This window comes from Chelonoidis abingdonii, chromosome 1 (genome assembly GCF_003597395.2).
Source record: "Chelonoidis abingdonii isolate Lonesome George chromosome 1, CheloAbing_2.0, whole genome shotgun sequence".
Classification (NCBI taxonomy): Eukaryota; Metazoa; Chordata; order Testudines; family Testudinidae; genus Chelonoidis; species Chelonoidis abingdonii.
The window spans coordinates 146,282,873-146,354,961 of record NC_133769.1 but is presented as its reverse complement, the minus strand read 5'-3'; the positions used below and the strand labels follow the sequence as shown (position 1 = coordinate 146,354,961).

General features: G+C 45.2%; 1 protein-coding gene across 1 annotated transcript; it reads right to left on the bottom strand.

The window, feature by feature from the left end:
• Nucleotides 1-17,964: 17,964 nt before the first annotated feature.
• Nucleotides 17,965-69,696, bottom strand: LOC116837062 (ovostatin-like). The gene is made up of 36 exons (XM_032801213.1): nt 69,593-69,696; nt 68,757-68,940; nt 68,247-68,403; nt 66,932-66,984; nt 65,940-65,960; nt 63,527-63,695; nt 61,514-61,598; nt 59,232-59,343; nt 57,918-58,032; nt 57,421-57,530; nt 51,652-51,810; nt 50,751-50,978; nt 50,311-50,368; nt 49,581-49,729; nt 47,688-47,837; nt 43,754-43,924; nt 42,052-42,193; nt 39,543-39,639; nt 38,852-39,080; nt 37,208-37,334; nt 36,091-36,212; nt 34,963-35,014; nt 33,568-33,651; nt 31,571-31,747; nt 30,994-31,075; nt 30,426-30,582; nt 29,734-29,808; nt 28,249-28,414; nt 25,016-25,236; nt 24,087-24,302; nt 21,271-21,395; nt 20,793-20,883; nt 20,156-20,224; nt 19,031-19,133; nt 18,580-18,654; nt 17,965-18,189 (listed from the first exon to the last, which is right to left on the bottom strand). The coding sequence occupies exons 1-35, from the start codon at nt 69,655-69,657 to the stop codon at nt 18,593-18,595; spliced, it is 4,383 nt and encodes a 1,460-aa protein (XP_032657104.1). The 5' UTR covers nt 69,658-69,696; the 3' UTR covers nt 17,965-18,189; nt 18,580-18,592.
• Nucleotides 69,697-72,089: the final 2,393 nt, after the last annotated feature.

Sequence of the window (72,089 nt, the reverse complement as noted above, 5' to 3'; positions counted from 1 at the left end):
TCAGTTATAGGTCCAGTAGCCCCTTTTTCTGCTTTTTTGTATTTAGCTCTTCCATGCCCTCAGTTTCTTTTTGAATTTCCTTCCTTGTTTGTTTCTGTGTTTAGGAACAAAATTCCAGTATTTGGAGGGAGAGAGATTGATTATATAACTGAAACAGAGTTTGCAAAGAGACAAAGAAGAAGAATAAACTGCTAATAAGTTTATGAAAGAAACTGTGGTGTTCACTGGGTGATACAAAGGGCTAGATCCACAAAAGGAGTTAGGTACCTAACTACCACGTTAGGTATCTAAGGTCTTATCTAGACTACAAACTTAGGTCAACAGAAGCCGCCTGCGTCGACCTAATAATGTATGTGTCTACACTTCCAAGTCCCTTCCAGTGACGTAACTTGTCTGGTACTTAGACTTAATTACTCCACCTCCATGAGAGGCTTAGTAATTAATTTTATGTTGATGGGTCAACAAAGAGACAGTGTAGATGAAGCATTGTGTAAGTTGACTGAATTGGCCTCCAGAAGGTGTCCCACAATCTCCACTGTGACTGCTCTGCTGATAGTTTTCAACTCCATTGACCAGCAGCCAGGTACACAGGGAATAGCCCCTCCTTGTTAAAGCCCCAGGATTTTTTGAATTCCCATTTCCTGTTTGATCAGCATGGAGCGCTCAACAGCCCAGCTGATCTTGGCGACTCAGGGCCCCAAACACACTCCAGCGTGTAGTACACAGGAGGTGGTGGGACTTATTGGTCTGAGGGGAGAAGAGTCTGTGCAGACATAGCTCTGATCCAGCTGAAGAAACATGGACATCTGCAAAAAGACCATGCAGGACATGAGGGACAAGGGCTACACCAGAGAAACGCAGCAGTGCCATGTGAAAATGAAAGAACTTTGACAGGTGAACCAGAAGACAAGAGAGATGAACAGTCATTCTGGTTCTGCACCACAGACATGCTGCTTCTATAATGAGCTGCATACAATTTTCAGCAGCAACTCCACTACTATCCCCAAATGCAGTGTAGATACCTCCGAGAAGTCTGAGTCCTTGGATACCTCAGGCAAAAAAAAGGAGGACATTGTGGAGGAGGAGGAGGAGGAGGAGAATGGGAGACAGGCAAGCAGGGGATCCATTCTCCCTGAGAGCCAGAAGCTATTTTTAACCCTAGAGCAGTCCAGCCAGTCACAGGACAGCATGGTGGCCAAGCATGATGCCAGAGGGAACACAACTCTGGTAAGTATGCAATGCCAATCAAACTGTAGGGGTAACATGCTCTCATAATTTATGTTTTATCTGAAGAAAAAATGAGGTGCAGTGGATATCTGTTTCCCAGGGGCTGCTCCAGCTATGCAGAGGGTGGACCTCTGGAAAAGACTGTTTATGTGAACAGGGATGGCGCAGGAATCTCCATGGAGATCTCTAGGGAACTTGCATGAAGGAACTCTGCAACCTTTTGCAGAAGGTCTTCCACCATGGTAGGACAATTTCTGGGTCCTTCAACCAATTTCCCTAACATGCCAATGGATTCTGCAAGTCCAGGGTGACGACTACCAGCACCATTAAGGGAAGGTGGTGGGTGGGCTTCCTGCGTTCTCTTGTGGCCCCAAACCCTCTTGCCCATCCTGTAGTTGCCTTGGACAAAGACAGCAATTTGGGAGACTTAATGCTAGTCCCTGGTCTCAAAGCAAGGTCCATGTTGTTAGGCAGAGGGGGCAGTGTCCACCTGCCCACCTGTGCTCCCAATGTGGATTTGCCACAAATTGCAGTACAATCGCCCATGCCTCTAGGTCATTCTCACCATGGAAGGAACAGCAAACAGGTTCATTGAATAGCTAGGGATTCTGATTATGTTCGGCTTGCACTTGAGTATAATAAGGGAAGTGTTTTTTTAAATAGCAACCTTGCACTAGACCCAGGGTATGTGCTGACAATGGTTGCCTTGTGCTTTGCATACCTTACAGTGGAAAGCTTGGCCTGAAGCATAGTTTCCACACTGGCGGAGAGGCTTTTACAGATCAAAAGATGGAAAAGGAGGACACAGAATGACATGTTCAGTGACATAATGAACACCTCCTGGACAGCTGAGATGGGCTAAGAGCCTGGAGGATTTCATTGTCTGAAAAACTGGACATGAACATGGAAAGCAGGAAAATGTCTCAAGACCATGACCGTGGCACATAGGATGAGATGCTGCAGATGATGAAGGACCAATTGGACATGTTGAGGCTTCTGGTTGAGCTTCAAGAAAAACAGTTTGAGGCTAGACTTCCTTTGTAGCCCCTGCAGAATGGCCTGCAAACATCACCCTATTCCCATTCCCCCTCTGCAAACCTTCCAGGACACGGGGAAGGGATAAGGTGCAGTATCCATTCCACTCCACACCAGGAGAGGGTACTAAGAACAAAAGGCAGTCATTCGAAGACCTTTGATGGGAAAAACTTCTGTGCTTACGCAGACAAACTGACTTGGTTTCTCCCCTCCCAATATTATCCCACCATTTGCCCAAGATTCAATTATTTTCCTGGTTTTTTAGTTTCTTTATGTTTGTGCAATAAAGGTCAATATATTGATAATAAAATACTCTTTATACCAAGCATGGGGGTTGGGTGCAGGGGCGGGGGTTAATATAGGGAAACTGATGCACTGGAGAGGATGCTATGGGAAGGCACAATACAGATACGTGGCACATATTACTTTGTCTCATTACTGAAACGAGTTTTCAAAGCCTCCCAGAGATTCAGCGCTCCTCACTGAGCTCTTCTTATTGCCATGTTATCTGGCTGCTCAGACGTAGCTGCCAACCTATCTGCCTCCACACCCCACCCCTGCAGAAATTTCTCTCCCTTTGCCTCACAAATATTATAGAGCACACATCAGGCAGTGATAACAGTAAGGGTATTGCTTCACTGAGGTCTAACTTAGTAAGCAAACGATGCCAGCGACCCTTTAAATGTCTAAAAGCATTTTCCACCACCATTCTGCACTTGCTCAGCCTGTTGTGGAAATGCTCCTTACTGCTGTTCTGGTTGCCGGTGTATGGCTTCATGAGCCATGGGGGAAAGGGATAGGTTGGGTCTCCCAGAATCACTATTGACATTTCAACATCATCAATGGTTATTTTGCGATCCGGAAAGAAATTCCCCAATTTCAAATTTCTGAATAGACCAGCACTCTTAAAGATGTATGCATCATGCACCTTTCCTGACCATCCCACATTGATGTTGGTGAAATGCCCCCTGTAATCCACCAGCACTTGCAACACCATTGAAAAGTATCCCTTTTGGTTTATGTACTCTTTGGAAGGTGGTCTGGTGCCAAGATAGGGATTTGCATGCCATGGATAGGCCTACCACAGTTAGGGAACTCCATCTTGGCAAAATCATTCACTATGTCCTGCACATTTCCAGAATCACTGCACTGCTTATCAGAAGTTGATTAATGGCCCTGAAAACTTGGATCATAACAGCTCCCACAGTGGATTTATCAACTCTGAATTGACTTCCCACTGGCCAATAGCAGTCTGGCACCACTTACTTCTCTAATATCAGAGTGGGTCTCATTTTAGTATTGCTGTACTTCAGAGCTGGGGAAAATTCTGCACACAGTTTCTGGAAAGTGACCTTCTGCATTCGAAAGTTCTGCAGCCACTGCTTGTCATCCCATAGCCACATAATGATGTGATCCCACCGGTCAGTGCTTGTTTCTTGGGACCAGAAACAGCACTCCACCATGTTCAGCTGCAGTGTGATTGCCAGCAGCCACAGGGAATTATTTTGTTCTATGGCTTGCAGAAAGGCTGCTTGAAAGGACATTGCAATGTTGCACGCAGCGGCTCCTGTCTCAGCTCTGGAAATACTGCAGGATAAGGCACAAGATGTTTGAAATGCTCACAATAAAAGTGCACAGCTAATAGGGGTCTATGTTTTTCTGATTACACACAGCTAAACCGAGCTTTAAAAAAAAAAAAAAAAAAAGCACAAAAAAGACTGGGTTGTTTCTCATTGATATTAGGGTAGGGAGGAAGAGAGGAAACTTCATCATGGGAGCTGGAAGTCAAAACCCCCTGTGGCTAGTTGCACTGTGGGATAGCTACCTGCAGTGCGCTGCTCTCTGCATCGATGCAAGTGCTGCTAGTGAGGATGAACTCCATTGACACAATGAACGTGGTGTGGCAATGCCCGACCTACTTAATTACTGCTGCAGCTGGATGTCGACTTAAATTAAGTCAGCTGAACTTTGTAGTGTAGATATGCCCTAAGTCCAAAATTTAGATCCTCAAAACCCCTGCTCAGCTGTCGCAGTGGCTCCCACAGAACTCCCACTTCAGCCATCCCTGTGCACTGTGATAGCCCATTGCCATAATAGCTTCTCAGAAACTGTACCATACTGTAGCGGATAATTCACCACCTGGCTGCAAGTGAGTTAAAATGACTTTTGCATTTCTAACTTTTTTGGATCATTATGCATGACCCCTGACAGAATCCCAATAGATTAATAAAGTATGAGATTATAAAACCAGAAGAGACCTCTGTGATCCTCTTGTCTGATCTTCTGCGTAACACAAGCATAGAACTTCCCTGAAGTATGTCCTGTTTGAATTAGCACATACTTTTTAGAGTCTTGATTTAAAATTGCCAGTGAAGGAGACTCCTTTGTGACCCTGATGTTAGACATCCTCAGATGTAATCAGTGTGGTGCTCTGCTCGATTCAATGTTGACAACAGTCAGCTACGTGTGTGTGTTCCTTCTGTGTGTTCTCCTGGCTCTGCCCAGATATCTGACACAGCAGACCCCAAGAGAACCCCCGAAGACCACAGACACTGATAAAGTATGAAGGCACTCAGCCAGATTTATTGTCTAATGAAGCACAGTAATAGTTCCTTGCACGCTCTACAGGACATACTACAAATATGTGCCCCATGACAATGAACCGGCTCAGTCAATGGTGGGACTCTTCACTGCCCCCTAGGTCGGACAAAGACATCCACTCAGGGATGCATTCTTATACACAGGTACAAACAAGTTACACATCATTCCTGATGTATTGAGGTGCAACCCCTCTATGGAGCAAGGTACAAACCTTCTACACAGTAAGGTGCCGCCTCTCAACTTGTACATGTTCGTTCTAACAAACAAGTCTATCCATCATATTATCTTTTTGACCCTGTCTTCTAGGATGGGTCAGCCTGTTCCTCATCATCTCTGTGGACTGTGTTCATACCAGACTGTTCTGGTGCCATCCTGGCCCATGTTCATCCTATTAGTACTTGGTACCTTTTAGATGTGTGTACATGCAATTAGCAGCCTTCTTCTTTCCAACTTCTGTGAGCAGGGCCTGCCTCTGGCTCACAGTTTAACTTTGCTTTATGTTAGCAAAGTCTTGACCATTACTTTAGTTCAGGCCTCAGGTCTCATACCAGGCCTCTGATACCAATGGTTGATGTTTCAGGGCATCATCTTACTACAGTAAGTTGTATCAGTGGTTAATTATCCTCACTGTTCAAAATGTACATCTTATTTCTATCTGAATTTCTTGAGCTTTGACTTTCAACTTAAGGTCCTTGAATCTACCACTAGAAGGCCTGTTTTCAAATATATAATCATTTTTGTGGCTCTTCTCTGAACTTTTTCCAGTGTATCAACATCATTCTTGAATTGTGGACACCAGAACTGGGCAAATGATTTCAGCAGTGGTCACACCAGAGCCTAAAACAACGGCAATATAACCTCCCCACCTGTAACTAGAATTTCCCCTGTTTATGCACCTAAGGACTGCTCTAGCCTTTTTGGCTACAGCATCTCATTAGAAGCTCATGTTCAACTGATCCTCTCTAATCTCCAAGTCTTTTCCAGAGTCACTGCTTCCCTGGATCAAGTCCCCTATCCTGTAATTATGACCAAATTTTTTGTTCTTAGATGTATACATTTATATTTGGCCATGTTAAAATGTATATTGTTTGTCTGCACCCAACTTACCAAGCAATGCAGATGGCTGTGTCAGTGAACCATTCTTTATCACTCCACTGATTTGTGTGTCGTCTTCAGACTCTATCAGTGGTGATTTTATATATAGATGGTTTGGCCTTTATTTTGTTTGCACATAACAAATGTGATGAAGTCATGATCACAGAATCCCAGGGTTGGAAAGAGCCTCAGGAGGTCATCTAGTCTAACCCCCTACTCAAAGCAGGACCAATCCCTGGACAGTTTTTTGCCTCAGACCTGTAAGTGGCCCCTCAGGGATTGAATTCACAATCGTGGGTTTAGCAGGCCAATGCTCAAACCACTGGGCTATCCCATCCCCCCATTTTTGCCCCAGATCTCTAAGTGGCCTCCTCAAGGACTGAGGTCACAATCCTGGGTTTTAGCAGGCCAATGCTCAAATCACTGAGCTATCTCTCCCCCCACTTGTACCTAAGATGATTTTTAGTTCTGTGATCAATTCTTTTTTATCTGACAAGATGAGGTCTAATATAGAATTCCTCTATGTTGGATCCAACACTTTTTGATTTAGAAAATTGTCATCAATAATATTTAGAAATTCTGAGGCTGATTTAGCACTGTCAGCATGAGATCTCCAGTGTGTGTCACTCAGATTGAAGTCACTATGATTACACCCCTTTCCCCCCCTAGAATGACCAAACATTGAAATAAAACATTGGAGAAAATTCTCATTTGTATGTGAATCACAAGAGCATAGGAATTGACATCCTGCATCAGACCCGAGGTCCATCTACTCTAGTCTCTTTTCTCTGACAGTGGCCAGCATCAAGTGCTTTCGAAGAAGGTGTAAGAATCCTGCAATAGATAGGTGCGGGATAATCTGGTTCCCACATAGGTCTCCTCCTGATCTCTTACAATAAGATATTGGCTTAAGCCCTGAAGTATGAAGTTCAAGATCCCTTCCAAGTTTTGTCATAATTAGTTATGATAAGTCTGGATATTCTTGTTATCCATTCCCAATCCCTTTTTTAAACTTGCTAATTTTTGGTATCAACCAATTGCCGTGGGCAGTGAGTTCCACAGTCTAATTATACATTGTGTGAAAAAGTATTTCCTTTTATCAGTTTTGAATTTGTCCCCTTTTCATTTCATTGACTGTCTCTTTGTTCTTGTGTGATACGGAGAACAGAAACACCCAATCTACCTTCTCTAGAGAATTTATTATTTTATATACTTTAGCATATCCCCTCTTATTTTTCTCCTTTCTAAGATAGCAATCACAGTCTTTTCATTCTGTCTTCATATGAGTAACTCCATTGACCTCAGTTTAGCTAGGATTCCAGTTTAATTAGACTGATTTGGCTGTAAGAGAATTTTATTCAAAGGGCATCTAAATCAGTATAATTTGCATGGCAAGAGACTGAAAAAAGGGTGTAACAGGAAAACCAATGAACAGTATGATTTAAGGAGGCAAATGAAATTAATTCAGCACATTGGGGTGGGAGACAAACACATACTCTCTAACTTACTCCTTCTGTACCTTTTTTGTGTAAATTGCACTAGCTTAGACTCCCTTGCACAATTTGCCAACCTTTAATTGAAACCAACCTACATAAAATCTCTGCATATGGACCAATGTCTCATGCCAGATGCATCCTCTAGTGCTTCTGATTCATATGGCTAATAATAGCGGGTTATGCTATATTATAACATCTAACATTTTCTACTTTTCATCTGCTTTCATTTCCTTGGCTAAGATTTTCATCAATAGTATGTTTGCACTATACTGAGAATTCTTCAGGTGATTTTTCCTCATATTGAAACTCTTATTGTGGCCCCTCACATTTTTCAAGTAAACAGTTTTCTGCCCAGGACTTTCTGAAGGGTTATTTGCATTGCCTTGTTTCTCAGGCTGTAAACCGTGTTGTTTAGCAAGGGAAGCACCATGATATGTTGTGTATGGGAGAGACAGTCCTTTTTGGTGATTTGAACTCCCGTACTCCTTGTTTCTTTTCCTCTCTGGTCCTCACTGTACACCCAGCTCTCACAGCTGCCTTCAAGTAGCTGTAAGTATGTGACAGCAGCCACAATTCGGTAAACCACCTTGGCAGGGGGCTAAAGCAGGCGAGGGTAACTGAAGTGTGGAAACTGACGGTGATTTAAGGATTGCCCTCCAAAGCATATGAAGACTGTTCTGGTAACCAAGGCAAAAGAGACCGTATCTTAGTCCAACGGCTTGAAAAGCAGTGCAGCAATGTATTGTGGAAGGCAGAAGGCATGATGGAGCATTACAGAAGTCATGGATATCCACTGCAGTTAAAGAAGCATCCTGTTCTAACAACCTTTGTGTCACTGGGCCAAGCTTCAGCAGCCAAAGGAATAGGATTGTCCCAGTGCACAACTCTCCCATTTTAATCAACCTCATGCATACATTATTCATGAAAATCTCTTTTCAAAAGTCCTGTGGCAATGGGGGACTGGCAAAGTGACTGGTGAAGATGATTACTGGCAGTCCTAGCCACAAGCCTGAATTCAGGTGTCCTGGGACATTGGTCGCCCATCGCTGAACGAAGGGCAGCAGGGAACCTCGGCAACAACTCAGGTGACAGAGCAGCCCTTTCTAGGCTTGCACTGCTCTCCCTTTGTAAGGGAAGGGGCTAGAAAAGTTGCCTCAAACATTGCCTGCCCAAATCAAATTCGGCCAGTTTACCCCAGTTTGTGGATCATCCTCAATGCAGTCGAAAACCAAAGATAACTAAAAAAGCACTAAAGATTCTAGCTTGGAACATCAGGACTATGATAAACAAAGGTGATACTTCTCTATTTGAAAGAAGAACAGCTCTCCTTTCAAAAGAGCTAACCTGGTATGACATTGACATTGCAGCACTCAGTGAAACTAGATTGGCAGACAAGGGCATTATTATAGAACCAGCTGGGGGTTACATCTTTTGGAAGAGAAAAGAACCACACAAAGATAGAATCCAAGGAGTGGGAATTACCATCAAGACCAAACTCTTGCTGTGTTTTGAAGACTATCCAATAGGCGTCAATGAAAGGCTCATGAAACGCTGGTTACCACTAAATATGTCACGTTTTGCTACCCTCATCAGTGCATATGCTCCCACCTTAACAAACCCTGACGATGCTAAGGAATGATTCTACTCTGATCTTGAGTCTCTCTTCAAGTAAACACCACAAAGTGACAAACTAATCATCCTAGCAGATTTCAATGCAAGAGTAGGGAAAAATAAGAACAACTGGCCAGGTGTCACTGGAAAAAATGACATTGTAAAAATGAACAAAAATGATCTCCTACTCCTTAGCAAGTGAGCAGCACATAGCCTGACAATTGCAAATACCTTCTTCGGACAGGCAGACAAATATAAAACTACATGGATGCACCCCAGATCCAAACAACAGCATCTAATAGATTACATCACTGTCCGACAACGTGACATAAGGGATGTCAGGATCACCAGGACCATGCGTGGAGCAGAATGTTGGACAGATCATAGAATGATTAGGTCAATACTGAAGCTACATTTTGTACCCATGCACATAAAACGCCCCATAACAATCAAGATGACCCCTGATATTGCTAAACTAAACCTTCCATCCTATCGAGACAAGCTACAAGTGCGCTAGAAACCTACCTTGGTCACAACCCTGTCTCATGGGAGGAATTCAGAGATACAGTATAAAAAACTGCAACTGACATCCTTAGACAGAAGAAAAGGGCTCACTGTGACTGATTTGAAGAAAATGATGAGGAAATCACAGTATTGTTAAAAGAAAAAATGAGGCTTTCCAAATCTGGCAAAATGATATTCAGTCCACCTCAAAGAGAGAGAGATCAAACACCTGCAAAGCAAGGCACAAAGACAGCTACGCTAAGGCCGTGTCCTTGCCCCTGTACTGTTCAACTTCTTCTTCACCCAAGTTCTCAACCATGCTACAAATGGGCTCCACAGAGGCATATGCATCAAATACAGAAACGACAGCTCAGTCTTCAATCTTGTAAGGCTTGAAGCAAAAACAAACATGACAGCACTATTAATAAGAGAAGAAATCTTTGAAGATGATTATGCCATCCTAGCACACAAAGGGGGAGATCTCCAGTGCATTGGAGATCACTTCACTGAAGCATGAAAATTTTTCGGCTTTGCAGTCAGCCTAGAGAAAACTTTGGTGTTGTATCAATCGTCTTCACCACTCCTCGTCATATCCCCTAGCACAGTGCTTCCCAAAGCCTGTCTGCCGCTTGCTCAGGAAAAGCCTCTGGCAGTCTGGGCTGGTTTGTTTACCTGCAGCGTCCTCAGGTTTGGGCAATTGCGGCTCCCACTGGCTGTGGTTCACCATTCCAGGCCAATGGGGGCTGCAGGCAGTGGTGTGAGCCGAGGAACATGCTGGCCACCTTTCCCACAACCACAATTGGCCTGCAGTGGTGAACCGTGGCCAGTGGGAGCCGTGATCGACCAAACCTGAGGACACGGCAGGTAAACAAACCATCCCGGACTGCCAGGGGCTTTCCCTGAACAAGCAGCGGCCCGACTTTGAGAAACACTGCCCTAGCATATCCATTAGTGGAATGCAACTAAAGTAAGTTGACAGTTTTACCTATCTTGGAAGCAATGTCTCCAGTGATGGATCTCTTGATAAAGAGATCACAAACAAGATACAGAAAGCTTCTCATTCATTGGGAAAGCTGCGAACAAAGTCCTAAAATCCCACACCATAACTCTTTCAACAAAAATAAAACTTTACAAATCTTCTGTTCTCATGTCTCTTCTCTATGGCTGTGAGACCTGGACACAATATGGATGGTATATCAAACAGCTAGAGGCCTTCCATATGCGGTCTGTGTGCACCATTATGGAGATCCACTGGCAGGACAAAATTACCAACCTGGAGGGTCTCCAAAAGTCAAATGACATAAGCATCTTGGCCATGCTGATAGAAGCCCAACTACATTGGGTTGGACACATCATTCGGATGCCTGAACATTGACTCCCCAGAAAATTTTTCTATGGAGAATTGGCACAAGGACACCAGAATCAAGGCCTCCCCAGAAAGTGCTACGAGGACAGCATCAAGAACAGCGTACGCTTGGTGCAATAAAACCAGATGATCTTGAGAAGGCTGCATTAAATAGATAATCAGGGCAGCACACAACTCCCCAAGCTTTCCAAGTCTTTGAAGAGGACAGAAATAATTGATTGTTAGCTGCAAGGGATAAGTGTCATACTACTGCTATAGCTACCAAGACACTCGCTGATGACTTTGTCTGCCTGATCTGCTCACAAGCATGCACATCACATCTTGGACTTCAGAGTCACTCCATAAAAAGAGATAGCATGAAAATGTCATCTCTGAACCGACGGACTGCACACACCACTCTATACATGACAGAAATCAGAGTGTCCTTGTCCAGGGAGTAGGTGGATTTGGGTCTTAAATAGACAATGGAAGCACATCCAAAGTGCATGACAAGCGCAATGAGGTGGGAACTGCAAATATAAAAGGCTTTATGCTTCCCCTAGGCAAAGGGGATTTTCAGGAAGGTGTTAAAGATTAAAATATAAGAGAGAAGGAACAATAGGAATGATAGCAATATAGTCAACATACAATAAATCAATATATAATCAACATACAATAAATCAATATAGTCAACACACAATACAACATATCAATAAAAAATGATAATTTGAACAGTATAATTTCTGATGTAAGCCATTTTAATCACTAGTGGCATATCACAAATAAGGGGCTGGGGGAGTTTAACCTTAACCTTGTAGGATGCTGCAATGAAGATAATAGAAGATCCATGTTCCCATTTTGTCCTCCCAGCTGGGATCCCATTAGGCCACCCTTCGCCAGGGCAAGGGCCATATGTTGATAAATTGCATAGTCATTTAGTTGACCACATTTTGGTTCATTATAAAAAATATATTCAAGAGATCAAATAACCTGTGTCATTCAGGTTTATTGCTATAAGCGAATAATAATACAGTACATGAAGAATCATAGAATATCAGGGTTGGAGGGGACCTCTAGAGGTCATCTAGTCCAACCACCTGCTCAAAAGGTAGAACCAATCCCCAATTATTTATTTATTTAGCCCCAGATCCCTAAATGGCCCCCTCAAGGACTGAATTCACAAGCCTGGGTTTAGCAGGCCAATGCTCAAACCACTGAACTATACCTCCCCCTGCAAAAAAAAAAAAATAGTAACAGGAGATATACCTATCTCCTAGAACTGGAAGGGACCTTGAAAGGTCATCAAGTCCAGCCCCCTGCCTTCCCTAGCAGGACCAAGTACTGATTTTTGCCCCAGATCCCTACATGGCCCCCTCAAGGATTGAATTCACAACCTTGGGTTTAGTAGGCTAATACTCAAACCACTGAGCTATCCCTCTCCCCACAAGCTTCTGGGAAGCCATCTTGTGCAGTGATGTTACATTCACCTTATGCAGAAGGTATGCTCCCAAAGTTACACCTCTACAGCATCTTTTTATACCCAACCTGCTTACAAGTCCAAGAAACATCTGAAACTAGATTTCACCGATCAGCTTTCTAACTTGTTCTTCTGGTACCATAGTTTACCTCTCATCTCTTTGTTCTGAACACGTGCATTCCAGGTACCCAAGAATGTGGAGGCATCTCCTAGGTTTGTATCTGGGTACTGTTGTCAGAGGTGTGTCGTCAGATGCTACTGGTGTGGTGCTCTGCTCTCTCCTTGTTGGTATCACTCGGCTGCGTGCGTGTGTTCCCTCTGTGTGCTGCCCCAGCTCTGCGCAGATAGCTGACACAGCAGACCCGAAGAGAACCCCCAAAGACCACAGAGTCTAGTAAGGTACGAAGGCACGTCGGCCAGGTTTATTGCCGTATTGGATACAATAATAGTTCCCTGTAGGTTTCTTAGCCTAACTCAGGGCATACTACGAATATGTACCCACGGTCAATGGACTCTGCTCAGTTAGTGGCGGGACTTTCCACTGCCCCCTAGGTTGGATCCAGACACCGCCCCAGGGATACACTCTTATACACAGGTACAAACAAGTTACACATCACTCCTGACGTATTGAGGTGCAACCCCTTTACGTAGTAAGGTACAACCCCTCTACGTAGCAAAGTGCCGCCTCTCACCTTGTACATGTTGGTTAGAACAAAACAACTCTATCCATCATATTACCCTTTTGCCCCCATCATTGGGATGGGTCAGTCTGTTCCTTGTTATCTGTTTGGAATGTACAAGTATGTGAATGTTCCTATCTCTAGTGTTCAGTACCTTTTAGGTACGTATCTTTTTGCAGCATCAGCCCTTTCCTTGCCAGCTTCTGTGAGCAGGGCCTGCCTCTGGCTCACAGCTTCACTTTGCTTTATGTGAGCAAAGTCTTAACCATTACTTTAGTTCAGGCCTCAGGCCTCATACCGGGCCTCTGATACCAATGTTTACATCTTAGGGCCTCCTCTTACCACAGGTACAACAATCGTATGTTTTGTCCTTTTCCTTTGGGACATTCGAGTACTGGTCTTTGAGTATAGCTCCCTGCCTCCTGCTACAGTAAAATTTAGCTAATACAAGGTGTTATGAGATAGTTGGCATAAAAGAACAGGGTATAGGCCAATTTGGGCTACATAGCTGTTATATTATTTATACTTAATGCATATATATATGCAGCAAAATAGGGACATTATATCCTAAGTGAGAAACATCCTTAAACCCAGGCACTAATTCAACTACATAATCACAGGAGAGCAGGGGGACTTGTGCTGTAGACCCTGGGTATCCTCATCTCAGGGCAGGTCATCCATCCTGGGGATTGGGGTCACACACTGGCTAGGGGAGGGGGAAAGGTTACTTCTAGGGTGCAAACTCTCATCCCCTCTCCTGACCTGAGCCCAATGAAATCCCTATGTGTGTGTGCGAGCCCCTTCCAGACAGGAACAAACTTCCCCTCTCCTCACCCTGGGGCAGCAACATGTCACTCCATTTCACAGGAGAAGCTGAGGGAAAGAGTCAGTGGCCTGGCCCAGGTCATCCCAGCCCTGCAGGAAGCTGGGCACCAACTTGCTCCCCCTGTAGTAGCATTCCCACCCCATAAGGGCACCCAGGCCTGCCACCCTTTATCCTCTGCCCCAGGCCCTTCTTCTCCTGGTCTCTGGGAATGGAAGAAGCTCTGTCCATTTTCTCCTCACTCTGTATTCCAGTGCTGGGACATCACCTACCCCCGCCCCAGCCACCTATATAGATGTTACCTTCAGCTGGCCTGGCTTGGGAAGGATTCGGGCCAGGGGACCTTGTCCCATCACACTGATAACTGCCTAAGCAGGAGACATGTCTCAAATGGAGGTAAAATCCATCCCCTCCTGGACGACTTGGGCACTAGGGATGGCGATTTGGGCCCTGGTGCAGACTGGCTAGGATTTTCCCATTCCTGGATCCCAGTCCTGGCACTGAGACGTCTTTCTCATTGAGCCACCCTTGTCTTATTCCCAGGAATTGGCTCCTCTGAGATGCCCTGGACTCCTGAGAGCATTTCTGGCAGGATGCCCCCATGCTCTCGGAGGGGAGGATACTGTCCCTGGTTCTGCTCAATCACTGAGACCATTTCCATTGCCTGCCCCTCCAGCATGATAGAGGGCCCCTTAGCTCAGCTCAGCACAGGCCTGAAATGAGGAGCACGGAGACCCCACTATGGAGCAACAGAGGAGAAAGTCCCAGCAGGCACCTTCCATCAGGCCTTAGTAGGGGGGAAAGAGGTTGAAAGAGCTAGCTCTTGTCTGGGGCCCCACCTAGGGGCCAGGTGAAGCCCCCGCAAGCTGCACCCAGGGCAGGAGGGAGGGCAGTCAAGGTTTGTCAACAAGCATCCCAATCCCTACAGGAACTCTGAGAGTTCCCCCATTGGGCCCTGAGCCCCCACCATTCCCCTCTGTGACCCAGGCTTTCTCAGGGACAGAGATAATTGAGGCTTTTTTTATTGCTTGCCCACCATCCCTATCACCTGGAGAGAGAGACTCCTTGCTCAGGGACTAGCGGCTGAAGGTGAAATGCTGGTGGAGGCAAAGGACAGGCCAGGGAAGGAATCTACTGACTGAATGATCTGCTGCTGCACCAGAGGAGTAAAGAACCCAGCCAGGCCACAGGACACCTAGAAATAAGCCCCATCCTCTGAGACTGACCCCAGCCATACAAGGGGACACCTACGGCAATGACTGTCCCTGGTGTGTTAGCGCCTTTTGTTCCTTATAGTGATCTGGCTCCCAACACTATCTCCCTGGCTGACACAAAAGCAACTGGGAGGGAAGCCCCTAGGTCAGGTCACCCCATATAACACTCGATCCTTGTTGGATTCCTACTAGAACTCACCCTAGAGCCCCTTCCCTTCCCTGGTCCCTGAGAAGGGTGAGGGGTTCTGCAGCAGAGGGATAGCTCCATGTTTGCTCTGGAGAGCTGTGCAGTGAGAACCTTCCCCTCACCACTAGCTATCCTAACCTTTCATGTGTAGTAAGAGAAGGCCTTGAGATATAAACCTTGGTATCAGAAGCCTGGTATGAGGCCTAAGGCCTGAACTAAAGTAATGGTCAAGACTTTGCTAACATAAAGCAAAGTTAAGCTGTGAGCCAGAGGCAGGCCCTGCTCACAGAAGCTGGCAAGGAAAGGACTGATGCAAGAAGATACGTACCTAAAAGGTACTGAACACCAGATATCAGAACATTCACATGTACATTCCACATAGATAACAAGGAACAGACTGATCCATCCCAATGACAGGGGCAAAAGGTGAATATGATGGATAAAGTTGTTTTGTTCAAACCAACATGTGCAAGGTGAGAGGTGGCACCTTACTACGTAGAGGGTTGTACGTGGCTACGTAGAGGGGTTTCACCTCAATACGTCAGGAGTGATGTGTAACTTGTTTGTACCTATGTATAAGAATGCATCCCTAGGGCAGTGTCTTTGTCCGGCCTAGGGGGCAGTGGAAAGTCCCACCACTGACTGAGCCGAGTCCATTGCCAAGAGGCACTTTCTCGTAATATGCCCGGTAGACTAAGTAATCTACAGGGAACTGCAATTGTGTCCATAAGGCAATAAACCTGGCCAACATGCCTTCGTCCCTTACTAGACTCTGTGGTCAATGGGGGTTCTCTTCGGGTCTGCTGTGTCAGCTATTTGCGCAATGCTGGGACGGCACACAGAGGGAACACACGCACGCAGCCGAGTGATACCAACATTGGAGAGAGCAGAGCACCACCCAGTAGGCAGCAATCCCTGGTGAAGCCATGGGATCCAGGAGGGATAACAAGGAAGATCACCTCCTGCCTCTCCTGGTGAGTGACATTTCTAAAGCTCTGCCAGTTTGGCTGGCGATTTCTAGTTTAAGTTGGTGAGCAGCTGCTGCCAAGGTAAATTGTGCCTCCTGCGGACATCCAGACCACCCCTTGATATCTGTTTGTCCCAGTGATATCATAGAGCTGTCACATCGCTGCCTTCTCCTTGTTGTGACTCTTAGTAAGGAATGAAATGACATTTTCCAGCCTATTGAATTTTTCTCCTTGGTTCAATTTTTATTAGTGTTACAACTTCAAATTCACTAAACACATTTTCATTCTTTTTCCAAATGATCTTGGTCTCCATGGACAGAAGTCAATAACTTGGCAAGTGTCCAGCGTGGGATCCTCAACAGGGATGTGTCTTGCAACACTTCCTAATCAATCGGTGCTACACCCCCAGCCCCACACTGGCCTGCCCTCATCCCAACAATCAAAGAGCCCCAGGCCCACATCAGCTTTGCATTCCTAGCCCCACATCATTCCGCTGACTCTCATTTCACCTAGGATCCTCCTGCAGCTTCAGGGGGTCTTTGCCTCCTCTGACCTTTACCAGTGCTGCAGGGAGAAGCAGGCTGACCCATTGGTCACAGTAAAGGTGAGTAGGATAACCCTGAGCTGATCTTTCTGCTCAATACTGCCCTCTCCCCTTCAATAAGGATGGTGTCAATTGCTGCCTCCCTCACTTCTACCTGAAAACAGCTCTGGCCCCTGATGGGAGGGGGGACACACTGTCTGACACCTGCAGCAGCCCTGGTTGGCTGCTGTTCCCAGGAGGTGGGCAAGTGGGGAAGGCAGCCAATCAGAAGGATTGCTCCTAGGCAGGGTTTGAAATGCATGAGAGTTGGAATCTTGAGTCATTCCCAGACTGGCTCCAGCTGGGGCTGAAATTGTGTCACTGCCCATGAAATCCCAGGTGTTGGCTGCTGTGCTGGGAGCTCTGCAGTGGTGGAGCATCAGCCCCTGCTGCAGATCCTAGGATGTCATGACTGAGGGCAGCAGCACCTACAGGAGGAGCAGGAAACATCTCCCTCCAGGACTGGAGTTATAAGTGATGTGGGTGCAAGAGGGTGGGGGTGGCAGTGCTATTGCATAGGATCCAAGGGAGATGGGTCCCAAGGAGGAGAGAAGAGAGACAGATCAATAGCTAAATGTGCTGCATGACAATAGCAACCAACGATTATTAGATGTGGCTGCATTTCCCTTTCTGACATGGTGCTATGGGCAGGAAAAGGCTATTGCTGTAAAATGCTGCTGGAACAGAATCTCCTTGCTGTTGGGTGGAGGCCGAGCAGAGGCTCTTTCTGATGTAACCATTCCGGGTGGTCCCTGGAGGTCGGATAGAGCAGAGATCACTGCATCCAAGCTCTATCTGCCTTTGCTTTTCCTATCAGTTTCTGCACTATGTGAACTGTCATTAAAAAAAAAAAAAAAGTTGCTTGCCCCTGTAGCAGTAAAAGAAATCTTCCAAATGTGGCACCTTGCAGTGCTCTCTGCCTAGGTCCATAGAGATATCTTGAATCAATCACTCTGAGATGGGCCTTCTGAATCTGGTGACTATAGAAATTTCTCCATAGTTAACAATGGCATCTCTGATCATTGCAGCAGAAACGTCCAGCACATTGGAGTTGTGGGGAAAGTCCTAACTGGAACCAAATTATAAACAAGAAGCAAAACACAGACCAGGTGCACATCTCCAATAATGAGAAGATTTATTGAAGATAACTAATACATGTTCAGGATATGGACCTGGAGAAAAGCTTCATAGAAGGAAGCATCAGGCCTAAGTTCAGGTAAATGACACATGTTGCCATGGACCCCTGTGATTAGAAGGGTGAAGTGCAATGAAATGGCCCTTTCTGTGACTGAACATAGAGGAAAATGGGAAACATGATCACTTGTTCATCGTTCACCACAGTCCTGGAGGAAAAAGTAAAGCAGAAACATCAGCGAGAACAAGGCAAACACAGAATTCATAGATTCTAGGAGAGGATGGATTCAGTCTTGAATACTGTGTACAGATGTAGTCTCCACATCTCAATACAAGCATCCCAATTCCTACAGGAACTCTGAGGGCTCCCCCATTGGGCCCTGAGCCCCCACCATTCCCCTCTGGGTTAGTGACCCAGGCTTTCTCAGGAACAGGTGTTATATATAACACCTACAGGAACTTCTATCAACCTCTTTACCCTACGTCGGTGCATCTACTCAGTGCAGCTCCCCACTTACCTCACCTTTCCTCTTGCTCTCCACTCAACACTTTCACCACATTCTCCTTGTATCTGTTCAGTGTCTCCAGCTCTCACTTACCTTTCCAAGGCTATTAGATGCTTTCAGAGGCAGTCTCATTGCAGAGTGACTTGTATTCTGCAACAGCGTTCTCATCTGGAAGAGATAGGAACATTCCCATTGCAGTAAGAAGTCACTCCATCTCTGATGCCCATCACACAAACCTCCCCTCCCTGTGGAGTATCCCTGATCCATAGAAGCTCAGAATGGATCTCTTCGAAATCTTCTCAGTTCTAGTTCATCACCTGTTCTGTAGCAGGCTTGTAATGCACATTCAGCACAGATGGCCTGAGCCAAAGCTCATTTGAAGTAAACAGGTGTCTCTTCATTGACTTGAGTAGGTTTGGTTCAAACCCCTATTGATTTCCAAGGCCCTCATCAGCCTCCCAGCTGTAATGGCCCTCCATCAACTTTAGTAAATGCAGTGACACTTCCCCCCATTTGGTGTATGGTCTAAACAAAAACCTCCTACCTGTTTCATAATAATCGTAGATCAGCACTGAACCTGGTTTGATGTTGGACACAGGAAGGTCTTGTTCAACTGAGAAAGAGAAACTGATAGTTGTCCATGAGACCTGGGAATGTGAGGGACAGAGGTCGGCATCAGCTTTTGTTCATAGAACACTGACTCTTCTGTAAAGGGTCAACCTCAGGGGCTGCTAAGCTGTGGTGGGTTCCCAACACACACATCTCCTGTGTGCATGAAGCAATCCAGCCCTGGCATCCATTATTTACCTACCTGTATCAGTCATTTTCGAAACAGTCTTAGGGAGGTTTTTTTTAAAATTGTTACTGGTTCTAATTTTCCTCTCTTTCCTGTATTGCTGTGATCCTCAGTCATCATGAGTCCCAATACACAGGGCTCAGAGGAAGCAAAAACAACATCTAAAAAGGCCCTAAAATAGCCTAAATCCCAAATGGTCATGACATTGAAGTCTAATGTTTTGCAGTCCCTCCAAATATAGAAGTGAGGGTGTGCATCCCATGGAGAAGCTGGGAACCTCCCCTTTCCAATGGTGTAAACTCTCCCATTGCTAGTACTGCAGGACCTCAGGGGAATCAACTTTCAAGATGCAACACTTTTTTCTGACTAGAAAAGCTGCTTCTGGGGCAGGACTGTGTCCTGCTAGCTCCAGTTCTGAGGAAGGTGCAATTTGATTGGAGGGAAGGTGGAAATTCTCTATGTGGCAGATTGAGAAGGAGAAGAAACATCAACATTTCCAGACCAAATCAAACTAGTGCTCCATCTAGTGCAGTATCCTGTCTATGCTGGTGGCCAGCACCGGCTGCTTTAGAGGAAACCTCCTACTGGAACTGTATGCACACTGGGGAGGTTGCTCCCTGGCTCCCAGCAGTCAGTGGCTTAAAGGAGAAAACACTGTATTTGTGTTTTATTTTGAATAAAATAACAGGAGGCTGCTGGAATCTGCTGAGGAATTTGGAATGTTAGAATAGTTTCAGGGTAGATGAATTAATGGGCAAAGGTGCATGATCAATGCAGTTTATCACACATATGTGGAGTGGCTATTTATGTATCTTCTATGCAAAATTAAAACCTGATAAACCCAAACCAAATAATTAATTTTCCAGAACTCACACTCTCCAGATAGAAGAGGACGTGGTTTTGCTTTGTTTCTACCTGCATCACTTTCTGATCCTCACGAAGCTTTAGATGAGGAAATGTGGGAAATATTAAAATATTAATAATCACTGAAAGCAAGACACCCCAGAATCTGCAGTAAATGACTGAGCCCAAGTGTTATCTAATGGATAGCATGGGTCACTAAAAATAATCATCACTTGCTAGAGACCCAAGTGTGTAGTGGCTTTGTCAGGAAATGCACATACCTAAACATTTATACAGGAGACAGTCTGTTTGGAATTCCAGTTGGTTAATCTAATTCAGTGATCCTCAACCTTGTACATATTAGGACACCTCCCTCCCCTGAATCTCACTCCCATTTAGCCAGGTTCTATCTGGGAGCTCCGTACAATTTAGCAATCTAGGAAACAGGGTAGTTGTGACACCCTGACCCCTGCTCAGGACTCCTGGACGGTATCTCCCCCAGGCTGAGAATACAGAATCTATTCAAGTGCTACAGGCACATTAAAATCCCTAGGAAAGTAGTTTTTCAGTGCTAATCAGGCCCCTCTTTTTATCCAGTCCATGTTGTAATATTCTGTAACCCCCCTTTCCCCTGAGGTGGCTTATTCATATGACTGCCATTCCTTACTTTCTGCAGGGATGAACTGACAGGTACAAAGCCAGAGAGCATCTTGACGTCGATAATGGCCATGTTGGAGATATTGCGTTTCCCGGTGTAACTGAAATGAGAGGGACTTGGTCACTCTGGACCATGAATGTGGAGGAAACACAATGACACCTTCGGCTCCAGAGCAAACACAGCCTGCAAAGGCCTTTTCGAATTGCATGTAATTGCTGATCATTTATTAACATGGAAGAGGTGTGGAAATGACCAATGATAGATGTTCAAGAAGGGGACAAGTATCCCCAGGGAGGGACAGTTGTCTGGAAAGAGGTGGTATCCCTGGGGTTTGGGGTAAGTGTCTATCAGGCCAAGGCAATTAGTACCCTGAGGCATTTTACACAGACCATTTAATAGCCCTTTAATATTTGTAATCTGTTCCTTCAAAAGCCATCTCGTCTTAACCAGCCAGTTCTTGTCATCCAGGCAATTGAAGGGAGGTTACCTGGTTGAGAGGACGATGTCAAACTTTGCCCGGAAACTGTCTGCGCAGGAAGCATTTGCCGTCTGCACTGAGAGAGAGAACCCAGATGTCTTATTGGGAAGAAGGACGTTGTATCTCAGGGTTGTCTGGAACAGATGAAAAATGGTAATGAAAATTAGAAATCAGTCTGAGCTATTGACCCACATGTTGTGGTGCCTGGCAACTCCTTTTTTTGCTCCATGGACTGGAGAAATCCTGACTGAATGCACCAACTCGCCAAGGGTATAATTTAGTGACTGGAGAACTACTTCAGCAAACCACTAAACTGCCAAGCTCTCCATCAGTAACGTTAAAAACCTTCTCTTCCCCACAACAGAGGTTCCATCCAGCTGAACGTCAGAAATAAGTGTGCCACCAAGTGGCCAGCCAGAAGTGTGGGGAAAAAAATGTTAATCCCCATTAGCCTTTTGATCTGCCTAAGGATTTATAGGGATCTCATCACCAATGTATCTGCATCTTATAAACTCTGTGAAGTAGGGAAATGCTATCACTATGACCAAGTAGGACATGTCTGGATCAGATTTATGAATTCTATTGTACACTATGTGTTGAACACTGAGCTGGACTTGTGCAAGGGTAGCCTGTTGCACTGCATTCCAGATAGCTGCCCTAGCTCCTTTCTGAAGGACCATCACTGAGACTCACCTGGGGCTACTGATTCTGAATGACTGAACTATTGGCCCAACCCCATGGAACAATGGTCTCTACATTGGGCCCACAAGGGGAGGGGGCAAGCATAACTGAGGGATCTGGAGCATCTCAGTTTGAGCACATGGCTCAGAGTCATGGCCCTATTTAAGAGCAAGATTCTGCTCTGTGCAGGGGCCCATCCACTGCAACATGTAAGAAGGGCTTGAAAGAGAGAGGGCAGGAGAGAATTTCAGGCTAAGCAGAGAATGACAAACCAGGGACTTACAGAAGGGATGAAATCGGACTCGGGACAGTGTGTCTCAGGGCTTCTGTTATTTTCAAAGATCTGCAACTCTTGAATGCTTTAAAAGTAAAGCCACGATGGTTAAGAAACACCTTTGCTAAGCCTGTATTCCTTACTTTCCAGGAAAAGACCCAGCAGAAGCCCAGAGACCCTTAGCCTAGTTGGGACTCTGACGGAGTATGAGTAAGCAACAGGGAGGCTTGAGAGGTTTCAGGATTTAGGGCAGCTGGATGGCAGCAACCCGTATACCAACAGATCTGAGCTTCTGAGTGCTCTGGGGAGTCTCGGATCTGGGTAGAGTCTAGTCACTGTTTCTAGCTCTAATAGGCTTGGATTGGGCCCATTCATGACAATGATTGGACCCACTCACAACAGACTGATGACTATACGGGGGTACTGCACCAGGTTGTAACAATACCCATTTTACTGATGGGAACTGAGACACACAGAGATTAAGTGACTTGCCCAAAGTCACATAGGCAACTTTGGCAAAGCCAGGAATTCAACCCAGATCCCCTGAGTCCAGTGCATTGATCACATCACTATCTTTCCTCTCATTGATTGTGTTGTCTGGAGATAGCAAAGTAGGGTCCAAAGTTTGTTCTCCTTTAGTTTGACGTTTGTCTAGGAGAATCCTTTCACCATGACTAGCACACTATATGGGTTAAGATTCAAGGTGCAGCCACTCAGCAGAAACAAGGGGGCAGTGCTATTCCAAATGGCTTCTGTTGTTAACCTCTTGGCAGCTGCTATTTTAATGGATGAAATATTTCTAAAGAGAGGTGCACAGAATTTTGGCCTCTCAGAGTTAGCCGTTGTAAACTATAGCAGCTCTTTGGCTTTTTTTGACCTCATAATGCTTGTGTTCCCAGTTCTGGCTGCATTATATGATATTTTCCCCATCCATTCAGTGCTGCACTGCTTCATTACAGCTTTTCCTGTGGACCATCCTTGTTGCAGTGATTTACTCAAGGTCACTCTGAGTCAGTGCAAGAGACCAGAAGAGGACCCACATCTTCTCCCTCCCATTCTCGTGTTGCCGTCTGAAGACCATAGCTTAAGGACTGAATTCTGACGTGATTTCTGCCAGGGAGATAGGATCCTCTGGGAGGATGCGAATCAAAAAGCCCAGAGTGAAGCATATGAGAGCTAGGGACAAGCCATGGTCAGTAGAAGGGCACTGGCTCTGGGATAGACTGCAAGAGGAGATCAGGTGAATACAGAGCCTGACCATCCTTAGGAAATCCTGCAAAACCTTCCTCTTTGAAAAAAAATCTTTCCACCATTGCAACAGTGAGACTCACAACACTGATGGCGCTCATCTATCAAACATCTACAAAACAAATGCCTGCACCCCACCCAAAAAATATCTGAAAACATCTAACAAATTTATCTATCCAACCACTCAAACTAAAATATCCCAGGCAGATTTTTACCTCATATAGGAAGATTGCTATTGATTTGACATGGAAGCAGCTGGATAATACAAAGATGGGCAGTAGTGTAAAGCCCTATGACTGACAGATAGGCAAACCAAACTCCTTCAACTGGAACTCAAGTTTTACGAATAAATAGGAGGATGTTTGTGTGTGACACATGTCCAGTTACCAGTCATCACCTGAGAAAAAGCTAATCACGTGTGATACAGAGAAAAAACACCAAGGGCCAATTCTTTCTTTCTTTCTGAACTGGAGTTAAAGAAGTTGATATATTTGTCCAAAGAGTCTTAAGAAAAGAAATAACAGAGGAGGTAGGAAGGAAGGGAGACAGAGAGAGACAAAAGAAGAAAGGCTGTATTATGTGGTGAAGAAGCCACACGCTGAAGGGTAGGGTGAGTACTTACCTGCACAAAGACACATCCGTTGCCATTCACTTCCAGGATATAATTCCCTGGGACATCAGGCAGGGAACTCTGCTGCAACAGTAGCCTGTTATGGCTATTCACCTCAAAGACCTTCTCAAAAGGCTTGCTGGAGCTGATTTTAACTGTGTTTTGGCTATTCTCAGAGTAGGTTGCTGCACCATAATCAGCCAGCGCTTGAAGAGCAATAACTGTGTCCTGAAAAAGTGTAGAATAATTGTCAATTACAGACACACTGTGTTGGGATACTGCATGGGGTTATTAAACAAATGGTTCCAGTGCAGACCAGAGTCATTTCATGGCTCACAAGATTTCAGTGAAGATGAGCCCAAACCCATCCCCAGTTCATCTTGGACACTGAGTCCTGTAGAACATTAGGGCACACTTCCAGAACACTTCAGTGCACCAGATGTGTCTATTAGCAAATCATACACACATCAGTAATAGGCTGAGAACCAGGGACTAAAGGAATTCTCTGAGCTCCTACCCATGTGAAGATTTAACTATACCTGTTACTATTCAACTGCTGCCATGTGACTTTCACCTTGGCACATTTAGGACCAGATAGTCTTCTGGGCAGCAGAATTCAACTCTAATGTTCTGTTCCCCCAGCAGATGACATTTATACATACACACACACACACAGATCATTCTGCAAAGAGCTTGAGTGCATTGGCACTTTGTACATAGAGGCTGAGGCTAGGGGAGGCAGCTGGCAGGGTGTGAGGAAGTGCGCAATCCCTTCATAGCTGCTACCCCAGCTTCTGGAATAGGGCCTGTACTATATGTGGGAGAAAGTGGCCAGTGGAAGTCCCATTGGCTCTTTCTCAATCTCTAATGTAGCTGGCTTATGTGAGTAGCTGCCTGCGATTTCCTGGGCGTGATTAGAGGGCAGAAGGTAGTTGCTGTACCTGGGTGGAAGAGAAGCCCCCATAGGGATTCTTCTGTCTGATGATCCACTGCACAATCTGTGAGGCGAATGTTAGGTCCTTTTGAGCCCGTTTGGGTTTGTGGAGCACTGACTTCAGCACATAGCTGGTCATCTCAACCTCAGCAGAGGGGGCACGAGAATAGAAAGAGGGGAATGTTTCTGCAGGGGGCTTTACCTCCCGCTCCCAGTGCACTGAGCCGCCTGAGAACACAAAGGAGATTGTGAAGAACCAGAAGAGCAGCTTAGTAATTAGTAGTCTGTGCTGCCATGCAGAAGACCCAGTCCCAGTCGCTTTGGGTATGTCTTCTTTTGGCAGCCTGCAGAGTACATAGATGGATAGCCCTCCTAGCACGGGTATAAACAGCAGTGCAGGTGGAGAGGCACTGCTTAGCTGAGTAGAGTACAGACATGCTTGAAAGCTGTGGGTATGTACCCAAGTCCTTACCCTACATGACTTTCTACTTGCCCAAGCTATGCCTCTTGCAATGCAGTGTTCCACTGCCTCCCTGCTGCTGGAGCGTTTCCCCACTTCAGGGAAAGACATGGGCAGTGTGGAAAGGTTCTGGCAGGAGCGAGGCAGCAAAGAAAGGCTCTGCCAGCTACCCATTGCTGATGCTTTTCCTCATCATAGTGCAAGGATCCAGCTGTGGGGAGCCGACCCCCCGCCCCTACAACCCCACCACCAGAACCTTTCACTAACACATGTAACTACCCACTACAGCGTGGATGGAGCCTGCTTTTCACTGTGGTATTCAGCTGCACACACACTACACACCACCATCAGTGGAGTATAGTGTAGACATAGCATTTCTTTCTCCACAAGGATGGCAGGACCATGGAGAAAAAACTCAGTGCTCTGCCCTCCAGTAGGGGACATAAATGTTTAGGTCTCAGTCCTCTGGCCAGATCCTGTTATGTACACCGGTGTAACTTCAGAGAAACTCCACTGAACATAGAAACATAAGAAAGGCCATAGCGGGTCAGACCAATGGTTCATCTAGCCCAGTATCTTTTCTTCTGACAGTGTTCAATGCCAGATGTGTCAGAGGGAATGAACAGAGCAGAGCAATTATTGAGTGATCCATCATCCCCTGTCATCCAATCCCAGCTTCTAGCAGTCAGAGGTTTAGGGACACTCGGAGAACAGGGTTGAGTCCCTGCCCATATTGGCTAATAGCCATCTATGAACCTCTCCTCCTCCTTTTTCCTACCCAGTTATACTTTTGCCCTCCATAACATCCCCTGGCCACACAATCCACATTCTTATGTTTGTTTTAAATCTGCTGCCTATTCACTTTTTTGGGTAACCCTTGGTTATTGTGTTATGTGAAGGAGTAAATAACACTTCCTTATTCACTTTCTCCACACCACTCATGACTTTATAGCTTTCTATAATAGCTCCCCTCAGTGGTCTCCTCTTCAAGCTGAACCGTCCCAATCTTTAATCTCACCTCAGATGGAAGTTATTCCATACCGCTCATATTTTTTGTTGCCTTTTCTGTACCTTTGCCAGTTCCAGTAAATCCAATTACTCCTGATTTACAGAAGTAAAGAGGGCAACATCTGATTCTTACCCCTGGCTCTCTCTCTAGGACTGGGAAAACTGCAAAGGCTAAGTAGGGTGTACCAGGTGTTAAATCATGCAAACTTCATTCCTAATCACAGCATCTTTCTTTCCTGAGGTGAGCAGAGAGACAAAGGAGGCTAGATTTGAGACTCTGAGGGAGACTGTTTGGTGCAGTCAAACCTCAACTATCCAAAACAAAGTTTGTTGAAACTCTCCATTATTTGATAGTTGGTTAAGTCTCCTGATGTTCCACTGACGCTCTGGTCATGAAGAATCAAGAAACTGCTATGCCATACCCGCCCAGTGGTCCATCTCATCCAGTAGCCTATCTCTGACCGTGGCCAGAACCAGCCACCTTCAGAGGAAGGCGCAAGAAATTTCAAAGTGGGCGGTTATGGAATAACCTACCCATGAAGACGTTTTTTCCATACTTTGGGTATGAGTAGTCTTACGCCCTGAAATATAACAACAATCCCTTTCAAACTTTGGAGTTTTTTTTAATCTTACCTAATGTAACTGGATATTCTCATTGTCCATATATGCTTCTGATTTTTTATGAATCCTGATAAGTTCTAGGTCTCAATGTGCTCCAGTAGCATTGAGTTCCATGTACTAATTATGTGTTTTATTAATAAGCATTTGCTTTTATCAATTTTAAATTTGCTGCCTTTCAATGTCATTGAATGTTCCCTTAGTCAGGTATTATGAAAAATGCAGACCAGGAGCACAAAATCTATCTTCTCCATATCATTATTTTATTTCTCCTCTTTCCGTCTCTGCTTTAAATACTCTCTTTTACTCCTTCAATTTACTTTCTAATGGAAATCATCTCATTCCTCTAGTCAGCTTTGTCTTCTATTTCTGAACCCCCTGTATTCCTTCTAGATCCTTTTTGAGACTAGGAGGACCAGAACTGAACACAATATTCCAGCAGACTACTCTGCAGGAGCAGGGATTGAGGCTATTGGGAATAGACTGCAATTATATTTGCTTGCCACAAGATGTCATCCTTTCTACAGGATAGTCACATAAAAAAGCTAAGGCAGGCAGATTGAGAGAAAAGGCTAGAAATAAAGCAAGAGAGACATTGGTCCCAGTTCTCTCCTTCTAGCTACCCTTGATTTGCACCAGTTAAAGGGAGATCTGAATCAGGCCCAGTAAATTCTCGTAATTTATAACCAAAAAGTTTGGTGTCAAAGTATTACATAATATTGGACATCTGCATGCACAGGAGGAGGACAGCTTGGGAAGCCTGGTTGAGGTTGGGAGGTGGGCATGACAGTCAAGGGCTCCTTCAGTATATAGAGAGGAGGGTTAATCTGGGTTGTGTGTTAAAAAAAGGCAAAGAGTCCTGCGGCACCTTACAGACTAACCTTTGCTGCTTTTACAGATCCAGACTAACACGGCTACCCCTCTGATACGTGTTAAAAAAAATAAAACCACAGATCTGCTCAGCATCTCCATTTCAACTGGCCTACCTATGGGCCTGCTTATCTCCCTATGTATTTCTAATGAGTCAAACTCCATGACAGATAAAGTTACCATGGTGTCTAAATTTGAACACAAGAATTAAAGGTGGCAGTATCATCTAGGTAGGCCCATCTGCCATCAGTGCTAATGTCCCAGAAAAACTAGGTGACACTCACCGACTTTCTTAGCTGATTTGTTCAGCTCCTTCAAGAAGAAGTCACATTTCCCCTCATTGCCAACCAGGCAGAAGATATAGGCCAGGAGTGCCTGGATGTAAACTTTGCTGATTTCCTCTCCAGATGCAGCCTCTAAGCAAAACAGGCCATTTCGGACTACGGGGTGCTATAAAGAAATAAATTAGATCTGTGTGGGACGTACATCTTCACTCAGCCAAATATTTTGGTTACAGAACATTCCAGGCTCACTTTATCTGACCACCATCGCTGCAGTGAACATGGAAACGTCTAGGTCCAAAAGGATTGCAGAAGGAGCAGCATGACATCCCTGAAACAAGGATTTTCAGACTAGGGAAACATCATAACGCAGGAGTGCCTTTGGTTTCATTATTGAAGTTAAAATTTGAGTATAAATCAGAGCTCATTCTGTCCCCCTTCCAGCCCACTGCTTCTTCTTAGCTCTACAATAAGTTATTAAACTTTCATGGTAATATCACATTCTGTAGTCATGGATAAACTCAATATTATGGGCCAGATTCTGCTCTCAGTGCCTCCAGTGTTAATTTACACTGAAGTAAATGACATTACCCCAAAGTCACTGAGATCACAATTTGACTCCATGACTTCACCACTGCAGAATATAGGCCAGGAAGAAGCAAGCTCCTCAGACAGAAACAGAACACTGCTAAGAAAATGTATGGAAAATACAAGTCAGGAAGTCTGACATTTTAGGATCTAAGGCCCAGCCTCTGCTCTCCCTTACACCAACCACTGTAAAGCAAGATACAACTTGTCCCTCATTTTAATGGACTTTTACATTTTTAACTGGTTGCAGCATGTGTATCAGTCATCAGAACTGAACTGGAGTTTACTCCACCTCTGCACATAGTCAGAGATACATGAGTTAACAGGCCAATTTGGATGTTTCAAGGGTCTGCCCTAAACTGTCGCCTGGTCCTGAGTGACTCATGTTTAAGACTGAGATACAATACAAGCACAAAGGAGGGGGAGGGATAGCTCAGTGGTTTGAGCATTAGCCTGCTATACCTAGGGTTATGAGCTCAATCCTTGAGGGGGGCCATCTGGGGCAAAATCAGTACTCAGTTTGGCTGATGAAGACAGGGGGCTGGACTCAATGACCCTTCAAGGTTCCTTCCAGCTCCATGAAATAGGTATGTCTCAATTTATTATGAAGGCCTGACAAGTTTGCAGGCATGTCTAGCATTTCATTTAATTAGAAATTACACTGAACCATATACTACTGCCCAAGACCCTGTTGACTGTAATGGAATTTCTGCTTGAAGACTGGGGGTAGTATGTAGCCCCTTTTCTTTATTAACAGCAATGAATGTATACACATTCCATGCAGACATGTCCCTGTGGGTCATCACTGACAGTACCCAGGCAATTTGTAACAGATTCTGCGGCCAAACCAACTAACTGAAACCAGTTAAGGCAGGATAACAATAGTGAAGGAATCCATACCGAGCTGGGGTGTCCAGCCTCAAGCAAAGCTGTGGTGATGTAGGCTGTGAGTGAAAGCTCATCGTCGACTCCTCCCTGAATAAAACACATGATAGAACCAGTCATTCCGAGGGGGAGGGCACCACCTTCTCTTCCCCCTGGACTGTTTCACTGACGTACTACACCATTGTGTGGTTCCCATATTGTGTTATTACCCTGTTATGCCTGGACAGAATTCAGGATAGCAGTTCTCAAACTGATAGCCCGTGTTTGCTGGTCACATCGGACTGGCTCTGCTTCTATTGCTGGCCAAGTTCTTTACAATGAAGAGCCTGACCAGCTGTGGAAGCAGTTCTTAAGGAAGAAGAATGAGCCTAGCAACCTCTCATAGGGGCAGCTGCTTGCCTAAGAGGATGTGGGAGAGGACCCCCTAGATGCAGCAAGCAAAGAACTTCTTCAACTTTGTTCTTCTGTAGTGGCTGAGATAGAGTGTAGGAGCTGGGAGATTGGGGAAAGAAAACAGATTTGTGAGATCAGAGAGATGCTTTGGAAAATGAAATCTATTAAACTTTGACATTATTAATTGTCTATATCTGAAGAGTTATCCCAGTTGAAAGCGGGAATTGGGGATTAAGAATGCTATTTAGAAGAGGTAAGAAAGTGCTTTTCCAGAGGCAGAACAGGAAGTTCGGCAGGGAGCAGAAATGTGTCACCTTCAAGGCATTGTTGAAGAGTTTCCCAACACTTTGGAAACAACCATTTGACTTCTGTTTACTTGAGAGCCAGATCAGAGTTTGGGACTGGACACTGTCGTCAATAAAGATATAGCGCTTGGCTTGTGCAAATGACTTGTATACGAAGGCGGTGAGCCTGAAGAAGAACAACACAGAGATGAGCAGTCACTTGGAGTCTAAAGCATCAAAACTCAATGCAGGTCCCTTCCCCTCCTACACACAGGCCAGGAGGGGAATGAGCGACAGATGATGGGATAGAGCTGTTTCTTTAATCTGTCTGTAAAATGCTGGCTTTGTGTACATGTGTATGATCATGTCACCTCAAGTGGGTGAGTCTACAGAGAATAAAAAGGGACCTACTGCCAGTAGCAGCTAAGAGACTTCTCCTTTAACATCACTGGAAGAGATGTTTGTTCTCAGAGCTTTAGAACTAGAGTTCTAGTCCACGCTCTTTACATGTGTGTTTGATTTATTTAGTGTGTGTCTTTCATCTGCAGCTCATGGATTCATTATCAGCCCAGGCCTCAGCCAGCTTCCCAGCTCTTACCATGTGTTTCCTTCCTTATCTCTGGTCCCAAAGATACTGTAGGATCCATCTGGGTGTTTGTATGACAGCTGCTTCTGGTACCCTGAAAACACACAAGGAGGAGGAAATGTTTCATAATTAAAACCAACAAAATCCCATTTTAATTTGTCATCAAATAAATCCAGAACCCCAATTAGATGAATCAAATGGGGATGAGCCTGAGGGACTGAGGGGAGCAGAAGAACATTTACTTGGCATCAAAGCCTGGGGGAAAGGATCAAGGAGAGCAAACTAATGATTGACAACAAAAAACGGTCATTTGGAAGGGGCAGGAAGACAAGACATAAATGGAGTGAACCTCAAACAAGATGAAAAGGTAGGTGGGAAGGGGATAGAGGAGGCAGGATGATGTAAGGAACAATTTCAAGCAGAACTCCCAATTGATTTGCAGGAGCAAGCAGGTCAGCAGTGTGTTACAAGGCGGCTACCTGGTTACTGTGCTTATTAAATGAAAAATGTGGAGCTACCAGGGTAACTTTGTAGGGCATGCTATCAATGGAGGCAGGAGGGTGTCACAAGTTAAGGAGAGGCCCCTCACCGCTGACTAAGTATCCGATGGCCTTGGATTTGATCTCCTCGGTCAGCTGCCCTGTCTTATTCAGATAGTCCAGGACGTAGATGTTGGGGACAAACAGGACCATGTTCTGCTCCCCACACCCGAAGGGCATCCGGAGAAGCTGCTGCAGGTTCTGCATGGCTGTGCCCATGATATCGCCTGGGGATGGAGATACAGGGAGTGAGTTTCACACAGAGCCAACATCAGAATCTGTAAAGCTAATATATGCTACAGAACAATAATAACAGTACAATAGTTAGGGACCCTCAAGATCCTGACAGAGATTCTAGGATTAACCCCTGGCTGCAGATATTCTACCACTGCTTTTCTCAGTAATCCTTGAGTCCCGAGCACAAGAGGACAGATTTGTTCTGTTCTAAAGTAGGAGACAGAAAAAAAAACCCCAAGAAACCCACACTTCATACGCCCTTTGTCCGTCACACCTGCACTTTGTCAGCTAATCTGCACCAGAAATATCTTGAACATGGCAAATGCCTGCAAAGCTTTGAGCAGCTGGTTTTTATTTAAGAACAAAAAAATACCCCACCAGGAAAAGTTTCTTCCTTATCCCAAGAAAGTTACATTTGTCAGTACAGTCTGGACAAAAAATTCCTGGACAGGTTTAAAGACTCCCAACTCAACAAGCCTAGAAATGGGCACTTCAGAGTGAAAGTTTCCAAACTATGGTCTCCACAGCCCTTGCTGATTGCCATGAAGAGCTGGCTGGTCACATGTTACCAGCATTTTCTCTTTATTTCCAGCTGCTAAAATGCATTAAGAGAGAGCTGAAATACATCAAATACTTTCCAAATGTTACCTCTCCATTTAAGAAATTGCTGTAGTTGCCACAGGGATGGCATGAGATGGAGAAGCATATCTGAGTGATCAAGAATCAGGTGAGGGAAAAACATGTTCTGGAGGCATTCTCTGTACTAAAATATTGCCCTCACTATGAAAAAAATTGGGAACCCTGCTTCATAACACTTCAGTGGAAGGATTTTTATAGTTTCTCTATGGCAGTGGTTCTCAAAGCCAGTCTGCCGCTTGTTCAGGGGAAAGCCCCTGGCAGACCGGGCAGGTTTACCTGCTGCGTCCACAAGTTCAGCCAATTGTGGCTTCCACTGGCCGCAGTTCACTGCTCCAGGCCAATGGGGGCTGCGAGAAGTAGCACGGGCCGAGGGATGTGCTGGCTGCCCTTCTGCAGCCCCCACTGGCCAGTGGGAGATACGATCGGCCGAACCTGCGGATGTGGCAGGTAAACAAACTGGCCTGACCTGCCTGGGGCTTTCCCTGAATAAGTGGTAGACCAGCGTTGAGAACCACTGCTCTATTGGACACCCATCAATTGTTTCTAAGGCTTGTATCCCAAGATATCAGGCCTTAGAACTGCAGTGCAATTATTTATTTCAAAATGGTATTTGGGTGAAATATTTAGAAGTTTCTAAAATTGTATTAATTTCTATTTTTCTCCTTCCAAGGCCTGGATAAGTGAATTCACAGAGGGATACAAAAGTATTTTAATAAAGCTTTTAAAACACCCTTTGCTACAACATTGCTAAAATAGTATTTCTAGAAAGCATGGCACATACAGGACAAAAGAAGGGATGCAGTGGCATAATGCATTTATTAGCATTATTTTGGGATGACCAGCATAACGCAGTAAGGGCTTTGTCCCTTGTGAGTAATATAGCTTAATATATAGGATGGTGGGGTGCAAAGGGTTTATTGACAGGAGTTTAGGATGGCATGAGTGACAAACAATTGAATCAACCCAAACAAGTGCCAATAAACCCTTTATACCAAAAAGAAAGGAGTATCGCCAACATCCAGAACCTGGGTTTCTCCTCTCTGGCAAAGCTGGTGTCTTCTGTCACTGCAAAGCTGGAAGGTTACTTTCAAAGAGACAGGAATGCCTTGTTGCTCAGAAGTTTGCCTTTCCTGAGATGCAAAAATCTCAATACAAAACTTAATAGATTTACCAGTGACAGAGAAAGAGGCTCTGGCTGATCCTTCCACCAGGTTTTCAGGCAGCTTCAGAGACACTGGTTCTGTGGCTGTAGCATCTGTGGGGAAAATATTAGATTACTTTTGATCATTTATATCAGGAATCTGATTATAGCAACTAAGCACGTCTTGTAAAAATTAAAATGAATGAACATCAGAAGACACTAACAATGGAGAACAGTATATGGAAACCGTTACTGTTGCCCCCAGTACATAACAATAGTCAGGAGTGAAGGAGACAAAGTAAAACTAATACAGTGAAAGTCAGACAAAATGGAGCAAATCCTCAGGTGTTGTAAGTTACCACAGTCCACAGAAGTCAATGTATATAGGCGAGGCCAGTGCTCACAGGCTGTGATGGCATTTGTGGTGGCCAGGAACTCTGGTTGAAGGAGTGTCTTCAGCAAGACATTTGATGAGGGAGGGGTGGTTGGTGAGGGTTAGAGCCCTCTTTTTTTCTCCCTCCATTAGCAAGTGGTCTTCCACGGCCTCCACAACAGCTTGGCTACTGACCACTCTATGTGGCACATTCATTCTAAGGCTCCCCTGTTCTCCTATCTGTCTCTCTACTCCCAGCCCTATCTTCCATCTTCACTGGGAGAAGAAAACAGAAAAATTAAACTCTTTGGGAAGACATTAATGAAATATGCCTTCAAGGGGCCCAGGACATGCTTGAAATGGCCCAGTGAACTATGTATCTTAGGTAGTTATATAGCCCCCTGCACTATTAGGAAGTGCTATTATGCCACTAAATGAACTGAGAGACAGAGACGTATTTACACTGCACACTAAACCCAGGTCTGTGGGACTGTACTTGAACATCCACCCTGCATTGTAAACCTAAGATTACAATGGGCAGACCTGGGTCTCAGTGCCATGCTAACACATTCATCCTGCATACCCTGACCAGGATCTGCAGCTTGACCTGTGCCACACTGCAAATGACAGGGCTTGGACCCAAGTCACAGCAGGACTCAGGCTCTGACCCACCCCTGAGCAGGGTTCTAGGAACTAGGTCATGAGTGCTTGCTGTACCCAAGTCAGACTGATTTGCATGTGAACAGCAGGGAGGTTTCGGCCCAAACCTGAGTCAGAGCCTGGGCTTAGTATGCAGTGTAGACATATCCTAAGTGACCTGCCCAAGGTCACATAGGAGGTTAGTGGCACAGCAGGGAATTGAACTCTTATCATTCAACTGCCAGACTAGCATTGTAACTCCTGGACCATCCTTCCTCACACATCAGGTGCCAGCTGTCCAGTGCCTCAGTGAAAGGGGGATGGGTCAGGGATTTACAAAATTATTAATTAGTGCTGAAGGAAAGAGCTTTGGTCCCAGTCAACAGGTACAGAATTTGGAGAGATGCCCTTACTTTTTGTGCAGATGAGGGAGCTCTGGGTCACCTCCTTTTCGATGCCTTCAGGCTGGTCGGTGGAGGGGAGAAAAGAGACACATACAGCATGTCAGAATGAATGTTACAGAAGAAAATGGTCCAATGACAAGCCACCCCCACATCTGCACTATCAAGTAATCAGGGTATTATACCCAGACTCTAGGGACCAGACATATCCATGATGTGGCTGCTACTTCAGGGGAGCTCTAGACAATTGGTCTGAGGAGTCTTTCCCATTCTCCTTCCCTGCATTACGCAAGGGGGTGGGGGAAACTTACTGTATTTCTCTTTCATCTGCTTCAGTCCTCCCCTCTCTTTACTTTCCCCAGCATAACACAGTAAAGGCTTTGTCACTTGTGAGTAATATAGCTTGATTTAAAGGATGGTGGGGTACAAATGTTTTATTGGCAGTCCCTGAATGTCCCAGTTTAAGATGATATACAGGATGGTAATATTCCTGCCTGCCAGGGGACAGCTGTTGTAGATGCCGGGCTAGTGCTTAAACGTGATGCTGGGTTACCTACAAATACTGTTGCTTGCTAGCTGGATTGAGTCAGATGCAGTTTATGGCTAGGAAATGCTGAGCAGGGCTCTGACAGGCCAGTGGGAGTTTCATTCTAACTCTCCTGGTGGATTTACATCCTGTGGACCATACGTATGCTGGTCCCAGTTTTGGCTCTGCCCAAGTGTAGGACGCAAACACAGTGAATCTATGCACAGGGTATTTTGGTCATGGAGAAGGAGTCCTGTCTTACAAAGTGGCTACATCAGCATGGCCTGTCTGACCCCAGGCTGCCTAACACAGCAGGCAGGACAAACTCTCCAGCACTGCAGTTAGAAGGAGGGAGGGGGTTCATGGTGGGCTGGCTCACATACTCTGACCTCCATCATATTCACCAAACACTTGTCCTCTCAATAACACTCTTGATGGCAGTGACATCACTCCTAAACTGAACACCCAGCTCTATCCCAGCTGTCTGGCACTTGACCCAAGCCTGGTGCACTTTAGGGCACCTCCAACACTCTGACTTGCTTTCACACATACTTGCTGCACTCTTCATGAAAGGGAGGGATGTTCAGACACAAGGTCAGAGCTTTCCACTGTACCTCAACTAACAGGGTTCTGATCAGGGTATCCTTCCACCCTATCTCTGGCCTCCCAGATGTTGTGTTTCCACACTTCCCACTATTCTTCTTGGTCTCAGCAGTAACACTGAACATCACGTCACCTGGAATAACACCCGATAAAGAGAAAACATTAGTTCCATTGTTCAGCATGATGGCTGATGTTAGCAGATTTCTACATGTGACAAAGCTGCAGTATGGAATTCTGCAGGTCAACTGCTGGACCAAGTGGCCAGGCAACAGTTCTGCAGGTTACAGTGGATGAGAAGCTGGATATGAGTCAACAGTGTGCCCTTGTTGCCAAGAAGGCTAACGACATTTTGGTCTGTATAAGTAGGGGCATTGCCAGCAGATCAAGGGACATGATCATTCCCCTCTATTCAGCATTGGTGAGGCCTCATTGGAGTACTGTGTCCAGTTTTGGGCCCCACACTACTAGAGGGATGTGGAAAAATTGGAAAGAGTCCAGCAGAGGGCACCAAAAATGCTTAGAGGGCTGGAGCACATGACTTATGAGAAGAGGCTGAGGAAACTGAGTATTAGCTGCGAGAGATGGGATTTACGCTTCAATTGAAGGGGTTCCTAAGAGGACTTGGATCTAGGCTTCTAGGTGGCAGATGAACGAACAGAGCATAATGGTCATCAATGGTTGTGGGGTTAGGTTGATATGGAAAAAACATTTTCACTAGGAGGGTGGTGAAGCACTGGAATGTGTTACCTGGGGAGCTGGTGGAATCTCCTTCCTTAGAGGTTTTCAAAGTCAGGCTTGACAAAGCCCTGGCTGGGATGATTTAGTTGGGGATTGGTCCTGCTTTGAGCAGGAGGTTGGACTAGATGACCTCCTGAGGTCCCTTCCAACCCTGATATTCTATGATTCTATGACTGTTTAGTCACCATAGATGAGCAGCCATGGGGTGATGGAGCTCTGAGCTCTATACCAATGAAGCTTTCTATACAGCATCTCCCAACCAAGCAAGTTTGGGGCAATGTAGCTCCAAGCTCTATGGACTCAGAAGATGGACTGATTAGGGGTGGGCTTTTGGTGACACATGAATACACTAGCATCAGTCACAGGACAGAAAGTTGTGCAGAAACATACCAAGTTTTTTTGAGATAATATTCCACACGTAGGTTTTCCTCTCATTGGCACATACACATCCATCGTCTCCCTTTGGGGAAAGGAGCTGAGCCTGGTAATCCCGGGAACTGGCCAGCAAAATACCAACCTGGGAGCAGGAGAGAAATACTGATGTGGTGCAGGTTATGTCTGACATAAACAGGGTCATCATTACAGGAACTCCCTTCTGCCTGTCTCCAGTGAGTGTCCAATGCCAACACTATGGGGCAGAATCAGGACAAGGGATGCTGTGGTACTGGATGGGCAACTCTTCAGAGGACACCTTAACAGAGCTAACTTCTGCCCTATGAAATATACCATGGAGGTAGATAACCTACTATACTGACCAGCACCCCTGCTCTCACTCAGTACAAAAGGTGCTAACACCTTCCAAGAGATCTGCATCACCCGGGCTTTTTTTGCTGCTTTATGAGATATATTGAAGGCCACCAAGGTTTGGTACTTTTTCTTCCCAACATTTTTCTGATTTCTAGATGTCTGTGTTTTGTTGCAGGACTACTTGGAAAACTGGAAAGGGATTATGATGTCACAAGAGGTGGAGAGGAAAAGGGATTTAAACTGTTTAAAACTCTGGTGTCTTTTTGTTTGTTAACATCTGTTTAACACAGACTCTTAACAAACAGTAAGGAGAAAAGTCTTTTTCTGATGATTCAAACACACCTCTTTAATTAAGGGCTAAGGAAGTTCCCACTGTAGTTCTGCAGTTATCCTAGGAGACCTCCAACAAAAAGAGGATAAAATGAGACGATGATTTAATTTTAAAATCAAACAGAAAAAAAAATGAAAACCACGGGGCGGGGGGGGGGAGGGATCTAGCTTTTTGGATACAATGAAAAAAAGCAAAAGAGGGTACAAATATTTCTCACAGGTCCCCTTTAAGCTGTGTGTAAGCTATTTAGGAATATGAGTGCACCCCACTGTCATTGGATGTGTCCTGCCTGAGGGTAGTGAGGTAGGCAGAATCCCCCTATGGGTAACTAGAAAGAACACATTCAAACATGACTCTTACACCTCCTGTTCTGAAGGGCAGAAAGCTCTGCCTCATGCTGCTGACTGATGCACAAGAAGTGCATGCTATTTACTCCAGACTTCAGAAGCTGTATAGAGCCTCTGCCTAGACAAATACTCCCCTGATACAAGCACTGTCATTCCGATGCTCCCTATACCCTGCACCTGAGGCAGGAGTCAGAATCTGACCAGGCTCAACTCCCCACCCCCAACCCTCTGTGTGTACACTTTGGGAGGCCCAGGTCCAGGTTCTGCCTTGACTTACAGCCTCTGTAGCCCCACTAAAGTCAGAGTTGTAAAGAACCCTGAAGCACGAAGGATGCTACGTACACACCATATTTCTGGTCTTTTCAACTCCCTATGTAGGTTTCCTTGTATCCCATTCCCAGGACACAATTCAGTGAGCTCTGTCTCTGCTCTGTAGTGGCTCAATAGGATTGGTGCAACTAGGTTGATTTGCCATAATACAGATAGGTCTTAAAAAATTTACCACATTGCTGCTTGTTTTAGCCACACAAGCAGGAGCCCTGGAGAAGATCTGGTATCTTCCAGGTTGTGGGGGACACATTTAATCAGAGTGAGAAGAAAAGGACATACCTTGATGCACTTGTCCAGATAGTTGAAGACATTGGCTCTAAGAAGGAAGTCTTCCCCATGGATGATGGAGTAGGGCAGGGTCATGTCAACAAAGAAAGGCTGGAAGGCTGTCAGGGAGGTGGGTGCAGAGATACCAAATCCAGACTCCTTCTCCAAACAGAAAACGCTGGCTTTCCATTCAGTGATGGTGTCAGGGATGGTGAATACAACGTTGGCCTTGCCAGTGGAACTAGAAGGAATGGGGCAGAGTGTGTATGCAGCACTCAGTAGAGACAGATTTTTCAGAGAGTCAGCAGAGAGAGTACTGCCCATGTTTTGCTTGGAGAGAGTTCCCCTTGGTGTATGAGTGCTCAGAACTCATCACTCAAAACCTCTGATGAGAAGCCCCTAGAAAATTCTCCTGCATGCCACTTGCCTGAGGTTACACAACAATCAGTGGCAGAGCATGGAATAAGACCCTGAGTTCTTGACTGCACCTCAATGACAAGACACTTCTTCCTCTTGCTAGCCAAGTCTGACATGCTGGATGCATTATTTGGGAACATGTACTGACAGCTTTGAACAATATCACCATGCAGGGATGCAGGCAGGAAGCTGGCTATGGAAAGGGTTCCATGCCCTTCCTGATGCCTTTCAAGGAAATAGTGAGGCCTTAAAAAGAAGATGAGAAGACAGAATAAGCAGTACTCACCCTACTGAAAAAAGATCCCAAATCCATGTCTCGGGGAAGAATTTCCGAACAGTCTCAGTCATGACTCTGCCTCGAGAATCATCTGCTGAGACAGTCTCTGTTAAGAGAGAATGGGGAGCTTGGTTAAACCCAGTGCATTTAGAAAGCGTACAATTGCAGAGAGGCCATTTTATATGGATAAAACTGTTGCCACAGTGTTTATCCCCAAAACTGGCAAATCAGGAGCAATGGCAAGCAAATCACTGTCCTCACCCCCATACCAATGTGCCTCAAACTTATTCAGTAGAGAAAACCTCTAGGGATAAGCAGGGAATTGAATCTTTGTTGTCTATTGAGTTCCAGTTGTGGTGGGGAGTGTTTCAAAGTAGCCACCTGTATCATCCAGAACTGGACTGAGACCCACCAGCTCACTTCATACAGGCCACTCAATGATGAGCTGGGTTAGAGATGAGTGGGAAACAGTTTCCCACATCCCTTGGATATTTTCAAGAGATCAAATTTTTTAAAAAACTTTTTTATTAAGGGCAAACTTAGAATAAAATGTTCACATACTAAATCATACAGTACTTGTCCCTTATTCAGGATCAGGTCAATATTCAAAGGCCAAGACAAAGATTCATCTCAAACTGGGATAAAAAGTTGAAATCTCAAAAAATATTTGTGAACTGGAAAAAAAATTGGTTCAGGACAAACTGAAATGATTTATTTAAATAATGGCAAAATGTCTCCTTTCAGTTTTAACATTTTTTTCTTTTTTATCCTTTTTCAGTATACCTATCTTAAATTTTACAAGAGAAAGTAATTTCAAAATGGAAAAACAGATTATTTTAAATGATGAAATGAAACATGTTGACAATTTCAGTCCCTACAACACTCCCATGAAGTAGGAATTGCAAACCCAGTTTGACAGAAACAAAGGAAGGGAAGCTGTTTTACTTGCCAGTGGTCACTCAGGGAATCAATGGCAGAATTGGAAGTAAAACCCAGGTGTGACCCTAAGTGCCCCTGAATTCACACCCCATACACTATTGCAATGATGTTTGTTCAGAATATATCTTGTAAGGTATCACTTGAAAAGTAATAGCACACTGGTCATTTATATCATTGTAAAATGCATGTGTTAACCTTATATGTGAAGTTATGAATTGATTCTGTATAATGTTACTAGAGGATGTGTAAGAAAATAGCCTAGCCTAGGTAAAGGTGATAAATAGGTCTGCCCTAGACCAAAGAATATATGTTTACATCTATTTAAATATTAGCCATGAACAAAGCTATCAAGCAAACCTGCAGGGGTTTTCTTGAGTTTGAACTTGAGAGACAGAGAATTATCATGGCTCCTACATCCCAGAGAGTTACAAGATACTGAATACACCTTCCTAACTTTGAGAACAGAGACAATTATTTGGGACTATAAGGGCCAGAAAGAGACTTCATCTTTATCTTATACCTAAGAAGACAGGGGAAACCAGCACCTTGTACTTCTATGGAAGATCTTGACTGAGAGACAATCAGCCAAGCTGGACTAAGAGCAGTTGGTGAGTGAAATCATCTTAAACAAAGACGGTGCTTTGCTAGACAGGATTTAGACTTTTAGGTGCATGTTTTCACTTTCATTTGCTTGTAGCCATCTCAACCTTTATTTCTTTTACTTGGCATCACTTAACCTATGTCCAGTTGTTAATAAACTTGTTTTAATCTAAACCAGCCCCATGCCATGTCTGAACTGAAGTAATTATTAGCTCCACTTAATGCGGCAAACTCCTAGTGCTGTCTCTTTAAAGGAAGAAATGAACCTTATTATATCTCTGAATGGTCAGCAGAGGGCTGGACACTTCAGATCCCATGGTTTTGAGGAAATTCAGGACTGAGGTTGTGCTGGTGTCACTTGGCTAGTAGTAACCAAGGCTGGTGGATACCAGAGTCTGGTTGTAGTATAACAAGCAGGCTACTGCAGTCCGAGCTGCTGAACCAGGTTTGCTCAACACACAGACACTCAGTGCATGCTTGTCTGCTGGCTGGGAGTGTCCAGACAGGGAACCATAGCAGCAGAACACTTTTAGGCTTCCACAGGCACAGGGCAGACCAATGTCTCCCTGGTGTCGCTTGCATCCCATAATGCTACACCAGATCTCCTGACTCTCAACTCTGTGCTCTAATTCCAGTACCACGCTGCCTCTCAGTACAAACTGCTCATACTGGAACCAATAGCCAGCCAGTCCAACACACCTGTATTGCATTTCCCAAAGTGTCTAGGCTTTCTGCTCTTGGGCTGGATTGGAAGCAGTGGCTTAGAGGTGACAGGCTTCCAGTGGCATTACTTGAACCCTGTACACTTTGGTTCCACAAAGAATTGGGATTTCAGATAAAGATGTGTGTATTTGTGAATGCTAACATGCACACAGGCTTGTATGTCCACTCCACACAGTGCCTCTTCTCCCCACAAATGTTCCTAATCTCACAGATCCGTGCAGGAAAAACACATTTTTTTTCTGCCACTCACTATTACCTGAAAATTTGGCAGTAGCCATAGGTGAGGACAAACTCACACCAAAGCCAGGACGGCCAAGGAAATCAGGGCTTGGTCTGACACTTCCACACACCACGGGCTGCCGCAGCCGAGAATTGGTAAAAACCTTCATGCCCATCTCCTTCAAAATCAAAACAAACAGGACATCAATCACCTCGGCTTCCTGATACAGCTTTATTCCATTCTGCCCTCCTTCCCCATTCATAGCCTTCTAGTTACAGAGGAATGGATAATACCACAAGTGAACAGTGCCCATCTAAACTCCAGGCTCTTCTTAGTGGTACTATTTCCCTTCCTCCCTTATCCTAGGGCCAGCTTCTCTCTCTTCTCCAATGGGAGTCTCTATGACATTTTCTGTGCCAATGTCAATGGGAGTTCCATGCATGTTAGAAATGCACAATATACCACAGGAATACATACACAGTGTGCACTACAAACATACAACACTCAAGACAGAGGAATTTGGTGCTGAATCTCTGAAGTAGGACAGTGACACCTGCTGTACAGTCAGAAACTACATTAATGGAGCTCCGAAAGGGGCCTATCACAGCCCATCTAGCCCTTTACCTGAGGGCCAGTGCAGGACTCTTCTATACTGTATTAGAAGTGCAATTGGGTTTATATCACTTCCCTTGGGAGACCTGTCCACTGCCTCTCAGATAAAGAATCAGAGTCTACAGCTAGAAAATAAACTGAGTTATCTAGTCCCACCCCTCTGTTACTGCAGGACAGCCCTCATGTTGTGAGGCTCATCTGGGAGGCTGGATATATGACAGCAGGAAATAAGATTGCACTAGAGTTCAGGATTGACTCTGGCTCTATACCCTGCCCTAGACTACAGATTTCATAATAGAGCTGAGGGCAAAACGTTTTAAGGTTTCAAAATTCTTCCCATTCCACAATGGGACAAAACTAACATCTTTCAAAGGTGGCGTGTGTGAGAGAGAGAGAGAGAGAAAATAACCAGAGAGAGAAAACTCCATTCCAGAATCCCAAACAGCTTAGGGGTTAGCGTCCTCACGTAGGACATGGGTAACCTGAGCTTGAGTCAGGACTCTGAATCAGTGTCAGTCTCTCTCTCTTTCTGGTGCAATGAATATTTAATCACTTTGACTAAGTGAAACAGTTACAACAGGAGAAACCCTTCCTCTAAAATGACCATCAGCCTGGTGGCTGGAGCACTCAGTGGATATATGTAGACATAGGTTCCAGACCCTCCTCTGAATCAGGCAGAACATGGACTTCAAGCTGCATCTTCCACACTCCAGAAGAGTGTTGTAACCACTGGGCTACTCTGAGGTGGGCCTTTCTTTCCAGTTTTGACCAGAAATTCCATACTGGACCTGATAAACCTTACCAATAACAGTTTTGTCAAAACCAACCCTTTCCACTGAAAATGTTCAGTTTTACAAATTGGCATTTTCTAATGAAAAAACGTTTCATCAAAAAATTCCTGACCAGCTTTCCCTGCCAATAAGACTAAATGCAGGTGGACGTGTCAGCAGAAGAGGTTATACACCCAACACCAGGTGCCTGCTGCATTTCATGATTTGCAAGGGAGAAAACCAGGGAGTGCACTTAAATTTCACCTTCACCCCTACCCTTCCCTGCTCTCCTCTTCCACTGCTATCCAGGTGATAATCCATTGTGGGCTAATTTAAAGAAATTCCAGCATGCCTGCCTTGAAATACTGATAGACATCTGGGCCAAAGTCAGAGGACACAGGGATGTAATACAATCCATTGTGAAAGATGCTGTCAGCTGGGATACATGGCTCTTTGCTGTCATCTTCCAGATTCAGCCCGTTGAAGTAATAACCATACAACTCTTGCAAGGGAAGTAGGTTGTAAACCTGTGAGAGAGGAAACAAAAACAGAACCTGTGTGTGGGGAGAGATCTGTACAGGGACATGCACCAGATAATGGCTGCTGCTAGCGGTGCGATACCAGTCTGGGTCTCTCATCCTTTGCCTTATCCTCTCCTGAACTCTCTTCCACCTACCTTGCTCTGTTTTTATGTGTGGTGTCCAGGAAGAAGCACATACCCTCAGGCAATATTGGGCTGTATTAGGATTGTCACACTGCTGGTTCATGATCCTCCATTGCAGCCTCCAGAAAGATTCTTTGTTAATCCTTAGAGCACTGCCTAATCCTAACATGTTACACACCTTCCTACCTGGGTGCTTCCTAAAGTCCAGAAGGGGGTGATTAATAGCTGTTGTGGCAAGAGGGTTCCTGATGGTGGGGAGGCCAAGATTCTTGCCTAAAGCAAACCTTGATTGGCTCTTACTTTCTCCCTGCTACTGGGAACCTCGCTCCTGCCCATAGTGCAGTATTCTTCATTGCAAGGCCCGTGAGCCAGTGGTAGCTCCCATCAATGTTAAATGCAGCTCGCTAAATTCCCTCTAAGCTATGCAGCTGTGCAGTTGGCTATAAATAGCTGCACAACAGCTCTAAAAAGCCACGCAGCAGGGATCTGGAGAGGAGAGAGGTAGGGGGTGGGAGAGAACTGGGGAGGGGAGCAAGTTGGGGCTTGCAAGGCTGCTGTGGGCCTCTTCCCCGGCCCCGGAGCTAACTGCTGCTGAAGGGTGGAAAGGGGTCCCTTCCCCTAGAGCTTGGTGCTACCTGCCTGCAGGGGAGAGAGAGAGCCTCTTCCCCAGAGCTCGGTGCTGCCTGCCGGAAGGGAGAAGGCTGGGGGAGTCCTCTGGCTCCAACCCCAGGGCAGCCTGCCAGCACCTCAAACTTCACATCCCCAGCCCCCCCCAGGGCCCTCACCCCTCCTGCCCCCACATCCCAACACTTTGACCCAGCCCTGAGCCCCCCCCGCACCCTTAACCCCTCATCCCCAGACCCACCCCACAGCCCTTACCACCATACCCCAACCCTCAGACCCAGCCCTGAGCCTCCTCCCACACCCCAAACCCTCATCCCCAGTCCCATCCCAGAGCCACACCCCAGCCAGAGGGCTGAAAAGAAAACAGAGGAACAAATTGACCAAAGAACATTTGGACTGCCTTACTAGGATTGTGATGACAGATTACAAATACTGTATGAACAAAATCCAGGAAGAACAGGCACACTTTCGCTCATCCAGTTTTTAAAGTAAGTTTTGCATTATTCTGATCTTAAAAAGTTTGCTTGTATAGATGCCTTTTTAATTCCATATATTTTATAAAAGGAGTATCATTTAATTGTACAAGAAGACTTCATTTTAATTACATGAGTGGCTCTGTAATATCACATCATCAGGGAGTAGAAAGTAATGTGTTAATTTAGTAGTTCATGTGGCTCTCCCACTGAAGGTTTTTTGCCAAAGTGGCTCCCACTTCAAAACTAGTGAAGATCGGTGTCACAGTGTGATCTGCCTCCATTTTCTCCTGCTCAGGCTGCAGCTTAGCAGGAGGAAGGTGAAATGCACTGGGAGGGCAAGTTGAGGCAGAGACAATCTGACATAGAATTGTAGAATCATAGAAATGTTGAGTTGGAACAGACCTCAAGACCATTTCTGGTGCTGGGGCAGGACTACGTAAACCTAGACCATCCCTGGCAGGTGTTTGTTCAACTTGTTCTTAAAAATTTCTAATAATGGGGATTCTACAACATCCCTTGTAAGCCTGTTCCAGAGCTTAAGTACCCTTATGGTTAGAATTTTTTTTTCTTAATATCTAACCTAAATCTCCCTTGCTGCATGTTGAGTCCATTACTTCTTGACTTACCTTCATTGGACATGGAGAATAATTGATCCCCATGTGGGCCGGTGCTACCATTAAGGCGAACTAGGCGGTTGCCTAGGGCGTCAAGATTTGGGGGCACCAAAAAGCAGTGCCCCCCAATTTTTTTTACAGCGGTTCTTCCCCAAGCGTACGGTCGCTGCTCCACTTCTCCCGCCTGCCAGGCTTGCAGCGCAAATCAGCTGTTTGGAGCCACAAGCCTGGGATGAGAATTAGAGCAGGGGCGGTGTGCTCAGTGAGGACACAGAGCAGAGGTGAGCTGGGGTGGGGCGGTACTGCAAGGCTCCCCAGTGGGTGGGAGAGCTGCCATGGTGGAGGAGAGCTTCAGGGCAGGGGGGAGGGTGCCTCAGGGTGGAGGGGGTGCGGGAAGCTGCCGCAGGGCTGGGGGAGGGCGGGCACAAGGTGGAAGTTTCGCCTAGGGCACGAAACTTCCTTGCACCGGCCCTGATCCCCATCCTCTTTATAACAGTCCTTAACATATCGGAAGACTGTTATCAGGTCCCCTCTCAGTCTTCTTTTCTCAACACTAAACATGTAGTTTATTTAACCTTTCCTCATCAGTCAGGTTTTCTAAACCATGTGTCCTTTTTGTGCTCTCCAGAACTGGACACCGTATTCCAGCTGAGGACTCACCATTGCTGAGTAGAACGAGACATTTACTTCCCGTATCTTACATACAACATTCCTGTTATTACATCCTGGAATGATATTAGCCTTTTTTGCCGCTGCATTAGACTGTTGACTGATATTCAGTTTGTGATCAACAATAACCCTAAGATCCTTTTCAGCAGTATGACCACCTAGCCGGTTGTTCACCATTTTGTAGTTGTGCATTTGATATTTCCTTCCTAACTGAAGTGCTTTGTACTTGTCTTTACTGAATTTCATCTTCCTGATTTCAAACCACTTATCTAATTTGTCAATATTGTTTTGAATTCTAATCCTGTCCTCCAAAGTGCTTGCAACCTCTCCCAATTTGGTGTCATCTGCAAATTTTATAAGCTTTAGACACTCCATTATCCAGGTCATTAATGAAAATATTGAATAATACTTGACTCTGGGATAACGTCTGTGGGACCCCTCTGCATACTCCCTCCCAGTTTGACAGCAAATCATTGATAACTACTCCTTTAGATGACTTTCAATCTGTTGTGCCCCAAACTTAGAGTAATTTCATCTAGACCATATTTTCCTAGTTTGCTTATGAGAATGTCATGTAGGACTTGTCAAAAGCTTTGGTAAAGGTAAACTATATCACATCGACTGCTTCCCCCCTATCCAATAGGCCATGAACCTTGTCAAAGTAGTAAATTAGGTTGATCTGGCTGCTTTGTTCTTAGAAAATCCATGCTGGCTATTCCTTATAAGCCTATTATCCTCTGGATGTTTACAAACCAATTGTTTAATAATTTCTTCCAGCAACTTTCCGAGTATCAAAGTATAATTTCCCAGATCCTCTGTTCCCCTTTTTAAAGATAAGTACTATATTTGCCCTTCTCCAGTCCTCTGGGTCCTTCCCTGTCCCCCATTAGTTCTCAAAGATAATTGCTAATGGTTCTAAGATTGCTTCAGTTAGTTCCTTCAATACCTATAACTTACCTACATATTCTTTAATATGTTTCCCAGAGTGGCCGGTGGAGGAGGGTGGGAGCAAGAGGCTCTGCCCATTAGGGAATGATGGGGTCTTTTGCCTCTCATGGAGTTTTTTTATAGGGGAGAGAAATAAGGAATCAAACCACAGAACTGGGAAAGACCAGGCATGGGGAGGAAGGCAGCAGAGCTGCAGGGGATGGGAGAAGAGTGTGGAGAGATAGGAGCCAAATGAATTTCAAAGAAAGCAGCACATTATCCTGGCCAGTGCTGGGTAGAGGACTTGAGGGCTTACAGTCTCAGCAGACAGTTCTCGCTCAGGCCTCAAGAGTAGTACGCTCTCATCCACAGCCCGCAGAGCACAGTGGGAGTTGGCTGAAGCTTCAAGGTGGAGGCTGACATTAGAGGCTGGGAGCCCCTGCTTCTTGGAGAACTGCAGCCGGACCTGGAATTGAGCAGAAGTGTCAGATGGGTTAAATCCTGCCCCTCAAGGGACTGCTGTGAGTGAGTATAGATCTTGTGGCAAGATGGATGGGCCTCTACCCATCGCCACAACCTCATTCTTCTTTCTGCAGAATGAAGAAGACAGAATCTCCTAGGAGTCCCTGTCCTAGGGCCAGAAGTGATAATGAAGGCCCTGTTCTTCTCTCCATCTCTGGCAACCCACATAGGGCCTGCCATCCTGTGTATCCCAACTTTTACCACTTGCCACCTTCTTTTTTTTTTAATGTCTTCAGGCCAAGACCACTGCGCCCTCAAGAGCCCTGGAAAGCCAAAGCAGCTGGAGGAATAAAGTAAACACACCTTTGCCTCCCCTAATGTAAGTGCTTACTGTGCTATTTTCTCTTCCCATGAAATGTATTTATGTATCTGCAATAAACACCTTGTGTCTGTTGCTAACAAACCACTTCTTTATTTTTTTCCCTCTAATAATAGACATACTCAGCTTCAGTTTATGGACTTTGGGTAATGTAGTCCAGCAGGAAATTTCTGGTATTAAAATCACACTATAATTAGAATTGCAAACAAAATCTTATTAGCCAAATTTTTCTCTCAGTTACACTGGGATGAATTAAGTGTAACTCACATCAGAGTCAATGCAAGATAGAACAGAATTTGGCCCTAATGTGCAAATATTACTGCACTACACTGCCTTCCCTTTAAACTGAAATCCTGAAAAAAAGAAATCAGATGAGCTGTGAAAGTTTATAACAACATCCAAACTGATCTATAATTAGAATTATCACAGCCATTGTAAAACGTTACTCCCCAATAAATTCCCAGGTGACGTAAATATTTAGATCATGAATAAAGTTTCAATGGCTCCTAAGTGATTTACGAGCATTTGAAAATGTGACTCTTAGCTCCAAACCTATTTGTGTGTTCATGAAACAGTCAGTGTGATTCTACTCTTACTCTCTCAGCAGTAGTCAGAGCTGAGGAAAATCACTGATTTTTTGGTTTGGTGGCTGAATGGAACAATAAATAAAAGATTAGTTTTCAACAGCAGATTTGTTTTTTGTTTTTTTCCTCACAGAAACAAAAAACCAAAAACAACCTGAGGGAGTCAAATGAAATGTTTTAAATGTCAAACTCAAAACATTTCTGAATGAAACCAATTAAAAACATATGTACCATTTTTATGCTTCTGAAATTTTTGTTTTTAGTAACAACTATTCACCATATTCAACCTAAGTTCACAAATAATGTCAGTGCTCTGAAAAATACATTTTTGGCAAATTTATTATTTGCTAAAAAATATTCACCTAGCTATAACTGCATAGAAATATATCGTGGCATTAAAACACACAGAGTACCATGGGATTTGGCCAACAGAGTAACACATGTTCCCTTCATTGAAGAATTGACTATTGGATAAACAAGACATGGGGTAAGAGTTGAGGACAGAGAGGTGCAGATCAGTTGAGGAAGGATTCCTTGAAGAAGTGGATTTTAAAAGAGAATGGACACTTGGGGGGCAGGAAATGAGAACCAGGGGTAAGCAGGGTGGGGCAGTATAGCAAAGGCATGAGACTGAGTGGAAAAGGAGATGAATGGCTCAGTAAGAGAAGATCAGAAACAGCACAAGGAATGAGCAGGCAAGATTGCAGCAGAGATGCAGGGGGGAAATAAAGGTCTCCCATAGGAGAAAACTATACAGCCATAGAAACATCTTATGTTCACTCACCTTGTTCTTGAAGCACTTCTCAATCTGGAATCTGGCACTGTCGGCTACTAGCTCCCTGGCAGGGTGCACGGTGTAGACCAGCATCCGGGCAGCAGGAGCCAGCTTCTCACTGACAGCGAGTGGGATGGAGAAAGTGCCTTTTAGAGATGCTGAGAGAAAGGGACAAGTCAAAAGAGAATCACAGAGAAACTGTTCTAGAAGCTGCCATCCTAGCTGGGATGTGTGTAAAATGGGAAGGGGACTGAGATGGTATAGAGAGGAAATACTGTGGAGATGGACTGATGTGGTTGTGGGTTTGGATTCAGATCCAGATGCCATCAAAGTTAAAGTTAAGGTTTGAAAGTGTATCCAGAATCCAGTCAGATTCCAGAACAGAATTCAGATCCAACATCCCAATGGCTGACATCTCACAAGACATGTGCTATTTCCTTATTCTCTTAGCCACACTCTGTATCTCCTCAGGAGTTTTCTTCTGGGAGGATCTCCATAGGCCTTTACTTCCCCAGGAGTGACATAGGCTGCTTCCCCCCACTGCCTTTGTGGAGAGTTTGATGGGTCAGGCAGCCATTCTTAATTCAACAGGGGTCTTCTAGGTGATGATTACCAGCCTGACTCCACCATACACACGTGTGGGGATAGGTGCTATGCTAGTCCTGCCTGCTGCACAGATTCCAGAAGCTATGCCTCATTCCCTATTTCTCATTATCTTTGCATCAAAAACTATACTTACCACCACTGGTGCTGACATGCTGTTTGCCACTGAGGACAATCTTGCCCTTCGCCATCACCTGTGCACAGAAAGACGCCATGAGACGGGAGACAATAGGGGAGGGGGGAACAACCCAGTCTGATAATGGGAAGCATGCAGTTAGGATTGTTTTAACTGTTTGGCTCAATATGACGTCAGGTATAGCATGTCCAGGGACAGATAGGTTAGATTTTCCACACACAGACACAATCCTGCCAAACCACCACATTCCTATCCCTGTTTTGTAGTCCTGTTTGCCAGGTTGTGCAGCAATGTGAATCAAGGAAGAGTTTAGCCTAGAAAGCATCTCTGCTATCTATAACCCAGTAGATCAAACACTTGAGATATGGTGCTTGGGGCTTTGCTGGGCAGATCCCAGACCAAGATCTTTCAGGGACTCACAGAAGCCACCTGATGCTTACCACATGGTAGAATTTCACACTGGTGATCTTCCCGTAACTGTATTTGTTCAGGACATAGTGCACTGTGATTGACCTCTGCTGGCCACAGCTAAACTCCTCCGGCTCCAACTTGATCTTCACAAAGCTGTTAGTCAGGGAGTAGAAGCGCTGGACAGAGTAATAGGCCTCAGGATAGTAAGGTATCAACCAACCAACTGCATTGCAGTTGTCATTGGTTTTATATATCGCCTGACAAGAAAAGGGGAAAGGGAGAAAAGAACAAACTGAAGTTTCACTGGGGGGGCAGTGGAAATACGAAGTCACTGCCACAAATAAGAGACTGAAATTCACAAGCCATTGATAAAGCATTTTATCTAAAACTAACTGCCCAGGTAGTGAAAGTGACAGCAGACCATCTCTAGCAACCTGGAGAGAGGTGACAGAAAAAGCAGAAAAATGGAAAAGGAAGCAGAAGAAAAACCAATCTGTGAAATTCACAATCACTTTGTAGACAAGATACAAAGAAAAGGGGCGGGAAAAAAGATAAAAAAGGCTAAATCAATCAATTCCCTTTTTTCTTCAAATCCCAACAGTTTGCCTCACTGCTGCTGGCCAGCATGTCCTCTCTTACCAACGTCAGCTAATGCTTGAGATATTGTAGAGCACACAAAAGCTGCTGTATTTATTTTTATAATCATTGCAATAACTGAGATATTTAGCTCACTACTTTATAAGGTCCTTTGTGATCACTGGGGCATGAAAGGAGCCAAAGAAAGCACAGTTCATCACCAGAATACAATCCTCATCCCATCCTCTTTGGACATGGGTTCTAGGCAATGGGTGAAGAGCAGCCCTCCCTCTCCCCAGCACAGTACCTCTCATGGAAATACAGCCTTTCCCCATCAGCTCTTCAGGTACTCACCCTCAGAGTAAACTGAGGATTGAACATTTCAGAAGTGTCAATTGAAAACTGAACGGTGCCATTCCCATTTGTGGTATAGTTGCCCACATTCTTGTCATTGAGGAGCAGCTGAACAACCTCATTTGCCATGGGTGAGTTATTCTCATTTACCAGTTTGATCTAAAGGAAAAGGGAATGTGAGGGTATCAGGGAGGTAGAAGACCAATGTTAAGTTCCTAATCCGTTTGAGTATGGATATGTGTGTTTTGCCTGTGTTTGTTTTCCATCTAATACAACCCTACCACCAAAAACAAATATCCAAGAGTTAAAATGGCTGTCACAACATCATGGCTGCCATCTTAGCATGTGTGCAACTTCCTCAGGCCCACTGCTTCACCTACACTACGCACACAGTTCCCCCCACACCCGCCATCCCCTGCCTGCTCACTCCACACTCCTCATTCCTAGTGTAAGGGCACACACTTCTCATCTACCTTCTTCTTCGTGGGTCAAGGACTCCTTCCCACTTGCTGGACATCTTCTTCTTTCATCTCTGGATTTTGAACCCACTCCAGTTTCCAGCCACTATGTGCCCTGGTTCTAATCCCACATCCTTGCTATTCATATGTTAGACTGTGAGCTGTTTGGGAAATGTAGAGTTTACATAACCCCTTATTCCATTAGCTAGACTCCAGAAGCCTAGTAATTGAATTGTGTTTTGAGTCTGTGTGCATGTGTTCAAGAATAGTAATAATGTGGCTCTTTTTCAGAATGTAATGCCATCCAATGGGAGCCAGAAAACCCAGAACTAGATTGTATGGTAAATAAAAACGGCATTTCAATATACTCTATTGCCAGGGTACTGGGATCCAACTTAAATTACTAACAGGTAACAAGCTATCTCCCTGTTCAGGATCCCTGGAGAGTAAAGTAATGAAGCAGAGTTGGGAACCAAAGACCTAATCCGACTTTTGTCTTTACTGGGAAAAAGCATTGCATTAGAAAACATCAACTGATGATAAACTCATTTTTTCCTTACTGTATACAAAGACAGTTGTGTTTAAAAATGTATGAACAGTAGAGATCGTCAAAACTTTTTAACAAAAAGGGTTTTCACTGAAAACTTGGATTTTGCCAAACTGCTTTTTTTTTTTTACACAAAAATTAATTTGATGAAACTTTCATTTTTCAAAAATTAGAAAATGAATCATTTGAAGATATGCCTGTAATTTTGGTACTTTCCCATACTTTTAAAATGATTTTTTTAAAATGCCTACCTTATTTCAGTTTGTTTTAGGAATGCGATTGGTGTTTGCTTTAGGGGCATCTTTCTTTTCTTTCATTTTGTTTGGTTAGTTGCTTTCATTCGGTTGGAGGGTGAGGTGGAGTTCCCTCTCTTTTTTCCCTTTCTCTAGTTTTCCACTGGAAAAAGTGTGCAAATGGGGGAGGGGGAGGACTAAAAAGAAAGGGGGAGTAGTACTTGAACTCCTAAAAGTGAAAGGGAACACCTGCAGAGAAAGTAACACTTTCACTTTTAAAAGTAAACTTTCACACACACTCTGTCTCTCTAGGTATGTTTACACAGCAATGTAAACCTAGGGTTAGTAGGGCTTAAGTCAGCTGACCTATTTCAGGGAATCCTGGGCTTGAGCATCTACACTTCATTTTAACCTTGACTTAAGAATTTGTTGACTGGTGCTCAAATCTAGGGTTCCAGTTTCCAGTTTCAAGGCTGTGAAACTGCAATTCACAGCCTTGTGTGAAAGTAAGCATATTGCAAAGTTCCTAGCCCCCCGCCCCCTCCCCCCCCGCACCCCAGTCAGCAACACTGTAGTCCTAGGAATGTGCTACATTGTGGAAATTCGATTGCCCATCCTGTTCCTACTATGGTGAACTGAGATTCAGGTGCCACAAGGAGCACATGAATACATAAACTGCTTCTTTGGTAACTGTCTCAGTAAAAAGAACAGACTACTTGTGGCACCTTAGAGACTAACAAATTTATTTGAGCACAAGCTTTCGGATGCATCCAATGAGATTGGGCTGTAGCCCAGAAAGTTTATGCTCAAATAAATTTGTTAGTCTCTAAGGTGCCACAAGTACTACCTGTTTTTTTGCGGATACAGATTAACATGGCTGCTACTGCTGAACCTGTGTCAGTAGAATAACTACACAGTTTGAAAAGGCTTATACCAGAGGGTCTCAAACTGGTGGAGGTCACAAGGTTATTACATGGGGGCAGGAGCGGCGCCAGGGTTTTTGGCACCCTAGCGGGGTCCTTCCTCGCTCCCGCTTGTTTGAGGCACTTTTATTCTTTTTTACTGCAGCAGGGGGCTTTCCGCGCTCCCGGTCTTTGGGGCACTTCGGCAGCGGGTCCTGGAGCGAGTGAAGGACCCGCCGCAGAATTGCTGACGATGACCCAGAGAGCAGAAGGACCCCCGCCGCCGAATTACCGCTGAGGGCGGCAAAATGCCGCCCTCCCAAATCCTGGTGCCCTAGGCAACCGCCTAGGTCGCCTAAATGGAAGCGCCGGCCCTGCATGGGGGGGCGGGTCACAAGCTGTCAGCCTCCACCCCAAACTCCACTTTGCATCCAGAATTTATAATGGCATTAAATATATAAAAAAGTGTTTTTAACTTATAAGGGGGAGGGTTGCACTCAGAAGCTTGCTATGTGAAAGGGATCACCAATACAAAAGTCTTGAACTACTGCTTCATTCTGTACTACCGTCTAATCTGAGAATGGAGATCTCCACCTCTAGGCTGAGTCACGGTGGCAGGACAAGGCCCATGTGCACCTGTTCTGAGGATAATTAGGGCAGCAGGATCCAAGGCTGTCAAATTATTAAAATGAAACTGCAGTTCTTAATTTCTGAAATTGGGATGTCCAATGAAGGTGTTTTTGTTTGGTTGTTTATTTATTTTTGTCTGTTTGCTTAAAAGTTTGACATAAAATGTAGGTTTCAGAAGAAAAACACACCCACATCCCAGCCTCACTGCTGCCGGCTATGCTGTGGTGAAATGTATCCCCAAGACTTTGGGTGCAGGGTGCTCCAGCACTCCTTAGGGATCCCTGACTCCTGCCCCAGCCGCACTCCAAGAGGCAGGGATAAGGGATATATAGGAGGCTGCAAGGGAGTTTGGGGGCTGGTTCCCACATGCCTCCCTGACAGTTTGCACTGCCTGAGTGCCCCTGCACATGCAGCCTCAGGGATGGCAGGGGGCCAGAGAGTAAAGTGGGGACCAAGCAACTGCCCTGCAGGGGATCATCACTCCCCCTGGCTGAGCTGAGTGGGGAGCTCTGTTGCTCCCCCTCCCTTTAGGATCACCATTTGGTCCCACTCCGCTCTCTGGCCCTTGCTCCTGAGCCCCCCTGCCCTCCCTGAGGCAGAGTGGGCAGGGGTGTCCAGGCTGTGTGCACTGTCAGGGTGGCAAGTGTGAGCCAGCCCCACAACTTCCCCACAGTGAGGAGGTAGCCAGGGCTGCCACCATGGAAGGCCGTGGCCTGGCCAGTGGCGGATTACCGTACAGGCCTGTACAGGGGTCCCAGCTAATTTGGGAGCCACACAGGAGCAGTGGCACTGTGGTCCCATCCCACTGCTCCTTACCACTCCCCGGCCTCTGCCCTGCTCCTCTGACCTACTCCTCCTCTTTCCCCTGAGGCCCCATCCCTGCCAGGCTGGAAGACAGACGGAGCCTGTGCAGAGAGTGAATGAGTATATTCCCCCCAACCCCCATGTGGAGCTAGCTGAGCCCCCTCTCCCACACATGGAGCCAGCCTGAGCTACTTGCCCAAGCTCCCTCCTCCCCTGCACAGGGTTGGGCTGAGCCCCAACTCTCCCTCAAGTCCCTTTTTGGCAAAACTGAGGATTTGTACTATTTACTCTTGCCAGCTCATGATCAGTTGACCCTAGACCAGGGATCCCCAAACTTTTTCGGTTGTGCCCCCCCCCCTTACCTGGTCTGCACACCTCAGGGAGCTAGGGCTAGAGCTGGGAGCAGGAGCCAGGGTTGTGGGGGGGGGGGAGCTGCAGTTGGGGGCCAGGAGTAGGACCATGGCCAGAGGTGCGGCTGGGGTGTGGCCAGGAGCAGAACCATGGTTGGAGTTGGCGGCAGGGCTGGAGTAGGTCCGGAGCGGACCTGGGGGCAGAGCAAGGATGGGTGGCACTCCCTCCCCACTCCCTGTGGAGGCTAATCTACTGCACCTTCCACCCAAATATTCCTCTGTGCCCTCCTAAAGCAGTGCACCCCACAGTTTGGGGACCACTGTCCTATGCTGTGGTAAAAGCCATCCAGGGACCCTGGGCAGCTGTGGGGAATCCCAGACCCTCCACCTGCCCTGGGCAGGGGAGAAGAGTGCTCAAGGCTCCTCACAGCAGTGCAGGCTCCCTGGGCAACTCTTACCATGGCCTGGCCTGTGGTCAGACCAGGGGTGGAGCCTTGGGAGAAGAGGAGAGTCAGGTCCTCATGGCAGAAGGGGATGTAGGGGTCCCCCAATGTTCTTTTTACCCAGAGCTCCAATATATCTTAATCCGTCTCTGGCTGTGGGGAAGCTTTGGGGCTGTCTACCACTCGCCCAGTACTAGCCCAATGCACTCTGCCCAGTATACGCTGCCCCAGGGGGGTCTAGGAGCTAGGGCCAGAGAGCAAAGTGAGGACCAAACACTACGCTGCAAGGAGAGGGAATGGCTGGGCTCCCAACTCAGGGACAGATGACTCCCAACATCCTGGAAGCTGGAAGCCACTTCCCCTTGTCACTTCTGCTCCCTGTTTGGGGCAAGGTCAGCAAGCAGTGAGGAGGAACTGGAGAAGGAAGGGGGAGCGCACTCAGACAAGCAGTAATGGCAGGCTGGCTGCCTGCAGTGCTGCTCCTCTGCCGCCTGGAACACCGGGATACATCCGGAGGACTTCCAGAATCTAAGTCAAGGGGTGGCTACATGCCCACAGGAAAGCAATAGGGCTAAGACCTTAGGTCCCAGCTAAACATGGGCTCAGCCCCTCCAGCTCTGCAGGTTCCTGTGACCTTGGTCAGAGCCCTAGGTTTGCACAGTTGGTGTGGACACAAGAGGGGTTTGACTTGAGCCCAGGCTCAAGCTCAGGTATACACTGCTCTGTCAACATACACTGAACTTTTACCAGTGAAAAAAATTAAAAAGAGAAAATAATTCTTTTTCTATCTTTATCTTACTTTAATTTGCCCATTCCTTCTTCTAGTTGAAGAAAACAGAATTTTAAAAATGGGGCATTTTCTCCACCATAACAAAATGAAAAATTTTGAGATAAAAAAATTGCTAAGTGAACTTTTTTGGTCAAAAAAATGCATTTTTCATTGAATTAAAACAAAAACTGTTGTTTTCCAACATTAAAAAAAACAGCTTTAGTTAGCTCCAGTTAACTGGTCATAGCCAAACCTACGGGGTGGGGGGGAAAAACTTAAATCACATTTGACATGCAGTTAAAATCATGTTAGTTAACGTTCTTTTAAACACAAAATATTTCCCTCATTATAGACAAGACCTCAGAACAAAGGCAGTAAACTCATTGGTAGTCAGAGGTTCCCATCGAATAGCTGAAGAACTGAGTTGTAGCCAAGTATGGACAAATAATTCTTTTGTTTTAAACTGTGCAGTCTAACTAGAAAGAATGAAGCTTTGGGGAAGAAAACCTCCAAAAGTCTTTCACCAAAGGTCACATTGCTGGACCCCAATACACAGCTCCCCTACCTCATAGACCCCTTCTATCACTCAGGATACAGTAGTTTGTCCTAGAGGATTCTTTGCTGCTGGCCTACCTGTCCAAAGTAAGGAATTCCCCTTTTGTAGGATTGATCCATGTTCTCAAACCGCACACTGCCCAGGACCTGGGTTATGGAAATGTAGGCAGAGCCTGTAAGCTGCACACCTGCAAGACAGGCCCAGGATGAAGATGAGACATTAATTAGTCTTGAATTTAACATTGTTTAAATAAATAGAGACAAATTAACCAAGTAAGCATTTGCCTTGGAAATAGTTTGTCACTGTGTTTATAAAATGGATCTTCTCTGGGAATTAGGGTGACCAGACAGCAAATGTGAAAAATCAGGATAGGGTTAGCGGGTAATAGGAGCCTATATAAGAAAAAGACTCAAAAATCAGGACTGTCACGATAAAATTGGGACATCTGGTCACCCTACTGGGAATTAAAACTTGCTCTGGGCAGCCAAAGCTTTGACCCACAGAGCAGTCTTTCTCTCCCCAACACCCTTTTCCATCACTGTACCCCAGTCTCTGACTGATTGAAAGGTGTTACCTGTTCCTTTCTCTGTCACGATTGCTTTCACATCAAGGTTCATCTGGTACCCAGAGCGATTAAGCTCAAAGATCTTGGAGCTGAAGACCTGGGAGATGCAGCCATCCTTCCCCATCTGAGAAGGGAAGGAAACAGTCAGTGACCAGGGAAAGAGCCAAGTTCTGTGCAGGGTCAGGAGAACTGGGGATCTTCTTGCCAAAGGGGGCAAAGAGGGTGTTGGCTTACTCCATTAAGCAAAGATAACAGTAGAATATTCATACAAAAGACCATTATGATATACTTGTGCCTGGCTTAGCTGATAGATCTCTTGTCTCTGGGTCAGCGGAACCTGGGTACAGATTCCTCACTAAGACTTGGATTCCTATCCATTGCTGACTCTCTGGGGCTATGCCCAATGCTTGGAAACACTGCACTGTTACAGTCTGCCTTCTGGACTTTAAACAAGCTCCCTGTCATTCTACCCTGTATTGAAGAAGGCACTGAGTGCTAACACTGCAGGACAGCAATGCCAGATGGCAGACTGTGCTGTTTTAAAGGTCCTGTTTTTTCAGGGAGAGGTTGGGAGCAGTTGTCACTCTTCCTGAAGAGAAGCAATCTTATGGTACTTTTCCAAGAGCTGGAGAGAACCCAGTGTCTTGGTCAACACCCCTTCTCCCCATGAGACAGATTATAAAATGTTTAACTAGTGCACACAACCATCCTCAATATTATTTCAATGAAGGATATTTCTTCTATGATTCTGGAAGTATCTTTATCTAGATTGTGGCTAGTTCCTATGGTGCCTGGAGCCCTATAGACACTGGCACTTTAGATTAGATAGATATTTAGCCAGTGAGTTCCATGTAACCAAGGACCTCATCAGCCCCAGATATATTGGGGAAATTCTCTGTGATTCCATCCCAAAGCTATCCACTCACCCAAAGAACACAACCCACCTCACATATAGGTGGAGAAGGGTCAAAACTAGTTAAAATACAATTTATGTTCACAGATCAAGAGAAGATTGGGGAGAGGAGGCAAATATAAAGCTCTTCTCTAGCACTTTTTCCCATAGATCTCGAAGCATCTTACAAAGGAGACCAGTATTATTATCCCCACCTTACTGATAGGGAAACTGAAGCACAGGGTGATGACGTGACTTGCTAAAGGTCACCCAGCAGACCAGTGGCAGAGCAGGGATGAGAACCCTGGTCTCCTGAGTCTCAGTCTTGTGCTCCCTGCATTAGAAGGGAGGAATGAAGGAGTGAAAGGAGAGAAAAAGAGGAGAGGCAGGAAGGAAAGGAATCTTTTCTAAATGGCTATTGTGTATCATACATCTTTGGTAACAGATTGACAAAGTGGATCTCTCTTGCACTTTCCATACAAACTGAAATCCCTGCACACACTGAGCTGGACTCTCCCCTCGACAGGCTGGCCAAAGGTGTATCTGGTGGAGGAGAAAACACAACAGTGAATTAGGGGCTCAAGAGACTGACCTGAGCTAATGTGCAACTACAGACCCAGGACCCGCACCACGCCTGGGAACCTAGAGATGGGAGTAATTTTGTGTGCTTTCTGGCTAGATTTCTGAATGCTTCAGAAAGGTCAATTACCTGTGAGCAGCAATGGTGTGAATTTTCATGCCAACATCTGTACCTTTCAGTGTCTGAGGACACTGCAGCTGAGTTTATTCCTTAGCATCTCCATTGCCCCATACTCATTTGTTCTAATAAAACATCCTATCATTTCCTTAAACAGGGAAATCTGTGCCCCATGAAGGGGTCTCCACATTGCTCTTAGAACAATGATTCCCAGCCTTTCTATGATGCAGCCCTTTCCCTCCATGTCCCCATGCATCAGCTATCTTCATTCCTTTGTTCTGCTTGTTTTCTCTCTCATTTCTCTTTTTCATCTTGCCTTTTTTCCTTTTCAAACATTTAACATTTTCTTTGCTTTCGCTGTTGTTTATTGCCAACTCCCCTTTGTTCTCTGTAGTCCACCAGCAGCTCCTGCCCTTCCTCAGGACCTCACTCACTTGATGCTTCAACTTGATGCCACCTGAGGCTGAGTGAGTGCTGCACCAGCAGAGCAGAGAAGTTGTAGCTGCTTCATTAGCCTGTTGTCACATTCATGTAAGCAGAGCTGAGTGAATAAGGGATTTTTCGGTTTGCTAGCCATTCCAAAAAATCAGAGGGAAAAAAATCTGTATTAGGTAGAATGGATAATGAAAATTTTCACATTTTTTTGGCAATTAGAGTCAACAAAAATTGTTTCAATTTCAAGAATTTACTAAAAAAATATTTAAAAAAGGAAATTTCTAACAAAACATTGTTTTTAATCAAAAATAGAAATATTTCATTTCCAAAATGTCAAAACAAAATGTTTGAATTTTTTTAATATCTTTGAGTGAATTTAAACTGACATGAATACACAAAATGTTTTGGTGTCTTTGAATTGGCATGTTTTACTGGGAAAAAGTTCAGACTGAGATATTTTGCCAGGATCTACATAGCCAGGACCACAACAGGAGCGGGAAAGGAAGATGGTTGGCCATCAAAGAGCTACTTGTCATTTGACTTGCAGACTCAGCAGCATGTTGCAGAGTGTGGGGGGCATGGATTGGGGGTCCAGGACCTTTCTCTGGTCATGCTGATCCAGACCTCTGCCCTTTGGGTCCCTCCTAAACTAGTTTAGCATCCCCCACATTAGTAAATATTGTTTCACAGACACTAGATTCTCTTCTGCAGTGCAGTTCAATTTCCCACAGATGAACGCTAAAGCTTCCTGTGCAATAATCTATTTCCCTAAAGGTACAGAAAGTGAGCATACTGTTGTCCAGGCCTTTGGGCCATCCGCTCTTGAACATTTTTATGACAGTTGCATCAATTTTGCAATAGACCCAGGTCTGAGCCAAACCCAGGATCTGAGCAAATCCCTGAGCTTTGGGGAAGTTTAAATGCAATCTTAAGTCTACCTCTACTTTTTAAACTTCATATTTTAAAAATCACTGCTACCAACATTTGGGGCCCAATTTCTCTCTGGGGTGAGTCCACTGATGTCCTGGGATGAAGCTGACCCTCTGAGGCAGAGGAAGGCAAATCAACTCCCCTTGATGACAGTTGGGCCAGGATTTCACCTTTAGATTTGATGTAATAATCTCCTTGTGTAAGAGTTACTCAGCCCCTTTAAAGGACTGAACCAAACTGTTCTCAACTACACTGGATAGTGTCAGCTCAGGGACCCCATAGCCTGCTTGGATGCTGAATCCGTTGCTGGGCTTTAACTCCTTGCTACTGGCTGACTTACAGAGTCTACTCCTAAAATAACTACTGGAGAGGGGTGAGCCCATCCCAAGGGGCCGGTGAGGAAGCAGATAATGTTGTGTACAACCCACCATACACCTGTGCAAACTATAAGATTCCCATCCACCCACCAGCCAGAGGAACACAAATAAATGTAGGCCACTATCCCCAAAATCAGTATTGGTCAGCCTCTTCTGATGGCCTGATTGCTTTGTCCTCCTCCCCCTCTGCTGATAAGTCTGCCTTCATGTCTGTCTCTCTGGGGAGGTCTCACCTTGCCCCCAGCCTCTGTGCAACATTATATCAGATACTTACACACCACAAACTTTCACTGTCAAATCAGGATTCAGGACTGAGACGCTTTTTGGTGCGTTGACCGTAACTTCAAACTTTGGTAGCACTAGTGTGGAGGTGAAAAGGCACATTAGCTCCTAGGCGAGAAATGGACCCTCAAAGTTGTTTAGTTACTACTAACACACAGCAGGTGAGAACTAGAGTGCTCTGAATTGAGTTGGTGAAAGGGACCAAGAAAATGATCTAACACTTGGGGATTGTGGTGAAAATGCTCCACTAGCTATCTGTAAACCTGACAGACAAGTAATGGATTTGCTCTGAGGTGCTACTTAAGGAAAGATAAGCCATAAAACAAGCAGTGTTTAGACTCCTCACTACGTGCTGAGGAAGCTAGTGAGTGCTGCTAGGATAAAGGTTAGTTCCTAGTGCCAACCTTTAATATTTGTAACTCAAGTTTCATAAGCTGACTAGGAGGAGTTTTTTTACAGCCTGCACCTAGATGAGATGTTTAACTTGTTCTTCTGTTCTTTGGCTTTTTACTATTTTTCTTCTCTCTAGTTCTCAAATGGCACATTTATTAAATGCAGCTAGTGTCAGAATGTCTCTGGGAAGAAAAAAGGGGCAAAAAGGGGACAAACAGGAGACAAGTGGAGTTCAGTGGATGAAAGATACCTAGAGACATAAAGCATATGCTGCAGTCACATGATGTGATTGTAACGCATGTAGATCAAAGTTAGCCAGAGTAGCAATAGCAGTGAAGCCTCAGTAGTGCAGAGGTAGCAGGGGAGTTGCCTGGGTTAACCACACCCACCCAAGACCCTGGGCCCATACTCTAGCAGCTGCAGCCCCTACTGCTAGCTAGCTCAAAGCTAGCTCAGGGATGTCTACACAGGCTGCAGTCACACTTCCAGATTGCAGTATGAACAGTCCAAAAGAGAGACTTGTGCAGGGCTGCAGTCTTGGTCCAAAGACCTGGCAAACTGGAGTCAGTACATTTGGCAGGTTGAGTATGGTGCATTGCGTTAAAATGTATCTCTTGTGACAGACATCCCCAATGCAAAAACCTTAGCTCCTAATAACCAAGACTTGGGATCAGGGCTGGTGCTACCATTTAGGAGACCTAGGCAATGGCCTAGGGCGCCAGAATTTTTGGGGGATGCTATTTTGCCTACCGCAGTTGTGCCAGCGGATGGTCTGCTGCTGTGGAGGCTCTGGTGGAGCTGCCGCAGTTGTGCTGGCGGACGGTGAACTGGTCTAAAGGCTCCGGCGGACCTACCACAGTCTTGCCTGCGGCAGGTCCACCGGAGTCTTTAGACCAGAGGACCGCCCCGCCGGCACAACTGCGGCAGCTCCACTGGAGCCGCGGGGGGTGGTGAAACGGTCATCCGCCTAGGGAGTCAGAAACGCTGGCACCGCTCCTGCTTGGGGTTGTTAAAAATGCGAATTTCTAGATTTTGAATTCTGCAAACAGACTTTGTCTTTGGAGTGGGTTAAACCAGAAGCCAGAACAGAACATCCTGGAATTTGCAGTGTAACTGGACCACAGACTAAGATCTTGTGCAGAAGGGAGTGTGGGCCTGTTCTGCTGAGTCATCCCAGGCTCAGAAACTCAAACGTTGTATGAAAATCCAGGATAATTTCTGGTGGCTCTAATTTGGTTGAGAACGTCCCTCTGGGCCAGAATGAACTAAGACAGAGGCAGTCCTAGAAACAAACCCGAGGAAGGGCCATACTTCAAGATGAAGTTAGTCTGAAGTTTGGGTCTGCAGGTAACTCATGAACAAATTTGTATTGTTCTTGAGTTACTTGCAGACTCAGACTCCAAAGATGAGGTGAATATGGACACCAGCTCAGGTCTCTAGACTCCACTGAGGACAGGGTAGAGACTTGGTCCATTGACAATGGAGTCAGGAGACTCACAGATAGCAATCCACACTTTTGTAGGGGGGTTGCAATTTGGGTCTAACTATGACAGGTTGGGCCCTACTCCAAGTATTTGTTCCTAGTGCAAACAATCGTAACAGCAGGTGTTACCATATTCCTCCACAAAGAATGAGTGACGAGTGCTAGATCCCGATTTCTTTTCCACTGTGATTTGGTAGTTGCCCAGCATTGGCTCTTTGATTAACTGGAACGTGAGCTGGACGATCGCCACCTGAGATGTCACATTCAGCCACTGGAAGATCCGATTGCCCTGAGGATCCTAGGGGACAGAGGGAGCAGGAAGATAGGCACAGACACAACTAGTTTATTTTTCTTAAAGGAAGCCTGGTGCATTAATGAGCCTACATCTAGCTGACATTTCCCAGAATGGGTAGCCTGTCTCCTGCTGACACAGAACTTAATGTTTTGCTATTAGCACATGCAACAGGAATCAAAGACACAAAGTAAGTTGTTGTCATACCTATATGTGACACAAATAAATGCTGTCAATAGTAAATATCAGAGGGCAAGTCTACACTACAATGCTACATCAGCACAGCTGCAGTGCTGCAGATGCACTTCTGTAGCATGCCTGGTGAAGATACTCTATGTCAACAGGAGAGTGCTCTCCTGGCAGCAATAATTACTCCACTTCTGCAAGAGGCAGAAGCTATGTCAGTGGGAGAGCATCTCCTGCTGACACAGCACTGGTGTGGACAGTGCTTAGTTCAATATAACCTATGTTGCTCAGTGGGGGCGCGGGGGTCTTTTTTCACTCCCCTGAGTGACATAAGTTACAGCGACTTAAGTGGTAGCGTAGACCAGCCCTAAGTCTTCTAGCTCTTTCCACCTTACAAATTTGTTGCAAGTTGAATTTAGCCTGACTTTCCTCACACTTCCCCTCGTTTCATAGATTTATAGATTTCAAGGTCAGAAAGGACCACTGTGATCATCTAGCCTGACTTCTGTGTAACACAGGCTATAAATTTTCCCCAAAATAATTCCTAGAGATATTTTTTAGACAAACATCCAATCTTGATTTAACAATTGTCACCACGAGACTTCATAAATTGTTCCAATAATTAATTACTCTCAGCATTATAAATTTACACCTTATTTCTAGTCTGAATTTGTCTAGCTTCAACTTCCACCACTGGATCATATTATGCCTAGATTGAAGGGCCCATTATTAAATATCTATTTCCCATGTAGATGCTTATAGACTGTAATGAAGTCACCCCTTATCCTTCTCTTTGTGAAGCTAAATAGATTGAGCTCCTGAGGCTATCCTTTAGTCATTCTTGTGGCTCTTCTCTGAACCCTCCTCAATTTATCAACATCCTCCTTGAGTTGTGAGCACCAGAACTGGACACAGTATTCCAGAAATAGTCTTACCAATGCCAAATACAGAGGTAAAATAACCTCTCTACTCTACTCAAGATTCCACTGTTTACACATCCAAGGATCTCATTAGCTTTTCTGGCCATAGCATTGCATAGGGAGGTCATGTTCAGTTGATTATACACCACAAGTCCTAAATCTTTTTTTCAGAATCATTGCTTACCAGGATAGAATCCCCCATTGTGTATGTATGGCCTACAGTCTTTGTTCCTACATGTATACACTTTAATTAGGTTGTATTAAAATGCATATTGTTTGCTTGCACCATGTTAACCAAGACATCCCTGTGAATTAGGGAAGAATTGCTATCCTGTTTCACCAATATATAAACTCTACGTTCTCCCACCCTGCCCCAGCTTTCCATGCTGTTATGAAGAAGGGGTGGGAGAGAGTGAAGAAGAGGAATCTTTCTTCCCTATCTCATCCCACACACAAACCCTTCCCCACATCCTGCCCCTCCATTGTCCAGTTTTCCCCAACTAGAAGGAGAGAAGAGACAGGATCAGGAGGGCACTCTTGAACCCCACTTCCCACACACTTATTTGGTCTCCCATAGCCTTTTGTTCTCTCTCATTCTACACTGGTTAAAAAAAGACTCTCTAGCAATTGCCTTGTGCTTGTTAGTGAACAATGTCAAACTCTGTAATGTTTAAATTTCACTGTATGCAACAATTAATGGCTAGACTTCACAGTACACGTGAAATCGTGCAGGCATGCATGCTTGGAAGGGAACTGAAACTTTCTCACTTATTAACAAAAGCACAACATGCCATATAATTTCTAAAACACTGCATGGTCCAAAGCAACTAGCAATTGCATCCATTATCTACAATTGTTCTTTGCTTTTCAGCAGGGGCAAGTTATGCAAACTATAAACCAAAGTAATTGGGACTCTTGATAGGAAGGAGGGGAAATAGAAATACCATATGAACAGGACAATTTTAACTATTATTGGGATAAACTCTACTTGTAAAGCTGGACTTGCTCCCCTGGATTCCATGAAAATATTGTGCATTTCTACCAGTGGATCTGAGAGCAGAATGCTGCCAGATAAGTATATCTCTCTCACACACTCAGAATTTCAGGTTTATAGGTGACACATTTTAAAAAGCAAGTCTCTTACCTGAATGCTGATCAAGGGATACTGAAAAAGAGACCAGAGAAAGAGACTGTAAGTGTTTGAGGAAACAATAATTGTTGCTTCAGCACTGAATGAATAACAATTTTAAAAACAACTTTAGATATTATGGGCCCAAATCTATAGTGAGTATTCAAGCAAGATTTTCACTTGAATAAGTTCAGTAGGAATTTTATCTGAGTAAGAACCACAAGGTTTGGCCCTAAATCCTGAAGATAACATATAAAAAGAAGAGGAGATGAGGGCATAAGACACCATGGAACAGATTCTGATCTCACTTGTACTGGTGCAAACCAAAAGCAGTACAGTTACTGTTACAATGCTGTTCCTAAGATCAGAATCAGGCCTCCTCTGTCTCATCCATCCACACTCTCAGATTATCTAGCACCTTTCAACAGGGCAAAATCCTGTTCTCTCCTGCACAGGTGAAGGATGAGAATAAGGTGAAGGAAGCCTATTCTTCCCAGGCAAGAAGCCAGCCAGGACCCCTCCATGTGTTACAGTAAGTAGCATATCCCCAAGACAGATAGTCTGTTGGTGGCAGTGTCTAGATTCTCTCCCCTTGCAGATGGCTAGTGAGCCTGTCGCCATGGGCGGCACATGCTAAATGAGGACAGTAGGAGTGGGACAAGTGAAATTGCTTGTTGGAGCAGTAAAGATCACCTGGCATTGCAAGGCACAGACTCTCCTTGAAGCCCCTTGCCCAGCAGTAGCAGGAGGGCTCTTCTGCCAGGTGCACAGCTGTCTACATGCTAGTGCTGCTCTGTGTGGCTGCTGCATGTAAGGGCAGGACTTTGTACGTGCAGTGTTAAGGTTCCATTCAAATGAATTTCTCCTTCGGTTTCTGCAGAAATTCAGCTCCAATTCTGTCCAATAAGTGCGTATTTAAAGGTTGGACTGGGGCTGATGGGGTGACACCTGCCAATTTACCATCCAGGTGGAGATCCTGGATAATTCTGGTCTCTGGCCACACTCACCATTTCCTGAGCAGGTCTAAAATGGATATCGAGAGCGACAACTCGAAACAGCACTGAAAAGACATGAGTGAGAGATCAACACAGCTCTCCATCTCTGAGCTCCAGTTTGGTCCATACCCCCACTTCAGCTGGTTTTCTAGCACTCCCCTTTTGAAAAAGGAACAAGTAAATCACAGCTAGGATCTGTGCCCACAGTGAAGAGGACTTTCCATGGTATAACCTTCCATGGGACTTTATTCCCCGAGCTGGCCTAATAGCAGAGAATGATTTTCTCCAGAAGTTTTTCCAGCCCACTGAAGGAAAGGGAGTGGGTTGGTAGTCAGATAGGCCGAGTTTGGTTACTGACTCCCTGTGTTGCTGTAGGCAAATCCCCTTTTTTATCTCCATTTCTCCACTGTACAATGTGCCCACCTTCCCCGTAGGGGTATGTCAAAATTAATCTAGTTAATCTCTGCACAGAACTTTGAGCACATAAAAGTGCAAGTGTTATTAAGAAGCAGCAATCTCTGATTAGAGCAGTTTGCCTGATTCAGAAGTGATTCTCCAGTGTCTGCACAGCAGGTAATTCTGTGTGAGGATCTTCCTTCACGGCCTCTCCTATTGGGTACTTGCCATGTCCTTGAAGCTGGAAAGCCAGTCATGGCCACAGACGTCGAACTATAGCTAGAAAGCCATTAGGCAGTGCTCTACACAGGGCCGGCTCTAGGCCCCAGCATGCCAAGTGCGTGCTTGGGGCGGCATGCTGCGGGGGGCGCTCTGCCGGTTGCCAAGAGGGAGGCAGGTGGCTCCGGTGGACCTCCCACAGGCATCCCTGTGGAGGGTCTGCTGGTCCCGCGGCTCCGGTGGAGCATCTGCAGGCACGCCTGCGGGAGGTCCACAGGAGACGCGGGACAGGCAAGCAGCAAAGCGCCCTCCACAGTGTGCCACTGTGCTTCGGGCGGCGAAATGGCTAGAGCCAGCCCTAGCTCTACGCATCTATTAATGACTACGAGTGCCTGACAGCCATAATGAGGCAGCAGCAGTGAAAGCAGGGGACAAAGGGAGTGACTGTGGAAAGAGAGTGAATAAAGACTGGGGAGTGAGTTGGAATTTTGACAGTCACCCACCAGGTACTCTCTTGTGTCTGAGGGTGGCTTCCTCAGCTCCACTGCAGACATTAGCAATTACTTTACTTTAAGGTGCTGAGTAGTCAGCCCAAACCCACAACACTGTCTGCTCTGACTTGAATTTTGCAGAGCAGTTCTCTCTCTCACTCTAGCTCAGAATATTGGTTCCCAGAGGAAATGACATTAAGTAAAGCAGAATCCACATTCACCTGTCTCTCCTGGCTTGTAGATGGGTTTGTCTGTCTGGACAAAGACAACGCTGTCCACATTCTGAATCGCCACCGACCTCCGCTCTGCCAGCCTGACTGTGGTGCCTTTGGCAGAGAAAGTGATGAAAGCCAAGGGGGAAAAGGTGGTACGAGGAACCTGGGAGGGATGCAAAATATAAGGGGGAGAATGTTTATCTTAGACCATTCTCTCCAGGAGCTGTCTTCCTGCAGCATAAAGTGTAATATGGAGGCAGCCCACACCCCAGAGCCACTGCCAGCTCGGTCTCTTTCTCAGATCTATATTGCTTCTGTCTTCCCATATCTCTCTCCTCTGCCTCCACCCCCACTCCATTTCTCATTTCTTCCAGCTCTTATTTCTCCCTTAGTCTCCCTCCTCTACTTTACCCTTTCGTTTCCCATCACTAATTCTGTAAGGTCACTTGTTTGATCACACACATTTTCCATGATTACTTTTACTTTCTTTATTGAAATGTAAATTAAAGTCTGTACCATGAATCTGATGCACTGGAAGAAGTAGTTTCCTCTCACAGGCTGCTCAAAAATAGTGGTGTTGAAACCACTGTACTCCAGGGCAACACTCACAGACACTGATTCATTGAGGTTGTGGAGCTGCAGGCAGGCCTGATCTGGAGAGCTGCTCTGCAGCACTGATGGCACCATCAGAAGGTACTGTCTATGAAAAGCAAATAACACAATTTCATTCAAGAGACAAGGGGGCAGATAGGAAGGAACAACCTGTTTGGGTGAGGCCAGGCAATGGTTATTGAAAAGTAACGGATTTTTTTCATTATAGGTTCAGATCTAACATAGGACCCCAGACAGCTCTGCTAATTGCCAGCAATCCCTCGCAGCCATTTTGCTGTTCCTGAGCTTCTCACACAGCTCTCTCGATGCCCCTCAATCCTGTTCTGCAGCCCCCCCATGTTATGAATCCTGGAAGACCGTCCCTTTCACACCACACCTTGCTATTACTGTTCCCTTTCCTACGCATATAAGCTCAGACATGTTACATTTTGTGGTAGTTTAGCAAGGTGTAAAAAGTCTGTTTTGTGCTCACATGAGAAACAATCAACCCATTTCATAGAATCATAGAATATCAGGGTTGGAAGGGACCTCAGGAGGTCATCTAGTCCACCCCTCTGCTCAAAGCAGGACCAATCCCCAATTAAATCATCCCATCTAAGTTAGAATTCAGCCTAGGCCTCCAGATACAAAAAGGTGGCAGGAGCAGCAGCAGTATTTTCTAACTATGCCACCAAACCCTTCAGTAAATGAATGATTCACAGCAAACACATATCATTAGTAAAGCATGTGGCATCTCTTACAGTTCAGGAGCATATGCAGCTGTTAGGTGACTGACAAGGGCACTCAGAAAAAACTTCAGCAGCATCTTTGTCCGCAGAGACAAGGGAAATGTAGAGATATAATCACCCAAGGGACAGCACGTTGTCTGAGATTTTAATAGCCCTTGGACATTCCTTGCTCAGAGTTGCACAATGAAAGAGCCTGTTCCTCAACTCCTCCCTGACTCCGTTTCTCTCACCCGAGTTGCTGATGGCTTTATAAGCCCAGCAAGAGGTGGGGGGGGCAGATCCTAGTCCATCCCACTTTTTCCAAGACCCTCCCCAGAACCTATCACAATCCACTCCAGCTCCCTGTCCTCCAAATTGCATCACTTGTTGCAATTTTCTAATCATCCATGAAAAATGTCTCAGTGACTTGGCTTGCTTCTAACACTGATGCTTGGCACAGGGAAGCAGGAAATGACCCAGTGCAGAACGAGCCTGTTAAACTAGTTTAAGGCTTGGTTTTTCCTCCCCTTGATCCTCGAGGAATTCACCTACCAGGTTTACAAGCTGTTTGCAGTGGATTAACTTTACATGAATATTTTGATGCTTGATCCTTGTTGAAATCTGTATGCACATTCCTGGAGTAGAAAGTGAACAGAGTAGAGCACATCTCCCTCGCTTCACCATCATCTTGACTTTTGACTAAGATGATGATGAGACAGAAGAATAAAGAAACTAGAGCTAGAAACAGATCTAGCTCACTCACACCTAGTCTCTCTCCCTGTTGTAGCCAATGCTGAATGTCTGCTGCAGTCTGTTCTTCAAGGCTTTATCCAATACTCAAACAATGTGCTTCCACCAAGCCCCTAAGTATTTGTTAGCACTCCTGGATCTCAGTTTTTCCCCCGTCAGGATACAAGAAATTTCAATGGAAGTTACTCAGATCCTGCAAAAGTAAAATAGGGTCCCTGTTCTTTAACTGGAATCCCCTCCTTTTGTTTTGAAAGAGGACACAAAGCCCAACTCTCCCCACCTCACCACACAAAAACAAGAGGCAACACTGGAAAATAGTTGTTTGATGTTTGTGATTCCTGTACTCCAGAGTTATCACAACAATGGGATTAAACATCATCCACTTGGAGCCACATTGGCATGGTTTTATTCCTGACCAGCTCTAGTGCCGATAAATAAAGCTGCAGAAGAGCTGTCTGCCTTAGTGCAGCCAATGCAGGGTTGTTCTGTTTCAGAAACAGATCAAGCAGCTCATCCTCAAAATTTCACTTTACACAAATTTCTTGGAAAAAGTTATTTTCACATTAAAAAAATACAAAAATACACACATTTGTGTTTTTAGTGCAAAGTCTTTTTTGAAGTTTAAAGGCCCCATTGTTGCATAAAAGCACACTCCATTTCACTGAAAATATTTATGGAAATATTTGTGAAAATTACCGCAGTTGGGGGTTTTTGCTGTTAAATAGTGCAAGGCCAAGAGGCAGCCAGCAGCTGATGTTCAGTTCTTTTCCCTGTCAAACTTTGGAAAGGGAATGGCAGGAAGCATAGAGATTTTACTGACCCAGAGGCTTAGAATTACTTTGTGGAGTCAGTTTGCAGCAGACACAGAATTTCAATATTCCTGGCAGCAGAGTAACAGGAAGATTCAGTCCACAGACTGAGCGCCTTATATCTTCCTGTTCCATCATGCAATGCTGTATTGTTTCTGATTCCTCTGTTTTCTCGACAGTTTCGTGTTGGTTATTGATGTTTGAATGTTTACTCTTTGTTAACCTTCATGTAACCCTCTTAAGGTGTGTCTTCAGTGCAGAATTAACCCAGGTGTGAGTGGTCACAATGCAAAGCCCGACAGCATTACTGTGTGCTCAGTGGTGCTTCATGCTTGCACCTGCATTACTAGGACTCTCAGGAGCATATTCCAGGGTTCTTTGCACTGCAGTGAGCTGAATCACTCTATGAAGTGGGTATTCACCCATGAAAGCTCTTGCTTCAATACATCTGTTAGTCTATAAGGTGTCACGGGACTCTTTGCCACTCTATTATTGTTTCCCAGTGAATTGTGGGAGAACTTGTCTGTCCTTTCTGGGCACACAGAGGGAATTGTAGGAAGGCATTGGAGGACTATCAGCATTGAATTGGTTTAACCTGTGTCCTCGCTACAGCATAGGTAGGTTACCAGCCTGAGTAATATTAGCTTATAGCCCCAGATAGGTCAGATAGCCTGGATTTAAAGCAACAGTAAACTAGAGTGAGAGGATTTTGTGTGCGGATGGGGTAAGGGGTGCAACACCAAACTCAGAGCTTGGGCTAACTCTGCAGTGAAGTCATTCCCATAATCACAGAATCATAAGACTGGAAAGGACCTTGAGAGATTATCTAGTTCAGTACCCTGCACTCATGGCAGGACTAAGTATTATCTAGATCATCTCTGACAGATGTTTGTCTAACTTGCTCTTAAAAATCACCAATGATGGAGATTGTACAACCTGCCTGGGCAATTTATTCCAGTGCTTAACCATCC

What these genes read in the sequence shown, in the direction of transcription:
- LOC116837062 (XM_032801213.1), bottom strand. Translation starts at nt 69,657, where the DNA reads ATGCTGCTGAAGTTTTTTCTGAGTGCCCTTGTCAGTCACCTAACAGCT. An exon ending in CATCGGATACTTAGTCAGCG is followed by an intron (nt 31,076 to 31,570) that starts GTGAGGGGCCTC and finishes GTGTGTTTTCAG; the next exon opens with GGTACCAGAAGCAGCTGTCA. An exon ending in GATAAGGAAGGAAACACATG is followed by an intron (nt 30,583 to 30,993) that starts GTAAGAGCTGGG and finishes GTTCTTCTTCAG; the next exon opens with GCTCACCGCCTTCGTATACA.